At 34.6% G+C, this 72,089-nt stretch overlaps 4 protein-coding genes across 14 annotated transcripts; 2 read left to right on the top strand and 2 right to left on the bottom strand.

Annotated features, from left to right (window-relative positions):
- Window positions 1–3,976: 3,976 nt before the first annotated feature.
- LOC144559195 (ion channel POLLUX-like protein, putative (DUF1012)) lies at window positions 3,977–12,836 on the bottom strand. Of its 5 annotated transcripts, none has more exons than XM_078308179.1 (24): window positions 12,592–12,822; window positions 12,016–12,086; window positions 11,806–11,912; window positions 10,877–11,154; window positions 10,116–10,187; window positions 9,607–9,682; window positions 9,393–9,491; window positions 8,768–8,922; window positions 8,549–8,653; window positions 8,371–8,457; window positions 8,178–8,262; window positions 7,953–8,100; window positions 7,801–7,877; window positions 7,249–7,329; window positions 7,001–7,168; window positions 6,544–6,657; window positions 6,362–6,442; window positions 6,168–6,294; window positions 6,004–6,080; window positions 5,818–5,865; window positions 5,665–5,734; window positions 5,493–5,566; window positions 4,752–4,862; window positions 3,977–4,352 (listed from the first exon to the last, which is right to left on the bottom strand). In XM_078308179.1, exons 1-24 carry the CDS (start codon window positions 12,675–12,677, stop codon window positions 4,266–4,268), a joined length of 2,484 nt encoding a protein of 827 aa, XP_078164305.1. In that variant the 5' UTR covers window positions 12,678–12,822; the 3' UTR covers window positions 3,977–4,265. The 5 variants fall into 5 exon arrangements, with proteins under 5 accessions (XP_078164305.1, XP_078164306.1, XP_078164307.1 ...); XM_078308180.1 differs by having other exon boundaries at window positions 11,806–11,891; XM_078308181.1 differs by lacking the exon at window positions 10,116–10,187 and having other exon boundaries at window positions 12,592–12,823.
- Window positions 12,837–30,911: 18,075 nt separating this feature from the next.
- PNSB5 (NAD(P)H dehydrogenase 18) lies at window positions 30,912–33,466 on the bottom strand. The gene is made up of 5 exons (XM_078308177.1): window positions 33,007–33,466; window positions 32,844–32,901; window positions 32,457–32,525; window positions 31,313–31,371; window positions 30,912–31,221 (listed from the first exon to the last, which is right to left on the bottom strand). The coding sequence occupies exons 1-5, from the start codon at window positions 33,256–33,258 to the stop codon at window positions 30,985–30,987; spliced, it is 675 nt and encodes a 224-aa protein (XP_078164303.1). The 5' UTR covers window positions 33,259–33,466; the 3' UTR covers window positions 30,912–30,984.
- A 6,741-nt stretch (window positions 33,467–40,207) lies between these two features.
- AARE (acylaminoacyl-peptidase-like protein) lies at window positions 40,208–54,439 on the top strand. 2 transcript variants are annotated; one of them, XR_013513102.1, is made up of 18 exons: window positions 40,208–40,385; window positions 40,659–40,843; window positions 41,373–41,682; window positions 42,050–42,271; window positions 43,123–43,335; window positions 43,710–43,790; window positions 43,884–44,022; window positions 49,846–49,997; window positions 50,080–50,159; window positions 50,608–50,729; window positions 50,826–50,904; window positions 51,014–51,182; window positions 51,357–51,417; window positions 51,604–51,716; window positions 52,166–52,363; window positions 52,488–52,556; window positions 53,755–53,831; window positions 54,185–54,439. XR_013513102.1 is itself a non-coding variant. In XM_078308176.1 (18 exons), exons 1-18 carry the CDS (start codon window positions 40,270–40,272, stop codon window positions 54,249–54,251), a joined length of 2,463 nt encoding a protein of 820 aa, XP_078164302.1. In that variant the 5' UTR covers window positions 40,208–40,269; the 3' UTR covers window positions 54,252–54,439. The 2 variants fall into 2 exon arrangements, 1 of the variants encoding a protein (XP_078164302.1); XM_078308176.1 differs by having other exon boundaries at window positions 51,594–51,716.
- Window positions 54,440–62,894: 8,455 nt separating this feature from the next.
- LOC144559726 (2-aminoethanethiol dioxygenase, putative (DUF1637)) lies at window positions 62,895–67,055 on the top strand. Of its 6 annotated transcripts, none has more exons than XM_078308835.1 (7): window positions 62,895–63,079; window positions 63,954–64,114; window positions 64,465–64,627; window positions 64,980–65,180; window positions 65,802–65,920; window positions 66,259–66,321; window positions 66,544–67,055. In XM_078308835.1, the coding sequence occupies exons 1-7, from the start codon at window positions 62,965–62,967 to the stop codon at window positions 66,580–66,582; spliced, it is 861 nt and encodes a 286-aa protein (XP_078164961.1). In that variant the 5' UTR covers window positions 62,895–62,964; the 3' UTR covers window positions 66,583–67,055. The 6 variants fall into 6 exon arrangements, 4 of the variants coding, with proteins under 4 accessions (XP_078164961.1, XP_078164962.1, XP_078164963.1 ...); XM_078308836.1 differs by having other exon boundaries at window positions 62,896–63,079; window positions 66,563–67,055; XR_013513217.1 differs by having other exon boundaries at window positions 62,897–63,079; window positions 66,256–66,321; window positions 66,563–67,055.
- Window positions 67,056–72,089: the final 5,034 nt, after the last annotated feature.

The following is a 72,089-nucleotide window of genomic DNA, read 5'->3' as shown; positions in this document are numbered from 1 at the left end:
TTTTTTTTTTTTTTTTGCTTTTTTCTCATGTGACTTTGAACTGAAAATAGGGTGGCCGCTCCCTCGGGATGCGGCCCTGGCCGCATCGCCTAGAAGCGGCCCGAAATAAGGTGGCCGCTTCCTCGGGATGCGGCCGTGTCAAAATTCGAAATTTTTCAAAAAAATGGTGTTTGGGTTTATCTTTTTTTGAACCATGGTATATTTAAAAATTTCGGCGGTATCTGACATCAAAGATTAGGCCGCGGGCTGTTGAAGAAGCAAAAAAAATATAACATCAAAGATAGAGTAAAAAAAATTTGGAGACTATTTAGAATGTAAAGAATTCGCTTCAATGTATGTATAAATTTAAATTAAACTGTGTGAATCTAAGAGCATCTTCATTTCTGAAACTTTATAAATTTTTAATGTAACGTAACGGTTTCTATTCAAATTTAAGAGATGTACTCCAGTTTCTTATTTATAAATTATTGAGCAATTTTTTATTAAGAAGCTGTTTTTAAAAACCACCCTTGTACAAATTATTTCTTCTCAGTTTAATTTATTGTTGACATGGTTAAATAGAAATTTAAAAATTAATTTTAAAAATATGATGATAAAAAATTTAGAGACTTTAATTTCAGAGATAGAAATGCTGTAATTATAATTTACTTAATCTAGATTTTCGCCACTAGCACTCAGCGGCGAGAATGAAAATGAGTATTGGCATAATTTTTTCCCAAAAAAGCAACAATACGGGCACTGCACCTTTATCAAAATTTTACATTTTTGTAAAAAAAATATATTATTTTTTGATAGATAGAAAATTGCTTAACCTAAGACTTTGGACCAGTAGTGATTTTATATCTGTCTAAAAGGTTAGTCAAAATAATAAAAAAAAACATAAAATTTGACCTCTTATATTATCATATAGATATTATATTGAACAGTTCTTATCAGTTATACTTTCTGCATATTTGGTTAGCCTATCACTACAACTGTATACTTTCTGCATATTTGATCAGTAGCTCTCAATATCCTCTGAAACTGTGAGCGTTTACTTTTATTTTTTATTTTTTCCTTTTTGGTATAAATAGTTAGAGGAGGGATCAAGTTACAACAATTTTTTAGTTATAACAAGTTACAATAATCATTTTTTACATTTTCAAAGTCCAAATCGTCGATCCAAACCGTTAGATGTGATCTCTACAATAAAATGTGCTTGGAGACCAAATTTTACATTGTTTGGAATTTTTTTACTATTTATTAAGATGGGTACAAAATTCAATGGTTTGAATTTGACTAGTTTTTGTACCCATCTTAATAAATAGTAAAAAAATTTCAAACAATGTAAAATTTGGTCTCCAAGCACATTTTATTGTAGAGATCACATCTAACGGTTTGGATCGATGATTTGGATTTTGAAAATGTAGAAAATAATTGTTGTAACTTGATCCCTCCTCAAATAGTTATAGATTGTAAAGATTAAAAAAAAAACTTATTGATATAGTTAGTGCTCTTTGTAATGCTCCCTCTGCTTTACTCATCATCATTGACAGTCAACTCCCACATATTATCAATTAGGGTAATTATAATATCCCCACTTATCTATCCCTCATTCATTCCCTAACTAACTAACTTTTTATTTTAACTATAACTACCATTTCTAACAACCTTTATTTATTTCATCTTTCTCTCTTCCTCTTCCACCTCCATCTTCCTTTTCCACCTTCATCTTCTTCTCCCACCTCTCTCTCCCACCTCCACCTTCGCCTCCCTCTCCCACATATGCCTCTCCCTCTCCCACCTCCCTCTCCCACCTTCGCCTTCACCTCCGCCCCTACCTCCATCTCCTACCTCCGCCTCCGCCTCTGTTTTTCCATCGATAAGCTCTCTCCCTCTCCCACCTCCCACCTCCCACCCTCTCCCACCTCGAAATAATAAATACGATAAGCTCCATCCCTCTCATACCTCCACCTCCGCCTTCGCCTCCATTTTTCCCATCAATGCCTGCAGCTCCCGCTCCAACGGATGTTCTGCCGGAGATCATCCGTCACTCCATCCCAATCAAGCACGCCTCTGCCGGGTTGAATACTTCAACATGTATGAATGAATACTTCAACGTGTATGAATAAATACTTGAGCACGCCTCTGCTGGGTCAGATCCACCACTGTCGACCGTATCAAAATATTTTTGTATCTGTGGATGCAATTAATCTCTTTCATGTCTATATTCTCTTTCCTCGTAAAGTAGAGAGTTATTTGCAAAGAACAAAGCTTTATTAATGATGAATTAAGCCACTATGTATTAAGAAATGATATAAAAAAAAATGAAAAAAAATCGAGGTATACGAATGAATACTTGATGTCTTAGAATGAATACTTCAATGTGTATGAATGAATACTTAATATCTTAGGTATGAATATTTGCGTGACAAGATATGAATACTTGTGCAACAGATAACTCGAAAGTATGTCATAATGTATCTCATTTGAAAGATAAAAATATGTAGAAAACATTCGTGATTTTAGATTTGCAAAATTCCTCACAAATCGTCAGAAATATTGTTTAAATTGAACAGAGAAGAAAAAATAATCTCTAAAAACGTGTAAAAGATGGATGAGTGATGTTTCCAGTTTTTATATTTACACTTGCACGACGAGGATGAATAATTTCACAATGACAACTCGAAAGTATGTCATCATGGATCTCATTTGAAAGATAAAATTGTGTAAAAAAATATTTGTGGTTTTAAATTTGCAAAATTCCTCACAGATCGTTAGAAATATTGGTTAGATTGAATAGAGAAAAAAAATCACCTATAAAAACGTGTAAAAGATGGATGAGTGATGTGTTAAGTTTTTATATTTGCACTTGCACAATGGGGATGAATATTTTCTCGATGAGACTGAATACTTGTGCAACGGACAACTCAAAAGTATGTCATCATGATTCTCATTTGAAAGATAAAATTATGTAGAAAACATTCATGGTTTTAGATTTGCAAAATTCTTCACCGATCGTTAGAAATATTGATTACATTGAACAGAGGAAAAAAACCACCTCTAAAATCATGTCCAGTTTTTTTTTTTTAAATACTCGATATCTTAGGTATGAATACTTGATGTGTTATATATGAATACTTAATGCATTATAGATGAATACTTGCGCGCGCCAGTTGTAAAATCGTTCAAATATTAGATGGTATCTAAATAGTAAGTGGTCCCCCTAGGTAGTTAGTAATTATTCTAGTTAATGACTGAGGGATAAATGAGGGATTGTTACGGAGGATAGTTAGATGCTCCCTATCAATTAATGGACTTCGTTCATCTTATCATATAATCTTATCGTACATTATAAGAGTTAACGTTGATACCTGTTACAATATTATTTACTATTTAGAGATCTATGATTGAACAATTTAAGAGTATCATATTTTGACGTTTTCATTATTTTCAAAATTCTTTTATTCTTGCCGGAAATCATAGCAAGCTAATCCAATTTTCTCGGGTACAAATGCTGCGTATTAAATCAATACATCACAATCATGTACATAACGGATAAAATATCACCAAAAATTAATAAAGGATATAGAATATTATGATTTCATTCGGGACAAATGTGGGGACAAGTTTTACGTTCTGATCAAAATTGGGCCTCTCAACTGTTAGCATGTCGAAAACAATTTTTTTTTCCAAGATAAAAGTGATATAATCCCACCGATTTAATTAGAAATCAAGTAGCACAGGAGCTGGTACCGAATTGGTACCAAACTACCTGTAAACTTTTACATCTAAAGTAACCAAGTTGAAACAAAATTTACATAGTTCAATACAAACAAACACCTATTTCAACAACACACAAAAATCTATTACATCAAGAAAACAAGTTTATCACTTCAAACAAACTAGATTAATTGGAGTAACTAGTCTCTCTCATACTGATCTAGACCAAGTGTAAGGAGAGGGGTTGATGTCGAAAAAACAATTAATTCACATGTTTAAAGATATAGGTCTCAATAAATTTGAAATATCTGGTTACATTGTTACTTTAGTCCCTTGTGTGGATATCAGAGTCCTCCGTTGTTCCAGTCCAAGAAACAAATAAATAACTAAATTGAAATATCTACTTGTTCAGAAAATTTTCAGAAAACTATGTGATTATTTACCAGTTGTATGGAAAAAATGGCATGCTTCTTTTATTGGGGTTATACAAATACGAAGCAATTCCAAATATGAAGCAATTGCTTTTATTACGAGAGTTAAAGACCTGAACCCCACTAACTAATTTATACTCCTTCAAACTCAGAAATCAAAATAAGAGAATCTGTGATTTTAAGAGAGAGTGGTTCTGACTTATTGCTTGGATTTATGACCTGAAAAGATATGTAGGCAGCAAATTAGGCCATCTTGGCTCAAGATAACAAGACAATGTAAGAACATTATAATAAAATCAACAAGCTAATTATAGTGGCTCATATTAAATGAAATAGCTTCACAACAATGCATATATTATATGTTACATGGAATACAAGTTTAATTATTCTGGAGCATAACTGGCAACCTGGACAAACAATTGGAAGTGCCCCAACAGCCACCAGCATGTACCAGTAACGTACCAATAAGCAAAAGTGCAAGAAAAACATGTCATATGACCAAAAAACAGAGAGAACATAGAGAACATAAAGGAAAAAGAATGATTGGTACTACTGCACAGGATATTACCCTCATTGCTTCAATACAATCATAAGTTATGGTATTAGAAAAAATGGTACCTGCTTGTTGTCCTTCACATAGCCAATGGCAACCTCTCGTCGCAGGACTGCTCTTTCTGACAGCTCTGAAAATGACGGGGTCTCACCATCATTCATGTACAGTCCCACTTCCTGTAAAGTTCTGCCAGTAAGACAAATGTTTATAGGAAAAAAGTAAACAGATTCGATACCTTTCTAGCCTGTGTAAAATTGGAGACCAGATGGAGTGAGAAAGATCGGTATGGCCAAAGATATTATCGGGGAATTTTTTTTTGGAATTCTTCCGCCCCCCCCCCCCCCCCCCCCCCCCCAACACCAAACCCCCCTCCTCTATTTTGCTGTATTTGTTAGTTGTTACAAGCAATCAACAATCTGCACAGTTGTCCATTCTAAACGGTACTTTGATAGTTTCAATTGTCACCTACATTTGAGCTTCTTGCAAATAGATGCAAATAGAACTCAACTGTCAAACTAGTATAATGATAAATTTCAGACCAAGTGTTCATATTTCTTTCTAGTCCAATGCATGCTGAGATCAAGCTGTTTGGTGCAATTTGCAGATACCTCAAAAATTGGGAGTTCCTTTAAATTAAAAGATGAAGGTCAAAGCCTCCCAATTATATCGACAAGGGATCTCTCAGCCGGATTTTGAACTTGTGATGTTCCGCATGGAGGGCTAAAAAATTGGGACTTAGTTCAAATTTGAGAAATTTCGGGTACTATTTGTGAGTAATTTATTGCCTATAAGCATATGCATGTTACCTTGATGTATATTTCGTCACCTTCAGCATTGAGAATATCCTTCCAGACCTCATTTAATTCATTACATTCAGCAACTGAAATTTACCACAAAATTTGGTTTTCAATAATTGTTCATTAGAAAATTGCTAAGATAAAGGAGTTTTACAGAAAATCATGTCAAGAAGATAAGAACCTTGAGCTGTTACAAGGCTCATAATTTCCTCTGCACCGATGAACAAAAGGGACGGCCTTATTTTTGATATCTACCAACCAAAAAAGCAGTTAATATCCCCTTTTATTTACAAAAAAGCGCAATGAGGCAGTTCAAAGGTAAAAGAAAGGTCACCTGTTTTCCCAGTCTTCTGTCAACAATTTCAGCCACTAGGTTTTCAACCTGCAAATAACAATATACAAATATCCAAGGAATGGATAAAAAAGCCATAAATCTCTTTTCTTTTGCAAAGAGGGGATATTTCCAAAGGTCCATTTTTATATTATTCTTTTATACTAGAAGTTATGTATGAGTACAAACCTTGATGTCATATTTGTTGCATATGTTTTCAGCAAGGAGTAAAGAATAAGCTGAGTGTTTATCAGCTTGAGATGGATCTGTAAAAAATCACAAGTTTACTTTAAACTTGATTCAAATTTTTTATCTAACATGCCTTGAACTCGTACCAACAAAAAATAGTTTACCTCCAGCAAGCCATTCTATATCACATATGATAACAATAGAAAATGGAATATCTTTTCCACCTTTCCCAGATTTTTTAACATTTAAAATGGCCTCCTTCACAGTTTCATAATTCACTGGGCTTCCTACCTGCCAACATAAACTTCTGTCAGGACAAATCTATCAGTGACAGAGAGAAGAGAGAGAGAGAGATCACCATGTGAGAAACTTTTATATTCTTGAGTCGATTTTTTGAGAGCATGTTGCGGTCTTCTACTGGGACTTCAGATAAGATTTCCTGAGAATATTAAGAAAAATAATGCCTTTTTTACAATATATACAAAAGTTACATCCTAATTTCAAGAAAAATGTGAGATTGTACAAGGTACTTGCACTTACCAATCTACTACCAGGGCCAAGATAGTTATCATATTCTAGTATCATGTCACTAATTTTTGGTGTCCACCCGATCATCAGTATACACTCTGTGGGGCCTACATGCCATTCATTCGACTGCAATATTAAAAATAGAAAAACAAATTTAAAAACTTCAATCAATCATATTATTAACTTTGTAACATCATTGTAAGCCTGGATATGAAAAACATCATACAGTAAAAAATTATGAAATATTTGCTGATACACTTAGCTTCCTTAATATCTTGAAAAAAAAAATTCCTCAAAAAAAAATAACTTGAAAAATTTTTTGAACTGTCTTTTATGTTTCTCCTTACACAAATAATGGAGGAACAAATAGTACTTTGGTTAAAATAAAAAAAACATGGACAGAACAGATATATCTAATATGTTCCATCTCCAGAAAAATCCCTTGAAAAGCTATTTGGATAATTGGTACCTTTGATCGAGATTTTGAAGGTCGCTTGACAATTTTGCTGAGCCGTAATTTCTGTAGTTCTACAGAATTATGTGAGCTGTTTAAACTTGAAGAACTTGTCTCTTTCAGTGGAATAGGGAGTAATTTTTGCAGCTTTTTACCACCGTACACAGGACATAGAAGGAGCAACTACAGAAAGAAACCTTTAAAGAAAAGAGCATAATTATAACAAGAAACATCCTTTTATTTAAATTGAAGAATAAGTGTACTTTATCAGTTTCTCTAATTTCTTCGTTATTAGATGGATGAAACATTATCCTTCCAGATCTGAATATACCGCATACAATAGCCTGTGATAAAATGAAGCAAAAATAAATAAAGAAAATGATTATCAGTAAGCCAACAATAAAATTGTAAAGAGTCCATGCATTGTATATAAATTACAGAACGCCAGCCATTATTTGCATGAATTTCAACATTTACTAAAATAACATCCTAATTTTTGTTTTTGTTCTGATATCTAATGTTCTTGTTGGTATACTATTGCTTTCCATGCTGTAACAATTATACCCATTGAAGAAAAAAAAGGATCTTCTCAATTTTTACTTAGAAAGTAACTTTTATTCATTTCAATAAGCAGAATTCTTGTCATAAAATTTTATAATAATAATGTCAACAACCAGCTGATTTAAGAACACAAGCTTGAGTCTCTCAGGCTCTTGTAAGCAGATAAAGGAAGGGGCTCTTACGAAAATTCTCGAGCTTTATACAAATGTCCTATAATAATGAAATAGTAAAAATAAAACTAGTGTAATTTATACCTCCTGAATTAGTTGTCGTGCATGCATGTACTTGAAGCCAATCAGATCAGGAAAGCAATACAGGTTAAAGATATTCTCTGAAAATGGTTGAATTTCACATCAAATTCAGCAATTCATATAAAATAAACTAAACTTATAGTTGGGAGCAGTACTTCTGTAATTCAATAAATGCCGGTAAATCTTTTGGAGTCCCTTTTGCCTTGAGCACTGCACAAACAGCTTAGATGAAACCATTTCTACTGGATGTACATTCAACCCTGTTATTGACTTCAGAAGGTCGCTTGTACTTGTGTTTGAAGCCTACAAGAATAAAAAAATAATACAATAAGTATATTTTACTAAAAGGTTGATTTATTTAATTTATCATTTAATCTTACCTCAATAATGGTTGGAACAGATGCAATACTTGGAAGAGGTTGCAAGGCTAAGAGAGATAAAAATGCATCTGTATCGACTTCAGACCTGACTAGGTTTTGAGATGAGATAACAATTGCTTGAGTTTGAATGCACTATAAAAAAGGAGACTTGCAGTTAAAATAATATGTTCTGAAGGATAACTTCTGTACTAACCAGTCGTTTTTTTCCGGTAAAATAATAATTGCCCTTGCTTTATTTGCAGCGGCTCTCTCAAATGACTTTGTCAAGCTAAGGCTACAGCTATTATTTAATCATAAGAACATGGAATTAGGTAAGTTGAGATAGAGAGATTAAATAATTATTGGATACAATTGAAATTACAAAAATATACCTTTTCGTAAAGACAGTTATGTGGCTTAAATCTTTAGTCATGCTATCACCAAGCTTCTCTATGTGTTTTCTTGGTAGATCGGACAATAGAAGGATTCTTTGCTTCCTTGAATTTTCAAACAAACAAAAAATAAATAAATAGATAAGCAATAACAAAACAAGTTAATTGGTCAGCTTTAACCATTAGAAAGACAATCTTCAAGCTAAATAGGAGAAGTACCGAGATGTGGCAGTACCAAGTCGAATAGCTGATTCATGAAACTTATTTAATTGTTTTAATACGGAGAGAAGATGGCTATTAACCCCGCATATAATTATATGATCAGTCTCCATCACTTGTAATTGTGCGCCTTCTCGAATCTTTTGCATATGATACTACAATTTTTGGATAATGGTTGATTTGGTCAGATGCACAGACTTCAAAGCAAATAAGAGAAAAAATATTTATTTTTCATATTCTTTCTCATACTTATAGAGTTGAAGTAAAAGCTAACTTTTCTTAGTGACTGACACTGACAATTTTTCGAGTTCAGAAATTACATCAACTGTAGGTCAAGTTAAATATTTGCAATCTGTAAGCCCAATTTTTTCTATTAAAATCAAGCCAAGTGGATGTAGCCATTTTAAATATTTGCTCCTGTGGCAAGGATTGGTTCAGCTAACATGCAAAATTATTGGGAGTAGTTTAGCCATGTTTCTCTTGATTTAACCAGAGTTGATAATGGATAAATAAACAATTTTGGTGTTCACAATTAGTGCAAAAAGAGTTAAGCGTTTTAGATCCAATTTAGACAGAAAGGGAAACAATAATTGCATGATAAAAGAAAATAAGAAAAATATATTACTCTAAACTGTTCTGTTGTTGTGCTGAGGAGACGTGAATAGAACAAGAGACCCCATATAGCGAGGATAAAACCAAGAACCCGTTCAACCCGTGTTTTTTGCTATATCATAATATAAAAAAGGAAACAAAAGATGCTCAGTTAGAGTTGCAAAACTATTTTGGTTCTCAAACGAAAACAAAAGGTGTAAAATTGACAAATTCTAGATATACTCAACTCTTAAATGAGTGGAGGAGGAACAAAGGCAAGCCCAAGCATCCCAAATACAATCCTCTAAGGGATATTCTCTACTCCTGTTTAACCGTCTCCCAAGATTAAGTAAACAAATAAAAAAGTTCATATAGTAGGTAACAGCCTAATAAATTCCAAAAAGAACTTCAGAAAGTATCATTTTATAGTTTTTTTTAGTAATTTTGGGGTTCAATGGAGGTTTTAATCTGAAATCCTACAAAACTTGAGGTTCAAACTGACAGATGTTAACTCTTTTTGCTCAAGATATTGGCATGTCATGATACAAACAGTGCATATCCTCCCAGGTACCCGACTTTTATCTGATCCATTGCAGCAGTTCTGCACAGGCCACAAATTGGATGAACAAGAGTGATCTAATCTGGTCAAGTATCAGCATGTACTATAACACTAGAGCAATTTACTGGGACCATCTCTTTAGTGCCTACAATTTTCTTAAAATGGGAAATAAAGAAAATTTCCAGATGAAGCTTTTACCTAAAATTATAGAAAACTAAACCACCAATCATGACAAAAGAGAAGCACGCCAAGAGCAGAACAATAAAAGACCTACAAGAAGCATTGTTACACTAGGGCAAGAAGTGCTTTTGAAGAACACAACACAATAATAATAATAAATCGAGCTTATTAGTGCACCATTAACTCCAAGTATGTAGTTAGGGACTGCATTTCAAATTTCTCACATCACAGTACCACCTCTTGGAAAAGACCTATAATTGCAGAGATCCCTTCTTTTGGATAGTATTTTCAGAGATCGCTAAACTTATTCCCATAATCAAAACTTGGTCACTGAATTTGGTTTCTTTCAATCAAGTCATCCCGACATCTTTTCAATCCAAAAGATAATAGAGAGGAGCTGATGTCACTGCCCACCTCCGCCAAAAAAGTACAACATGTCAGAAAAATAGTTGTACACATCATCAAAGTGCTAGTTATCTTTTTTAATGGAGTAATTTTCATTGGAAGAAAAAATGTTTGGCAGCTTTAGGGGGACTAATCAAAATTCAGTGACCAATTTGTGCTTGTGGTAAAATATATTGATCTGCATGAATTCCATCATCAACAATAAAAGATGGATCTAATTTACAGACACTATCAACACAAAACAGCTAAAAAGATTCAAATAACACAGCCTGATGAAAGATATATGAGAAGCATTCAAAGTAAGAAAATAAAATCAAGCTAGTGCCACGAGCAGGTAAGAATGATTCAAGTGTTTATATTTGCACTAAACTTACATGCCAATGTTTCGTTCGAGCTGCACATTGAACAGATAATAAAGCCGAGAAAAGCTCCATTTTAAATCTTGAAATGAAGGGATGGTTACATCTAACTGGAGGGGCACAGGTCTCTTGGTGGGATCAGTGATACATGCAAGGGGTAAATTCGTCATGAAATTCGATGACAGTATCAGTGGGTTTATCATCTTTCCAATAATTGGTTTAATTCGATCAATCATTGCTCTGCATATGAAGTAGAAAGCCATCCATCTTAGGGGAATTTTACAATTAGAACCCTGCAATATTATGTAAGTACTAAAAGTCAATGGCCAACTTGTTTGGGACTAAAGGCTCGGTTGTTCTTGTTGTTGTACTAAGAGTCAATGGCCAATGAGGCTGAGGGAATAATCCTAAACCCCAAGTTGCCTACCATCAGGTTAGACCTAAACCAAATCCAACCTATCCGGTGTACAAACAAACCTGAAGAACCTTAAATATAACTCACATTAAACCGAATCAGACCTGATCAGATCCTTGATAAACCAATATGATCCCTAAAATGACTCAGTAAGAAAGACAAATTAGTTTATTGAGGGAAAAAGCCGAACTGACTCAAGAGACAAATTGAAGACCAGAATAAACTGAGAGCCAAATCATCTTGACTGATTGACACAAAACCAATAATGATCTGACCTGAATTTTATTTATGACCTAAGCACCTGAACACCTAAAGCACAACTGACCCAAAACCTGGAAAAAAAAAAGATCAAGACCAGAAGCACTTTAAACTAAAATTGACCAAAAGCCTGAACCTAGATCAAATGCAAACCTGACCTGACATACAACATTTGCCACCTCTATGTTTTTTTCTGTATTGTTCCAGGAAAGCACCAGTGAAAGAACTAACTAGTTGGTATTCAAAAGTAACCAAATGTTCTGGAAAGTACCTCATTAAGAGCAGCCAACTGGTCTAACTTAGAGCATGTACAACTAAAATCAAAACCTTCAGGTGGATCCATGTGATCAGCTCTTACTAAAGTTATTAGTTTTTCTCCTGTGAAGCAAAAAATTATAAATATAAAACTAAGTCATAAAGAACCTTGATATTTATGTTTGTTAAATTGAAATTGTTATCACTTGCTTAAATCAGAGAATACCTCTATTGTAAAAGAAATAGCCGAAGGGAACATGTGGAGAATTAATGTAGTGTCTACGAAGTTTAACAGACCTGAAGTAAAAACGAAGTTGTAATTACATTTCAACCCTCAGCAATCTCGAAAATTGAAAATTATCTCTGGAAAAATGTTTAGTGATGCCATGGTACTGTTTTATTGCCGTAAAGATACAATCCAAAATTCCAAATATCAGCCCATTTTGTTCAAAAAGTGTCATAAATGCTGACTGCGAGTTTACGACAACAGAAAAAGCAAACTTAATCGATTGATAGCAAACATGAGACACTTCAGCTATGCTGAATTATAATCAGACTCACTAAAAAAAAGAAAAGAATTATAATCAGACAATACGGAAATAAAATAAGGACAAACGCAAATGGAACTTTAAATGCACAGATAAAAGAAGACTGATAAACCCAAAAAAAAAAAAAAAAAAAAAAACAATTGCATTACCCATAAACAGAATCATATGAAACTAAGAGACTGAGAAATTGAATCTGAAAGCGAAGCAAGACATAGATAATCATAATAAATTTATGAAAAAGAGAAAGGAATAACCTTAAAGGAGAGTGAATAAGGAGAGGTTTTGTTACGTGATTCGAAAGAGAAACCCATGAGCATGGTGGCTGGAGCAACGAGCTCATGCCTTCCTCTTTCTATCTTTTGAGTGGTAGAGTTACTCTACCTCTTTCTACTAGCGAAACCTTTTTAATGAAGCACAATTAATTTTGTTGTTTTTTACTATTTGAGGTTTCCTTTAATATAATAAACAAGATATGTCGTCTTCGAGATCCGAAATGCGTAAAGAGCGGTAATAACGATGATAAATTGATAATTGACTTGAGCAGGGCCTCTCCGAGATGGGAATGAGTCTGGATTCCCTAATACGTAACCCAACTTCTTTAGTTTAGCATCTCTACTGTCTCTTTCAAAGAAGGGCTCAGATTTAAATAGATCTATCCAAAAACGCCGCCCCATTTTTTTTGTTGTTTTTTTTTCGTTTTTTTTCTTCCTTCCTCTCTCTCTTGCTGAACACAGCCGAGGCCCAAATGTAGCGCGCTCCTCTTTTACTTTTATTTTCTTTGTGCCTAGCATCGCTGTGTCCTCTCTTTCACACTCGCTCCCTCCCTCTCCCAATCGCCACTTTCAGCTCATTTTCCGATTAAATAGATCGAAAGAATCGTATACCATATTTAAGGTCTTGATTCTTTTCCTTAAAAGTTGAAACATTGTAAAATAGCAAGCCTTCGTATACCATACTACTTGGATATCTTATTTTTCGTTTCTTAACAAAGTTGGTACTTAATCATTGGAACTAATGTAGACAATCTATTAGACATTCTCAGGTCTTGTAATTCCTTTTATTCAAGAATGAAAACACTGGCTGACAAGATGGATTATGCGATCTTACAAATATATCCTTATTTTCTTATTTTATTTCTTGAAATGAGTTGATTTATCCTTCATATTTCTAATGCATTATCTCTTAATTATTCATTGTTGGGCTGGTTTAGCAGTGGTACAAACTAATGTAAACTGGTACAGTGAAAATTGGTACGGGGCAATATGGATTGATTCCAGGTATTAAAGACTGGTTTATTGGTTAGAAATGCAAACAAACTGCACAAAGCCAAAGAATGCATTAATGAAACGATGCACATTTCATGATTTGAAATCTGTTTTAACAGATTTTATTTCCTGATTTAAATATATAATGGAGAGATGCACATTTCGAGTTTTAACATATTTCATTATTACTAAGATAATGGTAAAGTATTGATAGCGTTTTACATTTAATTGAAGTTCAATTAATTTAATTTATAAATTAAATATTCATTCTTACTAAGCTAATAGTAAATTATTGTTTAAATAGCAATTGATGTGCTAAATGAGAAAGATTATGTGCCAAAAACTTCTGAAAAGTGTATGTACAGAAATGATTGGTCAAAATGGAAAGATGCCATGAAGGCTGAATTAGATTCACTTGAAAAGTGCAATGTTTTTGGACCTGTAGTCTTAACCCTCAAAGATATTAACCCTGTAGGTTACAAGTGGGTATTTGCAATAAAAAAGAATGAGAAAAATGAAATTGTGTAATACAAAGCAAGACTTGTGGCACAAGGTTTTACACAAATACCAGGGGTTGATTATGAAGAAACATATTTACCTGTAGTGGATGGAATAACTCTTAGATTTTTAATCAGTCTCACAATAACTGAAAACCTTCAAATGTGCCTCATGAATGTAGTCACAGCTTATTTGTATGGATCACTTGATAATGATATCTATATGAAAGTCCCTGAAGGATTAAAAATGATTTAAGCATTGAAATTAAAACCTCGAGAAATGTATTATATAAAGTTAAAAAGATCTTTATATGGACTAAAATAGTTGGGTCGAATGTGGTATAATCGACTCAGTGAATATCTCTTAAAAGAAGGATATAAATCTGATGTAATTAGTCCATGTGTTTTTATTAAAAAATCAATCTCAGATTTTACAATTATTGCAGTATATGTTAATGATTTAAATATCATTGGGTTTCATGAAGAGATCGAAAAGACTGCAAAATTATTAAAGAAAGAATTTGAAATGAAAGATCTTGGTATAACAAAATTATGTCTCGGCCTGCAGATCGAGCATTTGAATAATGGTATTTTTGTCCATCAATCAAATTATATCCAAAAGATACTGAAACATTTTAATATGGACAAAGCTCATCCTCTGAGTACACCAATAATTGTCCGATCACTTGATATAAAAAAGGATCCTTACCGTCCTCGAGAAAAGAATGAAAAAGTTCTTGGTCCAGAAGTACCATACTTAAGTGCTATTGTGGTTTTGATGTATCTTGCTAATAATACGAGACCTGATATTGCTTTTTCTATAAATGTACTAGCAAGATATAGTTCTGATCCAACATGCCGACATTGGAATGGAATTAAACACGTATTTCATTACCTTTGCGGGACACATGATATAGGACTATTTTATCAAAAATATACAAAGTCCAAATTAGTTAGGTATGCAGATGCAGGATATTTATCAGATCCACATAAAGCTCTATCACAATCCGGATATGTGTTTACATATGGCAGTACTGCAATTTCATGGCAATCGACAAAACAGACACTGACGGCAACATCATCAAATAATGTCAAATTAATTGCTCTATACAATGCTGGTTGAGAATGTGTCTGGTTAAGATCAATGATCCAACACATCCAGGAGGAATGCGGGCTCGAGTCAATCAAAGGAAGCCCGACAATACTATATGAAGATAATACAGCATGTATTGCTCAAATCAAAGAATGATATATTAAAGGTGACAGAACCAAGCACATCTCGCCAAAATTCTTCTCAACTCATGATCTACAAAATGATGGCTTGATAGATGTTTGTCAAATCAAATCAAGCGACAATTTGGCAGACTTATTCACAAAATCATTGCTAAGAAAAGTTTTTGAGCAACTTTCACAGAAGATCGGCATCCGTTACTTTAAAGATATACATTAAAATGAGGGGGAGTATTATACACGCTGCACTCTTTTTCCCTTCACTAAGTTTTGTCCTACTGGGTTTTCTTAGTAAGGTTTTTAATGAGATAGCATAACTGATCCGAAAATATCAGTTAATTCAAATTGGTCCTGAAGTACCAAATTTCTATTTGTCCTGCAGTACAATATTGATAGTGCATAATATAAGGTAAAATATCTAAGGGAGAGTGTTATGAAATAATAACGGTAGACATTTCACCTTCCCCACTGATCGGCGTAAAAGCGCAACGCAAGTTTCGGTACGCTTGGAAGCGTACCTTTTAAACCGCGGTTACACCTTCCGATTAGGGTTGCAAGTGCACAACCCTATCGAGGAGTATAATCGGGTATCGATCCACAGGGACGGTTTCTTTATCTAGAATTTTACTTAGCTTAGCTAAAGACTAGAAGTGAGAAAAAGGGGTTTTGGTGTTTAATTTTCCTAAGGAATCAACTCAAGCAATCACACAATGATATAGAATAGTAAATGTGCAAGAAAAGGTATAAACTGTGTTTTGATTTGGGATAAAAGGTGTTTCAAGGGTTTCAGACTTCATCTCTGATTTGCCTCTAGTGGTACGGCCCTTACCAAGTTGGTACGGCCAGGCCGCACCAACCTGGTATGACCAAGCCGTATGGGGCTTGGTACGGGTAGGCCGCACCACTCTTGTAAGGGCCGTACTGGTTTACCAGAACAGAGCTTACAAGTTCGAGTTGATGCATTTCTTGCTGGTACCTCGTATTAAACTCTTGATAAAGGTTCAATTGACCATACCTAAGGTTCCTAAACCTCAACTCTCGTTTGTTGGTTCAAGATCTAAGTTTTGGATTCAATTCTTCACCTTCTAGGGTTTCTAAACCTCAACTCTCGTGTTTTGGTCCAGATCCTCTAGTTGATTGATTGGAGATCTAAGGTAACCTCTAATCTGTCGATTAGAGGAGAATTCAACCTTTCGGCTTCAATTCGATCAAGTCTACCTAAAGGGATTGGTTTGGTTGAGAGAAGGCAATGGTCACATGACCTTGTTAGGGTTGATCTACCACTATAGGCACACCACATGCAATCACAGAAACACAAAGCAATCAAGAAAAGCAAATTCACAATCAATTCAATCACAAGAGTTCATACAAGATCCAAATCAAGAAAAGCAACACAAATCAAGAAAATCCATCTACAAACCCTAGAAACGAAAGTCTACTACTCACAAGTCATGGATCTGTCCAGATATACAAGAAAAGAGATAGAGAAAGTCATGAAAGAACTAGATTGAAGATCGGGAATGAAGAAGGTGTAGATCCGTCGATTCTCGCCTCTTCCTCTTCCTTGATCTTCTCTTCTTGCTCCTTTGCTCTCTTTCTCTCTTTCACTGAGCTCTCAATCTGGAATGAAGTGGAATCCCCGAAAATGGAGAGATCCCCCGCTTTAAATAGCCTCTGCCAAGATTTGAATTCTGTCAGGCGGCATCTATGTACGGCCCGTACCAAGGTGGTACGGCCAGGCCGTACAAGATGGGAAAGAGGCTGGATCGGCTAAGTCTGGTAAGGGCCGTACCAAATCTGGTAAGGGCCGTACCAAGTCTGGTAAGGGTTGTACCAAATCTGGTAAGGGCCGTACCAAATCTGGTAAGGGCCGTACCAAGCCTGGTAAGGGTAGGCCGTACCAAGTCTGGTAAGGGCCGTACCAAGCCTGGTAAGGGCCGTACCAAGGTGGTACGGCCAGGCCGTACCAGGGAGTCCAAAAATGCCGTTTCTTCGTGTATTTTGCTCCAATCCTGCAGAAAACAAACAAACTCTCAGCAGTACCAAATTCTAAGAATATATCAATGAAATGCACATGGTTTTGACAATTTGGAACATGAATTTGGTATGAAATCAAGTCAAATATAGGCTAAATATGCGAGGTATCACCCACCTCATCCACTTTCTATTAGATTTAATTTCTGTATTAACTCTCATGTTAATTGTATGACTTTTTATATGCTTTCTCTAGCCTATAAATATAGGTTTTGTAAGTGGTTGAAATGAGACATTGATATGGAGATATAATATAGAAATAAGATTTAGCCTCTCCCTAATATTGCTTTGTTTTGTTTTATAATACATGATTAATTTTGAGGTTCTTTTTAATCATTTTTTAAGTAAAAGTTGAAAATCATTTCATCTTTATCTCTGATATTTTTGGAGTTTTTAATTTGAGGTGCCAAATTTTTATTTAGACACTATGTATGAATTTTTTTTATTAAGAAATTGGTTATAAATTTTATGTTAGTCAAATAATTGGCTCAAATTATTTCCTCTTTTTAATTTATTGCTAATATGGCTTAATAGAAACTCTAAAATTAATTTCAGGAATGTGAGAGTTTAGAAACTTTAAAGAACTTAATTTCTAAAAAGTGGTTAATAGTTATTTAAAACTCATTTGAGTTGCTGGAATTTAGATGCTATTTACGAGAGCTTTTTCAGTATGATTTTGAACTTGTGACTTTTCACACTGAGAAGATTAATTTTTGTCATTAAATAAAATGTTGATTTTAAGTACCTAATATTCACATGAAATTCTCTAGTCGGATGTTGAACATGCGACTTCCTACACAGAGAACATTATTTTTATCACTAAATTAAAAACTAATGTTGTAAAAAATGGTCAAATCATCCAATTAATCAACGTTTAGTCGGTGGCGGTGACCAAATTGTCACGAACAAATGGTGCAAAAGGTTGTTTCCGGATGAGAACGTCAAATTAGCTGATTTGTCCGATTAATCGTCAGTATCTAATTTTAAAAGGATGTTTAGTCCGTCAATTATTGGGTCATGATCCGTTTATCCTTATTTGATTTAGTTCGTTTATTTTTTTTTTGTGCATTTTTATTTTAATGGTTTCTTATAAATTGTATGGCTTTAAAATTAATCATTCATAAAATTATTCTCAAAATTTCAAATAATTGGTTGCATGCCAATTAATCGTTTGGCACTACCATATCTGTCCAACTAGCACATACCGTTATTTGAAACACTACTAAAAATTTAATTATATCATATGTGGGGCCACTAAAATTAGTTGTCCCAAACTAAGAGAAATGACATGGTTGTATATGTTCGGCTTAAGTGATAGCCTTTTTCTTGGAGTACTCTTTTATCATATCGCGTGTCGACGCTAAGTGGAAAGAAGTTTCCATCATATTATATGAGTATGGATTAAAAAACTTTTAGCATAGTACTGTATTTAGTACATGATTCATTATGATGCATTATATATATCACTCAACCTCGTGGCACAGACTTGATTGTATGGAATTTATGTGAATTATCTTGTATCGGATAATACACAGATTTTAATGTTTCTATTTATTTGACGAGTTCGGATTAAACATCGCCAAGTCGTTTTCTCTGTCCTTAGTATCTCAATTGGTTGTTCTGAGGAAAAAATAAATGAATTCTTTTTTAGTTCTCTTAGCGCTTTAGTCTTCGTAACCTTTTTTTTCTTTAAGAAGGTATTAATTCTATAAACTCTATCCAAGGCCATTTTTGTTTAACAGTCGAGACAAATATCACAAGTTTTAAAGGTACGGGCCAAGCGTGGTGGGTCCGATGATTATTCCAACTCCTATGAGGCTATGATTGCATATTGATGCAAGGCCACGATTGAATTGTAGTTTTGTTTATTACCTGATAATATTTCATTTTCATCCTTGGAGGAACAATAGCCAATTCGCCTCTATTGGTACCGAAATCATTGGATGATCTTTTAAAGATGTGAAACATTCATTCTAGATTGTGAATTCAATGGACTTCATTTGTTTTAAGATATGTGTATACAAAAATTAATACAAACATACACAAATATTAAAGCGGAACACACATATTTAATATGATCGAACTACCCTGAAACTCATTGCACCTAAAGTATTTTCTTTTTTCTTGGTCTCTCACCTAAAATACTTCGCAGTCATTTTTTATGGACTTTTGCTTTTGCCGGTCAGTGTGAAAATGACAACACACTAACACAAACAACCACAAGAAAAAGAGACAACCACCAAAAAAAAAAAAAAAAACAACCACAAGAAAAAGAAACGAGGAGATAAGGAATACAGGAAAAAGGCCTGACAGATTTACTGGACTAATATTTTTCCTAAGAGGTTTAGTGGGCTAATTTCGGAAATTACAGCGAAACTATACAAAGCCCGCGGAATCCCTCGGCCTATTCATGAGGACTTGATACTACAAGTATTTCTGTATTTGAAAAATATTAAATGAGTTGCTTTAACAAAAATATTTTTCTTGTAACACAACTTCACGGTAGCTCTTTAACACATATAATTAGAAGTTAGTACACTCAACAACGGGGGCACCGCATATGCAAATACTAAGTTGACATAAACAATATACACAAATTTACAGTAGGACTTGATACTACAAGACGATTAAAAGCAAAAGTATACATGTTTCATGTGAATTGTTTACAAACTTACAACTGATTAGTCCCGCATAGAATTCTAAAATCGATAGTTGCCAGGCTAGCTGATGGACAGTTGATGGGAAGCCAGCAAAGTTTGCATGCCTTGCTATTATATCAGGCTGGACCGAACTACGCGTCTATGCATATTTTTATCGTAGAGGTAACGAGGTTGGACCATAGAAATCTAGATCGGCTACTAAAAATAATTAAGCTCCCAAAAAGAATATCTTATTTATTGTTGCATTTTCATTGTTCCACTGGACATGCATTTGGACTCAACTGAAATAGAGAAGGCCATTGTTCAATTATGTGTTTTAACTCCAAGTGTTTATTTATAGTAGTTAACTAGGACTTTTTTATACTCTTCAAGTACATGTTAAGGAGGTATCCTCATTTGTCAGAGATGCAATATCATTTGTTACTTAAAAGAGCAAAACCAACACTTATTTTGCCGGAAAGAAGCACAAGCAATCAGACACATGTCACCATCACAAGGATCTGAACCTAGATAACTGTGCTATGAGCAGGGGCGGAACTAGGTACAAGCAAAGGGGGCTAGGCACCCCCCCATAAAATCGGAAGTTGCTTATTGGGGTGGTTATTTTCAAATGATTTTTTTACAAATGCATACCGATTGGCACCCCCCATGCGGTTGTTCTTTTGTCTTTTGGTGGCTTGCCCCCCATCCAAATTCAAATCCTGGTTCCGCCCCTGACTATGAGCACCAATATGCTATATTATAGCTCATAAGACATTTACACTGCTAGAGCAGTTGGACTAACGCAGTCACGGAAATCAAACAAAAAAAACAATAGGAAACCTTACAAGTTACAAGCACAGACCAACAAACCGGGCTCCATACGTTGCAGCCACGGCGTCAAATTACATAGACAAAACAAACAATGAATACAAAATCAAACCCATGAGAGAGACCAAGGGGCAAATTAACCCACTCAAAGATAAAAACTCGTTACTAAAACTGAATTTGATAAAATCATTACAGGAGCAGTCATGGGGCACGTGCATAGACTGTGAGTGTACTTCATAAAGGGGCGTTTGAATCAAGCTCTGGCATGGTCAGTTCTGATTGGTCGATCGTAGATACCATGCATTCTTCCATTAGCCTCCTCATATTGTCCTGTGGAGAATACAGTATCATGTCATGAACATATGATATAAAATTCTCAGCAGAAATACGATAAGGAAATAAAATGAAAACTCTCACTGAGGCCTAAGCACCCCTGCAACAGAGAGCTCTCAGAGAGATAGAGGTGGGGCATAGAGAGAGAGAGAGGGATGCAAAAAACAAATAAACAAAAGGGATGGAGATAAAGACAGAGCATGTGCATCACAACTGCCTATTTTCTCACATGCATATACGCAAAGTACAGAGAGGAACAGGTGGAGCAAGTACTTGCAAATACAAAAAGGCTTTGAACCAAATAAAGGGTGACATTTGGTCAAAGAGGAACCAAATAAATTTGGCCTTGAGCCCTTCACTGTGCTTGTTTAAGATGGGGTGGTTCTTCATAAAGAAAGAAAAGAGAAGAATGAGCTGTACAAATGAAGATATTATGCATGAACCATGCATTCTCTGCTCTAGTTGGCATGCCCTTTTGTATATTGATGAATTGGACCTGGTTTTGACTTTTGATCTTGATCCAATTGTCCAATCACAGATCAAATCAAGATCAGATATACTTGTTGGCCAAGTCGTATTCATATAATTGCAAAGATATGATTAAATATACGAGATAAATAGATCAATATATTATCCTACATCAATGATGAATTCAACCATATGATAAAATTGCATACCTTCCTACTTAAGAGCATGATACAACTAAAATGATCATATTAATTTATTTAAGAAAATCTTTAAGAAATAAACTTGTCTCCCATATAATTGCATACCTTCCTACTTGAGAGCATGATACAAATTAAATAATTATCATATGATCATATAATTGCAGAGTTATGATTAAATATACGGGATAAATAGATCAATATATTATCCTACGTCAATGATGTATACAACCATATGATAATATTGCACACCTTCCTACTTGAGAGCATGACACAAATTAAATAAATATATTAATTTCATTAAGAAAATCTTTAAGAAATCAGCTTTTCTCCCAGAAAATCTGATCAGATCAGGATGCTTGACCAGCAAATTATCATGTAAAGTCAAGAGGATTTTTTGCAGAGGACACTTTGCATACGTATTGTACTTTTAAGGGTTAAAACTTAAATTATATGGACACCCGGTTAATGTGAGCAGCAAAACAATGACAGCGATCCAACAATAATTTGACCATTTCAAAGTTCCAAATTTAACTACTTTGAATCATTGATTAAACAATTTAAAATTACTTCTGTTTTAATAAATATCCTATCTAAATAATGAAGAATATATCTATAAATTTAATTTATAACTTTTACTACTTTTGCAGTTCACAAATGTATGGTACCAAAATTTGAGAAATTTTGGAGCATAAGAGAATATCAGAAAATGATGGATATAATTTGAAAATTGTCCTAAGCGAAGGGGAACAACATGCACCGAACATAGTGATTTTTATGACCAGGGATAGACTGGATCTTTGACACAAAAAAGGAGGGTAAAGCGTCAAGACATTATCCATTTTTGCAAAACAAAGTTTAATGGTATGTGCTGTCTTATCATGAATTCAAAAAAGGACTTTAATGGGGCATGTACTGTTTTATCATGAATTCAAATATAAACAAAATATATCTGACTATCTATAACACTGCAAGTATACTTTGCATCTCTCCTGCGAGAAATGGAAAAAGTATGAAAGAGTTGGATTGTACATGCTCGTTTGGTATGACCTGACTAGAACAGCAAAGAAATTTATTACTGAAATTCTTGATCATACAATCTGCTTTGATCATCTTGCTTATCAAAATTTTAAAATGGATAGATCCATAGCAATAAGCAATTCATGCTAGGTTGTAGAAAGCATACCTTTATTGGGGAAATGGAAGTAGTTGGACAAACAAGGTTACGCCCAATTAACAAGTTAGCAACTCTTACAAATATCTTAGAAAGATAGATCTGTATAACCAGATTGTTAAGATGATAGGAGTTTGAGAACCATGTAACTTAAATAAAGATCGTTATTAAGTAGTGGACCCCACCACTCAATAAAGAGTGACATAATGAATCTAGCTAGTGGAGTTAGTTAGTTTTATGTCTGAATACAATAAGATATATGGATCTAACCTAATAGCTACATATATGGAAAATGTCACACAATACTTTTAGAAATTTCTAGTTAGATCATTTCTCTCTTGCCTATATATCTTATCAACATAGTCGGTACCAAAAATTAAGGTCTCATGTAAATAATACTAGCCATAACATAATTTTATCATGTCTATACATTTTTATTGGCATTTGGCACCATTTCGATACATATAAGTTACTAACCACCAATCTGGTCATAAACCAGTCCAGCAGTATCACAACAGTCAAAGCGTGTACCAGTACCAGCCATCATGCCGACTAAATTCTTGTCTGGCATGGAATGCATCAAAGTAAATAATGTGGTTGCATGATGCAACTTTAGTATGAGAATGAGATAATCATTAAAAGACAGCAACTTCTGGAGCATTATATAAATTATAAAAGCGGTGTATCAAAATATAGCAAGTACTTAGCAATACCAAATACAGTAGTGTAATCAGCAAATATCCTCTAATAACGGTTAACTATAATCAAACCACTTAACCAAATAAGATTAATAACCAACAACCAGTATATACTTAAAAAACTAAATACTGACCCAGGGCAATTCCATTAAACGTGCATATAATATATTCATGAACACAAACCAAGTATAGGAACTGTGCTGAAATTTGATGTCTCCGATGAATTCTTGGTTCAAATAGCTCATTATTACTTGTATAGCAACATACCCAGAAGCAGTAAAATGGAGAGTTTAGGATAATTTGACATCGATTTTATTCTTTCTATTCTGCCAGTGGTATGTGTATAAAAATTGGGCTGAAACCCGGCTATACTGTTTTCCTTTTTTGTTTGTTCTTTGGATTCCAAAAGCTACTGAAGTAAGAAAATAAAACACAAGTATGTTCTGAAACTAGATTTGAGCGGGTACCAAAACAGTACATGATTTGAAACTGTCATACTCCATATTCAAAAAAGGAAAATTCGACTTTGAAATCTATTTCATCACTCGGATCACTCAGGTTTTAGAAAAATAATATTTTATTCATTATATGTCCTTATTTTTAGAAAAAGAATATTTTATTCATTATATGTCCTTATTTTTAGAAAAATAATATTTTATTCACTCTATGTCCTTATTTTTAGAAAAAGAATATTTTATTCACTCTATGTCCTTATTTTTAGAAAAAGAATATTTTATTCATTATATGTCCTTATTTTTAGAAAAAGAATATTTTATAAGCAAGCATGTCTACTTCAATGCAATAAAGTAAATATGCCTCTTTTAGTACAAAGGGAGAAGTCAAGCAACAGGAGTTGGAGAGTCTTCTCATAAAGAATTAGCCAATTAGGCACCCAAAGATAGTCTTCGTTTCGTATGGGATTCATAAGAGCATGATTTGAAATTTAAAATGCGGTCCATAGCAACAAAACCACTTCAAGTATCATGATTTGCAAAAGACCACCTATAAGTTTCTTCTTAGCCAGAAACAAGGTGAAGTTCTTAATATTAATAGTGCAAAAACTAATTAAATTGAATTTAGCTAGTCTTTAAGTTTATTGTCTGCACATATACACATTTGGAACAAAAAGAAATGTGATTATTTAGCTAAAAAGACAAAGAAGGTCACTCCCTTGCAAAAAGGTAATACCCTAGGGAATGTTTTACAGTATAATAAGTACTAATGGCAGCTGTTACATTATCTCAATAGTATGATGCTTCTGATATTATTAATACTTCAACAGATAAGTTCCCAATATATGGCCAGGGATTATTTAAAATTGAATTAGCATTTCTAATCATCTACCTTTTCCCCAATACTAATAAGGCCAGTCTACTGGATAAACTTGCCCAAATTATTTTCCTACATTGTGCACAGATTTCCTAAAGTTTTATCGTTTCATCGGAACAATTCCAAAACAAAAGGCGCAGCTTTGGAGGAAACGGAGAGAAAACAACAAATGCAAAACAATAACCTTATCTATTTCAGCAACAAAAAATCCAGCAAAGTCGCCTCATTACATACGATTTGAAGATTTAAGCTCAAACCGTCTCAACTCAAAGTAATTAGCCTAGAAAGTTTCCAGAAAAGTACAATGGAATTCAAATTTGAAGACATCAAACTATACTCGCTTAGACCGAAATAGGGGCAATGAAAAGACAAATTCGGAGCCAATTTAAAGTACTCACTTGTTTGATGTTGCTACTGATAAACTGCTGCCAGCTTAGCCCCAGTTGAGACGATCTGAACGAATTTGAAGGAGTTCAATACCGCTTGCTAATTTTAGATGCATTTTCTTAATTTGGGATGCAAAATTGAGGGAAGGAACTCGGATTTTCATTTATATATTTATGCGTTCAATGTAGGGTTTATTGTAGTTTGTTTGTAGATCAAAACTAAGTAATGGGGTTCTTCAGTTCTTGTCGTTCGTGGAGATTCTCTCCCGTGTGTCTAATTATTGCTTTAAGATTCGTGCATTATAGATTTTTTTTTTAGGGTCAGTGACGTGCACCGGTGCACTATAGATTTGAACGGTCTGGATTTTGTAAAACTGTAGACATTTTGTAAGGAATTAGAATTATATGATTTAAAATAATTACTTGACTTTCAAATTATATGACTTAATTATTTAACTACAGAAGTTAAATTCCGTTCATATATCAAATCATTAATCACTTAAAATAAAATGCAATATGTATTGCTTGGTCAAATTAATATATATTCATTGATGATGGTCGAAATAACTCTATTTTTTGTGCTCTATTTTTAAAAATTTTAATAATTCAAAATTTAAAACTTAAAAGTTAAAATAAAACTATTAGATATGATATACATCATTTTATTTATGCACGTATAAATAATTATGACATTTCAATTTTATTTTGATTGTCATCAAGAGCTTGTAAAAAACGTACTAATATGGATGATTTCTAGATGTTGATTTTTGAACTTATTAATTTACATAAGAACAAAATTGAAATGTGATAATTTTTTATGAGCACATAAATAAAATAACATAGATCACATCTAACGGTTTTATTTTGACTTTTAAGTTTTAAATTTTAAGTTATTAAAGTTTAAAAAAATAGAAGCATAATGGAGCCACAAAATATGGAGACATTTGAACCCTCCTCATATTCATTAACTACATTTTCAATCCTGATTGCAGTGGTTGAGCCACATGAGGTCAAAATAGACAAATTTTGTTTCAAAAAAATTACAAAAATGTTTTATTATGTAAATTTTGTTTCATTTCATTTTATTTTTTGGCTCCGCACTATTGATTGAATTGGACTTCATACTGCAATGTCGTCTCTTGCAAGGAACACGTCACCATAAATCCATACCATATATTTCGGAATGAAATCTGCTGTGATCCAAACTCCCTACTATTCTCTCTAGCTCCCCTCTTTCTCTCTCTCTTCTCTTCTCTTCTCTTCTCTTTCTCTCTCCTCCTTTTTGAAGAGAGAAATACAGAGAAAAAGGATAGCATGATCATGGTATTCTGCAGAGATTAACAACAGATTTTGATTCATGTATTTCCGAGATAGGATAGTCTAAGTATTTATTTCTATCAAACTTTTTTTGAGAAAGTTGAAAAACAAATTTTTAAAATAGAGTTTTGTGTACAATAATCTAAATATTTTTCGAGTAAATATTATAAAAAAGTTTCTTACATTTAAATATTTATAGAAGCAGGGGTACACTTAAAAGGAGGCTCGGAATGACTAAGAGCATCTACATCCCTGAAACTCTTTGAGTTTCTAATCTGATGTGGCAGTTTCTAAACCAGTTTCAGGGATGCAGATGAGTTTCTTATTTAGCAACTTTGCTCCAAAGTTTCTTAATAAGAAACCGTTTATAAACTCTGACGTGGCCAAATAATTCGCTGAAATTCTTTTCTCTTGTAATTTATTTGCTGATGTGGCAATTAAGAAACTCTAATTTTGAGTTTCAGGGATGTGAGGGTTTATAAACTTTCAGAGATAAAGTTTCTAAAAATTAGTTAACAGTTATTTAGAAACTCCAAGAGTTTCAGGGATGTAGATGCTCTAAAGTGGTCATTTTTATTAATACTCTTAAAAAAAAGATTTTTTTTAAAACTACCCCCGCACTATGTTTTTGTTAAAACTGTCCCGAACGCCAGGCCCACAGGCGGCCCAAGTCCGCTAAAGACCAGACCTTAATTAGTGTTATCTTTAGAATTGTGATATCTAACTGACAAATCAAATCAAAGTTATAAAGAGTTACGACATCTCACTCATAAATATATCAAATGTCTTATTTTTTGGCATACAAAAAAAATTTCTTCACAAAATTATTTAAATCAAAATATTAAGATCTCTAAAAAAATAAATAAATAAATAAAAAATAGAGGACCGCCCGGCCCCCAGGCGGTCTGGTCCCTAGCGGACTGCCCCTGGCCCGGACGATCTGCTAGAGGATCTGGGGCGCTCGTGGGCCTGACAGTTGGGGCAGTTTAAAAAAAAAGATTGCGGGGGCAGTTTTAAAAAAATCTTTTTTTAGGGTATTAATAAAAATGGCCGTGACTAAAGCCTTCCTATGGTATAAAAATGTTATAAATTTTATATTAATTTTTCCTATATTTAATAAAATTCTATAATTTGTCTCCCTATTAATGCAACATTTATTTAATTAAAGTAATAAATATGTCTCGTTTCAAAATATATCTTATTGAATATTATTTATGATTAAATTCAACTTTTGCCATAGTAGATTTTTTTTTTTAATTTCGCCACCTGTATGTAAGAATTTCTAGTTGAAGTTTTGACCTGTAATGTTTCATATAAAAGATATAGTTTTTAGTTATTAGATTAAAAGTTTATTAATAATATGAGAGCAAATTAATGATTAGATCCGCACAAGAGTTTTCTTCTGTGGGCCGAAAATTTTAAAATATCCTCAACAACAACAAAATAAACCAAAAGACTATTTGACAATTTCATATTTATTCGGATTGCAACGACAAATAGCGCCCTCCAAGACTAGAGCTGCTATTTGTTGTTGCGGTCCAGCAAAAATCAAAATTTCCAGTTGTTTTGCTGAGTTTTTATCAAGGTTCTAAATAACGATTATTATGTCATAGTGGAAAAGCTAAAAAAACTATTGCGAATATATATATATATATATATATATATATATATATATATATATATATATATACGTGAATCTTGATAAATTATTGTTGGTTATGTTATTATGTGAAAATAAATTCAAATATATGAATATGAATATATATATAGAGTTAGGCTGGGGTGCTATGGATAGCATAGAGGCCTCTATGCTACGGCTCAATATTCGAGTTTTCAAAATCCAAACGGTCGATCCGAACCGTTCATCTTATTCTCCATATTAATATTTGCTTGGAGACCAAATTTTACATTTTTCTGAATTTTTTTACTATTTATTAAGTATTTTACAAAATTGTTGATCCAACGGTGGCTGCACAAAACAGTAAAACCGTTGGATTACCGATTTTCAAAGTGGCTTAATAAATAGTAAAAAAATTCAGAAAATTATAAAATTTGGTCTCCAAGCAGATATTAATATGGAGAATAAGATGAACGGTTCGGATCGACCGTTTGGATTTTTAAAACTTGAATATTGAGCCGTAGCACGGGAGGCCACTATGCTATCCATAGCACCCCAGCCTAACTCTATATATATATATATATATATATATATATATATATATATATATATGTGTGTGTGTGTGTGTGAATTTTTATTTTAAAATCCGCATATGCGGTATGCAGTGGCCTTCCACATGCATGAACAAAATCGCATTTTAAAACGCTGCTTATGACATTGAGATCAAGCCATACTACAGTACTAGTATAATGCGTATTTGTCTGTACTTTGAATTAATATCTTTATTTTTAAAGTTTAAATAATCGATTGGAACATTTTAACATAATAACCATATAAAATTTACTTTTAGACTAAATTTTACAATTTTAGAATTCTTTTTAGATTTTTTTTTTTAGAAAATCAGGACTTTTGAATGGTTTAATCTCTTTAGATACAATGATTTTCTATCTATTTATACAAATGTAAAAAATTCTAAAAAATATAAAATTTAATTTATAAGTACAAATAGTAAACAAATTAGAAAAATGTAAAATTTAATTTTTATAGGAAGATCATGTTGTATGATTCGGATTCACCTTTTAAACTTTGAAAATAGAAAACTACATCACAACAACTACAGAAAACATCTAAAATCACTCTACTTTCTTCAGTCAGGCATAAAGGTAGGGTAAGTGTGATAGGCCCATGTAAACAAGGGCCTAAGGAAAACGGATTTGGGTCATGAATAACCCGGCCTAGGACTCCCTTAGGAGGCCAGGTCGGGACCAAGAATAAGACCCCTATCTCCACGGAATCAACATGGCCCAAGGCGGAAAGGCCCAAGCCTAACGCCCGACAAAAGGCCTATCCCGGCATGGCCAGCCCATGACGTCCGCAGGGGCGCCATGTAGGGCAGTTACGCGACCCTAAACCGTCCTCGTACGGCCCTTGACAATTCTGACAACACAGAATGGCTGTCGGAGAATCACCTATATAAGCCCCAAATTCCGAGGCATTCGGGGTTGGACGAAAAAATAATAGAAGGTACCAAGAAGTTAAAGTACAAGTACCTTGACAATTACCCTAAGCCACTCTGCCGAGACTCGGCCCGGTTTCCCCAAGCCGGGACGAGTCGGGTTCCCAAAACAACCAAACCTTACGGTCTCGTCCTCTGATACTTGAGCCGTATCAAAGTGAAACCCTTGTGCTTCCATTTCTCAATTTTTCCTTTCTTTGCAAATTGATCAGCCAAAACATTTTGGTTTCTACTTATTAGCCTGCAGCTCATCTCAGGTAACATCTTCATCTTTTCCCAAGCCTGGTACCACTCCATGAAGGCACTCCAATCAGATTCCATCGGTGGCATGGCTTCTACTTATTAGCCTCAGATCATTTCAAAATCATTAAAATCGATTATTCGTCTTCAGCACAGTACATATCAGCTGGTGACGTAATTAATGCGTATGCAGCGGTTTAGCACAAATGCACAATACATATCAGTTGGTAGCATAATGTATACATATTTAATTATCACTACAATTCATTTATGTACTTAAAATTGTATTGATTTCATGCACAAAATTTTTGTTCACGTCAGAAACCCAATGCACCTGTATATAATGAATAAAAAATGAGTGAGTCTACGGCACTATGCATATCACTGGATGTTACCGTGCTACGGCTCTATATTCGAGTTTTCAAATTCTAACGGTCGATCCGAACCGTTCATCTTGTTTTCCATATTAATATGTGTTTGGAGACCAAATTTTACATTTTTTGAAAATTTTTTTACTATTTTTTTAGATATTTAGAAAATCACTTGATCTGAAAATTCTGGACCATCCAAAAACAGTGATTTTCAATAAATTTCAAAAAATAGTAAAAAATTTCAAAAAATGTAAAATTTTGTCTCCAAACACATATTAATATGGAGAACAAGATGAACGGTTCGGATCAACCGTTAGGATTTGAAAACTCGAATATAGAGTCATAGCACGGTGCCAAATTGTAATATGCATAGTACCATAGACTCACTCATAAAAAATACACCTGTATATGTGCAAAACAATTTCAGTGTATATCAAAAACAGAAGATGAACAAAAATTTTCAACAATTTCGTACATGTACAGAGCCCCTTCAGGATCAAGATTTTACATTTTAGATTTCATAATTTCTTTCTTGTCTAATGTGAAATCCCAGAGATCACCATATTTTTCATTGAAATCCCAGATATCCATGGTGTTGTATTCAGCGATCATTTTGTCACGTGCTCCTCTTTCCATGTTGTAAATGTGGGGCTCAAAATTGTGGGGCTTATCTGGCTTTTCCATCTCTATTGCACAAAATACCACTACAAAGATAGCTGCTCCTATGAACATGTACTCTTTCTGCACAACATAATAATATATTTGAGTTAATTAATCGTGCATTATATTTGATTAACTCGGATTAAAATTATCATAGGATCCTCATACGTACCGGCCAGTCAAAAACAAAACAAGCGATAACCGCAGGAAGAAACAACCAAGATATCAGGCCTGAAAAAGAGATAAATATATATATTTTCAGACATAAAGAATATATATATATATATGAGGAGGGTTCAAATGCACCCAAATTCACTCTATCTTTCAAATCTTTTTTCTCCGTTTTCAAAGTCCGAATAGTCAATCCGAACCGTTAGATGCGATCTATATATTAAGATGTGCTTGGAGACTAAATTTTACATTTTTTGAAATTTGTTTACTATTTATTAAACCACTTTGAAAATCGCTGATCCAATGGTCCAGAAAATGTAAAATCAGCGATTTTCAAAGTGGCTTAATAAATAGTAAAAAAATTTCAAAAAATGTAAAATTTGGTCTCAAAGCACATCTTAATATATAGATCGCATCTAACGGTTCGGATTGACTTTTCGGACTTTAAAAACGGAGAAAAATGATTTGAAAAATAAGGTGCATTTGGGTGCATTTGAACCCTCCTCTATATATATATATATATATATAAAACAGAGCTTTTTGAAAATTTGAGAAATGATGACAATAAACTGCGAAGACTTGCAAAATTGTGAACCTTGTCATGGAGGAGGATAATTCCCAGATTCCATTTGATTCCAGAGAATCTTTTTCCTTTGGAAAAAATAAATTTGCCCTCCAATTGACAAGAATATTCAATTACAAAGAACAAAACCTTAGAAAAACTTGGTTTAATTTCGTGATTAATCCGTCGATGGAATTATCAACACAAGTACAACTATTTTTACCCTTTTACCAGTGACAGTGTTGACAGGCAAATATTTTACAAATGAACTACAAAATATTTACCATGGAACCAAGAATCAACCTAAGTCAAAAGCAGAATTTAAGTGTCTATAAATTTCCTGGACAGATCAAAGGTAGGGGAGCTATGAATTCAGATCCAGTGAAGTAACCCAATCTTTGGGTTTTAAATTGGGACTGTCCGATTCGAATCCGCAATAATCTATTTGAAGTGGATCGCACAAATCTAAATTCAAATCGCGAAGCAATCTCGAGCGACGGTTTCAAATCGGACAGTGCCAATCTAAAACCCAAAGATTGGGTAACTTTAAGGGATTCGGACCCGGGGAGCTAGTGGGTGATACCTTGGAATCCAGTGGGAGGATCTGCTCCATTGTACTGTTCAGCCACCGCTTCCCAAAAGCCTTTCTTTTCTGACAACAGTGCATAAAGCATATTACAATTAATCCATATTAAAATTTGTGAATATGTTTATCTTTAATATCTCTTGTTAGATAGGATCAGGGTTCATGGCATTAGACATTGAAAAGATATCTTCTTGTTTTAGTGATATATGTTTGCTTCTATTTATATGAAACTTATGGCCGGATTAGAGGTTGGTTGAGACTCTAGTGTATATATTTTTTAGTAAATTAAACAACAAGTGGCCAATTACGATTAAAAATGACCATTATTTAATCTAAAGGTATACAATTAAAAGATTTCAAATTACATAATAGAGAATTAACTACCTTCATCGCCTTCATTGTATGTATGGGCACCATCGTAAATGCCATATACAAAATCCTCCTAGAAGTATAATTGAGACCAAATAAAATAAATAACACACAGCGTCACACTCTAAGGATTGAAAAAAATAAAGTGAGGAAAGAAATTAAACAGTTATAAACTCACAGGTTCGACGCCGTTTGTTCTCCAACGGTCAATTGGATCCTCTTGAAGGTCTGGCTCTATCTCAGTCAGCTTCGCCTTCAACCGAGTAGGTTTCCAGCTGAGCTGCGTCGTCAGACCCGAACTCAGAGCTACAGTTGGGGTTTCGTGCGAAGAAACCCCAATTGTTTTTCTTACATGGCCATTTGAGATGAATTTTGATCTGACTGGAGGGAAACTAGCGATGGCGCGGGTAGGCGATGCCACTGTCGCCATTTCTTCTCTCTATTATTATTTTCCTTTTTGAATTATTTTGTTTCATCCAAGCGAAGTAGATAACTGGAAAATGGAAGATCCTAAGATGTATGGTTGTGTGAGATTCGTACAATAAGAACCGTTGGATTTGATCCCACGTTGATGGTTTACAATTGGAGTGGAAGGCGGCAGTGCGCCCGTTGAGGGCTTGAGGCCTTATCTGTCCGTACTCCGTAGTGTATCTGTCACGTGATAATATGTGGAAATTGTTTTATTTGTCATTCAACGAGTTTCTTTCTAGTTGCATTTAGAAGAGAAGATCACATTTAAAAATTAAGATCTAAGGTTATTGAGCTTGAGTTTAAAGCAAGCTTCTAAATAGCGTTTATAGCGGTGTAGCGGGGAGACAAAAAAAAAAGCTTTAGCGAAAAGCGGAGCTATAGCGAAAGCTATTATAAATAGCGTTTTTTTATTTCAAAAATTATATTTTATATTTCTACTAATAGTAAAAAGAGTGATGCTTCTATGGATATAAGAGCCTATCTGTAAAATGAATATATTTTTATTTTCAAAGTTCAAACAGCCGATCCGAACCGTTCATCTTGTTCTCCATATTAATATATCTTTGGAGACCAAATTTTACATTTTTCTGAATTTATTTACTATTTATTAAGATGGGTATAAAAAATATCAAATTCAGACAATTGAATTTTGTACCCATCTTAATAAATAGTAAACAAAATCAGAAAAATATAAAATTTGGTCTCCAAGCACATATTAATATGGAGAACAAGATGAACGGTTCGGATCGACTGTTTGAACTTTAAAAATAAAAATATGTTCATTTTACAAATAGGTCCTTATGTCCATAGAAGGCTTTGCCTAGTAAAAATGTCTCATCAAGAAAAAAAATATCAAATTAATTAAGAAGTTCTAATATTATTCATATTAAACCAATACAAAGTTCAAATTGTCATTCAAAATATCCCTAATTCAAAAACTATCGATATATTTTATATTCAAAATATACCACTACCATATATTAATGCATGATACAAAATTTAATTGATATAGCGGTATAGCCCGCACATGTTCCATTGTATTGATATAACTTAATAAAGTAAAAAAAAAAACCAATCTAGATATTAAGGCCCATTAAAATTGCAAAATCATGTTTTCAGAAAAAAAAAAAATTGCAAAATCATAACCCATGTAGCATAGCGGACCGCTATTGCCGCTACGCGCTACACGCTATAGCGGACCGCTATTACCGCTATAGCGGTCGTAGCTTGATTAGCGCAGTTTTAGCCCGTAGCTTAGCTTTCTGGGTCCAAAACCGCTATAGCTAGCTATTTAGAAGCTTGGTTTAAAGTATAGTTCTAGAGTCAGTATCAAATGAGTCACACAACAGTTAGTTACATATACTCAGAATCGTTAAAATTAAAAATTAATTACCTACAGGATTAAAATGAGAGTTTAAAGGGAATAAAGGTCTTAAACAAAGTTCTAGAATTTAAACTAAAAAACTGTGAGTCCAAAATAGAAGAATTTAAAGTTCTAACTAAAAATGAAAATTGCATATCACATGCACATAGCCACATAGGAGAAATTTAAGAGTTGAAAGAAAAAAAAAAAATCGAACTTTGGAGACCGAAAAAAAAGGTTTTAGAATCCCCCAATGAATCTCAGAATATTATTGGGGTAGATCTCTGTGAGGAACCAATTATGTATCAGATACAACAAGGATAAATTCTTATTTGAATCCAGTTTCTAATTCAGCCCAACAATATTAGAGGAGCATACTCAAACTTTTAAATTAAACTGTGTAGACTAGGTTGTAATCACAAAAATACATATTTTGAGTCTCAGAAAAACACACAATATAATCACATAAATAAGAAAAAAAAAATTCAAAACTAATGTATGGTATTAAAGGTCTTATGATAATAATATTTATAAAACTAAGCCTTATGAAAGTAGAAATATTTATCAAACAGGTACCCAAACAAATGGGTTACCTAGAAATGTTTTCCAACATCTCAGAAATAAAATTGTTATATACAAAAACATTAACCAGGCAGTGTGGAAACCCAAAAATCAGATTCAAATAGCTTATCGGATTTAAACCTATTAGCTAATCGGGTACGATATAAAAAACAATCAATATAATAATTTAGCCACATAGATTTTGACAATGTAAATTCCAAAATTAATGTATTAAGTCGGGTAGCAATATTTCATACAATTTGCTCTTCTTAAATTGATTAGTTAGATAAGAAGTGAAGCTAACAATTCCGAAATTTTTCATATAATGAATCATGCCTTAACTTGATATATACTTGGGGAAATTAGATCCATGCCACCCAAAACTTAAAATTTAGAAATATGCCACCCCAAAGTTTTGATTTTGTTAAATGCCACTCCAAATCTCACTCATTAAGATCCATGCCACCAATACAATATGAATGTATAATTTTAATTTAACAATTTACATAATAATTGAAGTTACCAAAATAACCTTGATCCAAACCTCCTCTCCACTCCAACGATTACACTGTATTCTGGTAAATGAATACAGTGGGTTGCCTAAGCCAATTGCTAAAATGAACAAACGCACTTTACTTTCTCAAATACCAAATTGCAGAAAATCAATAAAGAGGGAAGCAAATTTCGCCATTTTTTAAGAAAGCTGTCAAATTAATACCCACCACATTAAGAAAAAAAAAAATTAAAAACACAGGAACAACCAAACAAATGTAAAAACCAGTAGTTGATTTTTAATCAACTCAACATATTTCATGCTACACACAATTTCCCGACTAACAATAAGATTTAGTACCTCCCACATAAATTAATGCTAGAAACCATAGACTTCTGGTAGTGAATTTAGAGTGGAAGTGAATTGTCACGTCCCTGGTGCGTACGGGTCAATTTAGACCCGTGTGGGCGTCGCGCAGAAGGAGACGAAGGATCGGTCCAGACGGTCAGCGCAGAAAGAGCTTCGGTCAGGCATTTTATTAAGGTTCTTACACTGACAAGTGGGGTCCGGGAAGTAAAAGGAAACTGGAGCCGTTGAAGCCGTTGAAGCGTTCTGGGGTCCAGTTTTATAGATTTCGCCTATATACATAGAATTAGTCTATGGTTTCTGATTATGAAATCATTTGCCAACTGTTTGGAATTTTATTAATGTTGGCTGTCACATGAATAAGAAATTTTCTGGATTACCTTGTTATCTTGTCATGGCAGCGCCACTCATAATCTGCCACTGCACCAAAAAAACCATAGCTGGACCTAGGCACCTCATACTCGGCAAGGAGGCAGACGACAACAACTTCTTTCTGACTTGGAAGAGAGGAGACGAAGAGAGGATGCACAAATGGAAAGAATGACGGGTGAGGGTAATGTTTAGCCATTTCTTTTGTTCGGATCCGACCCATTAAGGGTGTAGAAATGAAAGGGTGAGGGTATTTGTGGAATATACAAAAATATCACTCAAAATACAGCAAATTATGTTTATTTTTAATTAGAAATGTATAATAATTTGGTAATGGTGGCATGGATCTTAATAAGTGAGATTTGAAGTGGTATTTAACAAAATCAAAACTTTGGGGTAGCATATTTCTAAATTTGAAGTTTTGGGGTGGCATGAATCTAATTTCCCCTGTATACTTTGATCAATGTCACTTTGACCCAAAAGATTTGTATAGTTTCTACATATTTTTTTATTCAATACTGTATAGCTTTAAAATAAAGGCCCGGCCCATAACTTATTAGAAAAATGAAAGGTGCTTTCTAGCTGTCGTTTTTTTTTTTTTTTTTTAAACTTGATAGTAGCTACCAAGATTCGTGAGGGATAATCGAACTCTCGATTTTTGAGTATAACAACTCTAGAATATTTTTCTAGCCAATTGTGCTACCTCGTCTTTCGTCTTCTTTTCTCTTTCATTTCTTCAATGTTCGCTGTAATGGCTCAAAGCGGGGCAAGATTATTTTCAGGGGAGGGAAAACTAAAATCAGATCTACGTTGACTTGTCCCAAGAGTCAACATCCATACCCAGATGTTAATAGAAAGGTAGTCGTGCAAACTAAAATCCACATAGTTTTATTTCAGTTTGTTCGATTCAAACCGAAATATATTAATTTTATTATTTAAAGCAATTGATTTATAATAAACCAAAGTATATTAAGAAATACACTGGAGTATTAAGAAATAAATCGAGATATTAAGAAATAAACTGAAGTATTTAAAACAATTGATTAAGAAATAAACTGGAGTAGTTCGGACCAAATTCATAATATATAAAAGTTCGGCCGGTTTGGTTATTTCAGTTTTGAAAATTTTTAAACCGAACCGAACCAAAGTTATAATTCGGTTTTAAAAAACAAACCGAACCGAACTATTAAACCAAAAAACTGAATTGTTTAATCCAAACTAATTCAGTTTGGTTCAAAACTGACTAAATCAGACACACTGAACACCCCTAAAAGTAGCATTATACAGGGGTAGGCAAGAATTATTTTTCTTGGACCCGGTTATATTTCGAACTTGCATACTCCTGAAAAAGGGACTTGCCTATCCCTGACGATTGCTTGAGTCAAAACATAATCGATCAGAGACGAGCCAATTTTTTTCGAGCTTTCCCTGTTGAACAAATTTTCTACAGAAAATTGCTAAAATTGAAGCTGAATCGAAATAATCAACCAAATTTTCACTTAGTCTCTTGTTTCTCGAGTAAACTTACATTATTTTGATAGTTTAATCGAACCAATTTTGCATTTTGCATAGTTAATCGAAGAGATTTGGGACAGAAAATAGATGCCACAAACGGCTCAGAAAGAAAAAAAAGGAGAAGAAGCTTAAAACATTATAAAATTTTGAATAGACGTGATATAGGAGTGGTTTATTATTTTGCTTTGAGAATATTACTTGATTTTTGTTTGGCTAAGAACATTTTTCAGACGAATTTTTAATTAGCAAGAGTATATCAATCAATTTTATAATTATAAGAATAAAATTGATTGATATCTCCGAAATATTTTATATTATTTTCTTATCATCATTTACATCTATGTCAATAATTGTAAGATTTAATTTAATATTTTATATTATGTTCTTATCACCATTTACATCTATTTCAATAATTCTAAGGTTTAATATATGTACTATACTTTGTTTTTTTATTACATTATAAATAAAATAATTTATTTTCACATTAATATTGTTTTAATATAATTTTTTATCAATTTTTTTCTTACTTTATATACAAAATAAGATTTATAAAAAAATCCAAGTTTCCGATCCGATTTATCCAATTCCGACCGACTTATCCAATCCGATTCTACGATCAAATGACCGATTCTAGTATTTAGAACTATGATTTATATTATATGGACTTCTTGTTTCTTTACTGACGTTGTTATTTTATGTTATGTTGAATTTTTTTGTAACTATATATATGTTTTTTTATATATGTTTGTTTATTTCTAACAAAAAATTTCTGGCTCCAACATGCATAGAGCTACAAAAATTTCAGCAAAGGATAGGGATAGAAAACATGCGGGGTAGGACTTGGAATAATTGAAATTTAATTATCTGAATGCAGATCTGAAGTGTACGACGGATCAATAGCTTTAGATCGGAATCGGATAGATCAAAGCGAAATCTGTTCTTGGTTAGATCAGAAATTAAAGTGTTTGATTTGGATCAAGGGATGATTATTACTCTGGTCTTAAAAGACACTCCCACAATTCCACAAACACATTTTTGTATTGATATTTGATAGGTTGCAAATCCCAATCCCGTGCCATGTTTGGGGAATCCCGAGGAAAGTGATGCTGTTTTTGTTTTCTAATGGGTACAACCGTAGGAGGAATGAATTCGTATCCTCTGCATTAACTCAAAAAGGCATCTTTTGAGTTAATGAATTTCAACCGTTCAATATATTTTAAGATGCGTGCAGATTATATTCACACTAATATTAAAAGACTTCCTATATTATAGACAAAATCTAAATTAGCTCCGTTTAAAATTAAATAGTGAGATTCATTAACTTAAAAGATTTCCTTTCGAGTTAATGCAGAGAATACGTGTCAAGAGAAATGGGCCATAAGGCCATAAGGGTCTTTGTATAGTTAGAATTGTAAACATAATATTTTCTTATAATACATTTGTTAATTTGGCACTTGCCAACTAACCATAAAAAAATGTGCTCTATCATATTAATAATTTTTAAAATTAGTTCTGAACCAACATCATGTCATTTTCATTCTTGCAATTAATTTTTATTTTTCTTAATTAATTTGATTTTGCAATTTTAAATTTATAATTCTTATGATGTCAAATTACAATTAATTGCAAGTTAATGTGGCATATTTATACATATTGTGAACATTTTTATACGAATTCGTAACCACTTAATTTCTTTTTAATTGAATTAAAATTTTAATAACCATTTGTAATTGCTATGAGAATTGAGATGCTAAAAACATTACCAAGTTAGCAGTGGGCACCATTCACAGCTCCCGAAATTTTTATTAATAGAAAATTAATTAAGTAAATATCTATAATGAAAAACGAATCTGATTTTTTTTTCGAAATATAGAGAAAACATGATAGTTTATAATGTCCTCTGAATGTTATAGACTATCACGATCAGAATTAGTAATACTAATCACCGCACTTATTAATTAATAAAAAAAAAATTCCTGGTCGCGATTCAGGCATGCATCATGGCATATTAAAATGGACAAACTCAGATCTCATTCTACACGATCAGATATTGCACTGGATTTGAATTCTGGTCGTGACTATCAATCATAGTCAGGAATTTTTTTTTTTAATAAGTGTGATAATTAGTATTGCTAATTTGATCGTGATAATGCCATCATATTTTTCCTATATCTCCAAAAAACTCAGATTCGTTTTTCATTTTGAATATTTATTTAATTAATTTTCTATTAATAAAAATTTCGATCCACAGCTCGGCCACGTGTCAAATATTATGTTGATCGGATGTGGTCAGTCCCAACGCCATGGCCTGTGTCCTTTCGTCTCATTCATTTGTTTCCCATTTCTCCTCTCTCCGCCATCGTCGCGCACTCCCTCGCTCTTTTTCTTTTTCTTTTGTCCGCCTTTTCACTGGACCCATGTAAGTCTTCTTTATCTTTTTTCTCACTCGCGCACCTACTCCTCTTATTTAGTGAACAGGTTGTGTATATTACCTTTTTCCATGATAAATAATCCACTTGGAGCCCTCTTATTCTAGAAAAAAAAATCTAGAATTTTGATTGGTCCGCTTTCGTCAATAGTATAGCCATAAATAGACTGCAGCCCTTAGTTGATTCAATAGTCTCTGTGCTTGAGACGAACAGCAAAACCTGGAATAAAATTAAGTGTGCATTTTCTCTTTTATAATTGTCAGCCGTGGTAGCCTGATTTCATATTCTACATCGACCATGGAAGCATCTGACGCCTTGTCTGAGAAGGATATGCCTCTTGGATTGGATGCTGATACAGTTGAAGAGTACTCATCTCAATCTAAATTGCTTCTAGAGTTCACTAAAATGCCTACTGTCAACAAAGCCTGGGTTTTCAAATCTGACAACGGTACTGAATTATTAACCATGAGAATTCTTCTGGTGAATGTTTTAGTACTGCCCTTTTAATTTGGAGGATAATATTAACCCTTAAAACTTCATTGGAAATCTTTTTGTACCACCCTTTTTTGTTTTGGAATAAGGGAACTTTAAGAGCACTTTTGGAAATGTTACTAATATAGGACATTTGCACTATTCATGATTTTAGCATGTTAGTAATTGGGCCTGAAACCAGAATTAGATTTGATGAGCAGGTGAGACAAATTGGTGTTGTGCAGTAGTCAATCACCTTAGCTATGTTTTCAAACAATAACAAAAGAAACTGGAATAACACTATTAGTTGTGTCCTAATTGAACTTTCTAGCTTAAAAAATCACACACGAAGAAAATCACCTACTGCCTAAGCAACAGAAATATGACAGTGACCAAAATCAGTTTGTAGCCATACATCCAGACTAACTGGTACAAAATCAAAATTATTTTCCTAATCTTCAATTCAATTTAGAAATCAATAATGCTAAAATTTACACTAATTTCAGGAAATGCCTCTAAGGCAATGTTTCTGGTTAACCAGACAAATCTGTTGTCAAACAAACGTCGCAAATCCATCCTTTCTACACATATATTAAATTCCAAGGACCAAACTGTCAAGTTCCAGTGGTCTCCGTTTCCAATTGAAATCACAGGGGTCTCAACTGTTGTACCATCTCCCTCTGGCCTGAAGCTACTGGTGGTGCGAAATGGAGAGAGTGAGTCCCCGACAAAAATTGAGATTTGGAATCAGTGTCAAGTGGAGAGGGAGTTCAATGTCCCACAATCCATTCATGGATCAATTTACATAGATGCATGGTAAGTTATTTTTCTACATGTTGGTCAGGCTGCTACTAACACTTTTGTGTTTGTACTTACTTTTACTGAAGTCACTTTCTCATTTTTCTTTCTCTGTTCCTTATTTTGTTTGATTTACGTAGCTCTACTGTTTATATATATTTTTTCCCTTGACTATATTATTTTTTTAACTTTTTTTTTTTTAATTTGCATGATGGAATGACAATTGTGGGTTACTGGGACACTGTATACCTGACATAATAATAGTTTTGAAAAAGACATAATTACAAATTGAGATTTTGCGAGTATGATTAAAGTAAATCAAATTTGCCTCTAAAGTTAATTGGCCTCTGCTAGTTTAACCTGGAATATATTCATCTTTATATAGGTTTGAAGGAATTTCTTGGAACAAAGAAGAGAACTTGATAGCATATGTAGCTGAAGAGCCACCTCTGCCAAAACCATCATTTACTGACACTGGATTCAGTAAAAGGGGCTTGGGTGAAAAGGACAGTAACAGCTGGAAAGGTCAAGGGGATTGGGAGGAAGAATGGGGTGAGACATACTTCAAAAAGAGACGGCCTACTCTTTTTGTTCTTGATATTTCAAGGTATTTGCATTTCAACAAAACTAATTTATTGTTCTTCCTAGGGGTGTTCAAACAGTCGGTTAGGTTGAAACCGAAGTAAAATAGTCAAAACCAAACTTTTTTTTCGGTTTTAAAAAATAGAATGGAACCGAACCAAACAAATCGAAGTAAAGTATTGATGAAATGTATACATTTTCTAAAATAAACCAATTAGTACCATTATAGACGAAATGCATTCATTTTCATTGTTCAAGTCCATAGAAATATGTAGAAGTTCTAAAATATTCAAACCAAAATGAAAGAAAGGAAGCGATGATTGAACCAAACAAAAATATAAACCATACTTGAACCATTATAATTCGGTTGGTTTGGTTTAGTCGGTTTTGAAAAGTCTAAACCAAACCGATCTGTTTAAACCGAAATAATTCAAAAATTCAACCGAACCGATCCATTTGAACCAAAAATTTTCGGTTCGGTTGAGAACCAAACAAACCAAACCATTTGGACACCCCTAGTTGTTCCCTATATTATTTGCCCCTAATGTCTTTGACACCTTTTAATTTTGCAGTTAGTGCTATGGGTTCTTTGCCTGTAATTTTTAATATTTTAGTGATGATAATTTAAATCTGGAATATTGTTCAGTTCTAATATTGGGAGTATATTTTCAAGAATTTCTGAGCACTCTTTAAGGCCTTGTGATTACTAAAGCTATAATAGGCACAATGGTCACTTTTGACTTTCTTTCATTCATGAATGTAGTTTAAAAAAAATGGCGACAGATATGAAAACTAAGATCCATAAATCAATTTTTTAATGTACAACATATACGGTAAAGTGATTAAACTAATATGTTTGCCTGTATGAATGCTCAGTGGCGAGGTACGAGCTGTCGAGGGTATTTCTAGAACTCTAAGTGTTGGACAGGTGGTGTGGGCACCACATCCTCCAACTGGATCTCTGGAGTACTTGATTTTTGTTGGGTGGTCTTCAGAAAATGGGTTTCAGCAAACGCCTAGAAAACTTGGCATCAAGTACTGCTACAACCGGCCTTGTTCTCTATATGCAATTCCAAGCCCTTTCCAAAAGTGAGTCCTTGTATTAAATTTAGATGCTGAATTCTATTGTCAGGCCATAGCTATATTAGCGCAGCATGGCTGATTGTACTGATTTGAATTTGAAATTTGTATGGATCATATTCCCTAAATTTAACTAAAAGACATAAGTATTGAAGCTGAAGCTCTGGGAAAAAGAAGAAAATAACAAGTTCATGTTGTTTTAAAATTGAACTGACAATTCACGGTGAGCCGTAACTAAACTAAATACCTCAAACAAACAGCCCATACCAAACGATAACAAGGAAAGGAATAACATTTGGTAGTGCATTATTAAGATCAATTGGAAATATTGGTTTCCGGTATATTTTCTACTTTCATTCCTGATAATTCCTTTTTATTTTCAGTGAGAGTAAAAATGGAGACTTTTCAACTGCGAAAGAATTGACTAAGCATGGCTTAAGCAGTGCTTTCTTCCCATTATTCAGGTAGCATGCTACTAATGACAACTTTTAACAGTGTTTACTTCTGTATTTTTAATTAAACTTTGGTAAATAATATGACTTTTGTTGTCTTTACAGTCCCGATGGAAAGTATCTTGTATTTCTATCTGCAAAAAGTGCAGTTGATAGTGGAGCCCATGGTGCTACTTGTTCACTACATAAGATTGAATGGCCTTCTGACGGTGTACCAAAACCTGAGTTGACCATACAAGATGTGGTAATATTATTTTCTATGAGCATTCTATTTCTGAAACTTTTAAGGATCCTATCAAACTTGAAACTGGATGCATAGCCCTGTTGAAAGAGAAAACTCCAATATGCCCAATGGGCACAGAGTTATCCAAATTGTTCCTTTTTCTCTTCCTCATCTGTGTATAGATAAAACAGTGAGGAAAGAAAGGCCATTCGGGGCACATTGAAGTAGATATGTGAAGCAAGGTGCGGATAGGGCCTTTCTTTAGGTTTTTCAGTTATTACTTCATGTTTCCTATGTCTTATAGTTGTTGGAGTGGAGTTTTTTTTTTTTGGTTTAAAACCCGTAGGTATTTTCATTAATCAGGACAAACCAATTACATATAATTTCGTACCAGTACATACAACATTTGTACTTCAACTGAATTCCTTTACAAAAGTAGACAAGAAAAATCAGAAAATAGAAGCAGAATCAGGAGTTTATGGCTTTCTGCGCTCAGATCGGTAGATATATATTGAGCCTGCAGGATTTTCTGTGCTCGTGCTCAGATTGGTAGATTGTGAGCATGTATAATATCTTGTCGTTAGCACAAGACAATGTTGTTGAAATAAAGGTGAGACAGGTGAATCCAGAGGAAGGCTCCGATGAGGTTTGTGTCTGATTTATTCAAATGGGAATATAGCGAGGACAAAAAAAGGTCGAAGCAGAGGAGAACGGACATGACGAAGAAAAGAAGAAGGAAGAGAGAAGAATAGGAGGAAGAAGATCACATTACCGCCAACAACATCACTGCCATCAACCATAAACACATACCTTATTTATGTATATAGATAGTAGATACTACAGGCAAGATGGGGTGAATTTACAGCACCTCCATCCAAACCCGGTGAGTCGAGACGAGAGAGTAGTGAGGCAGAGCGATGGCCAGATCCATGCGGAATGAAAGGTGGAGTGGACCGTGCGGAATGAGAGGAGGGAGGGTGGAAGGCGGAGAAAACGACAGACTTCTTTATAGATTTCTAAGAAAAAATGAATTGTATTTCTTTCTTTTGTTCTCATACAAGCCTATATAGGCGTTACATCTTTCATTCAAATCTCTAAACTATTCTATAATCTTTTTTACTAAAAGGACCCTACAAAATCCAAAATACTGAAAACATACATAAATCTCAACACTCCCCCTCAAGATGGGCAAAAGATATCCATCAAGCCCATCTTGTCACATAACCTAGCTAGATCTATTGAGCTAAGTCCTTTGGTGAGGCAGTCAGCTACTTGATCTCCCGTGGCTACATGGCTCAGCTCCAATAGTCCACTTTCTAGCTTTTCCTTTATGAAGAACCTATCGATCTCCACATGCTTGGTTCTGTCATGCTGCACAGGATTGTTGGCAATGCTGATCGCTGATTTGCTATCACACCACAACTTCATTTTGGCTCCGTGATTCACCTTGAGATCTTCCAGTAACCTCTTTAGCCACAACATCTCGGCAACTCCCAATGCCATAGCTCTGTACTCAGCTTCAGCCGTCGATCTCGCAACAACCGGCTGCTTCTTGCTCCTCCAGGAGACCAGGTTGCCCCTTACAAACATGCAGTAGCCAGATGTGGACCTCCTGTCATCTTGGCAACTAGCCCAGTCAGAGTCACAATAGCCCTCAATGTTCATGTGCCCATTCTGCCTGAAGATCAAGCCTTTCCCCGGTGCACTCTTCAGGTACCTTAGGATGTGATACACTGCGTCCATATGGCCCTTCCTAGGGTCATGCATGTAGCGGCTCACCACGCTCACTGCAAATGAAATATCAGGACGAGTGTGACCCAAATAGATCAATCTGCCTACCAGTCTTTGGTACCTCTCACGATCAACCTGTTCTCCTGCCTCTGCACTCATCTTGGCCTTCACATCAATTGGAGAAACTGCAGGCCTGCACCCCAACATGTCTGTCTCACTGAGCAAGTCCAGGACATACTTCCTTTGAGATAGAACAATCCCCTCTGCTCCGCGAGCCACCTCAATCCCAAGGAAGTACCTAAGTTGTCCCAGATCTTTTACCTCGAATTCCTTTCCCAATTTTGTCTTCAACTGTGCAATCTCTCCCTCATCATTCCCGGTAATGATCATATCGTCGATATACACAGCCAGCATAGTAATGTGACCACCATGTTGTCGAAAGAACACCGTGTGGTCGGCATTGATCTGCTGATAGCCTATGCCTACCATAGCCATCTTGAACCTATCAAACCAAGCTCGAGGGGACTGCTTTAGCCCATAAAGAGATTTCTTGAGCCTGCACACTTTACCCTCCGTTTGTTTTGTGCCAAAACCCGGTGGGACCTCCATGTACACCTCCTCCAACAAATCACCATGAAGGAAGGCATTCTTCACATCGAGCTGGTGCAACTTCCACCCCCCATTCGCTGCTAAGGAAACAAGTGTCCGTACTGTGCTTATCTTCGCCACGGGTGCAAAGGTCTCATCATAGTCGATACCATAAGTCTGACTATACCCCTTCGCCACCAATCGGGCCTTGTAACGCTCAACCCGACCCTCGGGGCTTTGTTTCACAGTAAAGACCCACTTGCATCCAACCGCCTTCTTACCTGGTGGTAGTGACATAAGCTTCCAGGTTTTGTTCTTAGCGAGAGCCTCGAGCTCTTCTAGCATAGCTGCTTTCCACTTTGGATCCTCTTTAGCAACCTGCCAACACTTGGGTAAAATAACAGAGTCCAACGATGCAATGAATGCTCCATGTGCTAGTAATATGCTAGAGTAGGAGACAAACTGGGCAATGTCATGTGGAAAACCATAGCGATCAGGAAGATGTCCCGCATTGGACCGAGAGGTCCGTCTCAATGACATGGGAGTGGGAGGAGAATCAAGAGGAATTATATCACCTGAGTACTCTGAATCTGAGGTGGATGGTGTAAGTGCCGCAGGAGTCGAAGTAGGCATGGACAAGGGACTTGGCACAGGTGGCACTGTAGGCACGGCTCCCTCACTCTGCTTATTTCTCCTCACATATACCTCACGGTATCTCGACTCCCCCTGAGCCTGAGTACTACCACCTTCGGGCCCATTTTTCTCAACTTCCGGCTCAACCACAACCGAATCCTCTTTTTGCGTCTCAACCCTGGCCGAATTCTCCCTTTGCGGCTCAACCACAGTCGAATCCTCCTTTTCCGGCTCAACCCTAGCCGAATCTACCAGTGGACAAGGAATACCACCCACACTCACCATCCTCTTCTCACCATCACTACTACTCTCCCCCTCTCGCCTCATACCTCCTGTATCGAGCGAGTCTCCAAAGGGTGATGTAGTCTCTGAGTAGTAAGGCTCGAGCTCGCGGAATGTAACATCCATACTCACAAACAATCTTCTCTCTACCGGGCTCTAGCACACATAACCCTTTTGAGTACCAGAGTAACCCACAAAGATGCATTTCACCGCCCTCGGATCCAATTTTCCAACATTTGGTCTGTTGTCTTTCACAAAGCACACACAGCCAAATACCTTTGGACGAGGAATACCCGCATTATCTCCTTTCAACATCACACATGGAGTCTGCCAGTCCAACACTCTAGATGGCATTCTGTTGATCAATTGTGCGGCTGTCAGGACTGCTTGTCCCCACAAATATTTCGGAACATTCATCGAAATCATCATACTCCGAGCTACCTCAAGGAGATGCCTGTTCTTCCGTTCTGCTACCCCATTCTGCTCTGGTGTGTATGGACACGTGGTTTGATGCTGTATTCCCTGGGATGACAAGTACTCCCCAAACGCCCTGTTGGTGTACTCTGTTCCATTGTCAGACCTCAATATCTTCACAACTGCACCGTATTGAGTCTGAATCATTTTGTGAAAGTCCTTGAAACAAGCAAACACATCACTCTTATTCTTCATTAGATAAATCCAAGTCACACGAGAAAAACAATCGATGAAGGAGACAAAATATCTGAACCCATTCACAGTAGTAGTAGGACAAGGCCCCCATACATCTGAATGAACCAGATTAAAGGCATGAGAACTCCTACTTCCTGAGCTTACATACGAACTCCTTGTATGCTTCCCAAACTCACATCCATCACACACAAGTTTCTGTTTGTCAGCTTTCTCATACTCTGATGGATACAAACGTTCCAGTAGGCTGAAGGAAGAGTGCCCCATTCGTCGATGAATCAGAAGCAACTTATCCTCCACACTCACCTCAGATCCTCCTGCCCCCACTCTATCGACTACAGATGCTAGCGCTGTGTCCATCCCTTTTCTATCTATGTACCACAGCCCATCACGCCATGTACCAGTCCCAAGTATCTGACCCGTCCCCTTCTCCTGGAAGACCATCTTCGGAATATCAAAGGTCACGATGCATTTCTGCTCACGGATAATAATAGCACTAATGGACATCAGGTTTACCAGAAAGGAAGGAGCATGCAACACATTAGTCAGAGTCACTGAATCGGTACATTTTACGGTACCCTTACCAACTACGGGCTGAGCTGTACCATCTGCGATATGAACGCTCTCTGGGACTGCTAGGCGAGTATAGGAAGAAAACTCTCCAACAGTACCAGTCACATGGCGAGACGCAACAGAGTCGACTATCCAATCTGGTGATTTCGTGGAGGGTATAGAGGCTAGAGCAAGGGTATCATGAGTACTTGTAGCTGTGTGGGCAAGAGAAGCAAAGTTACCCCTGGATGAAGTAGAGGTTGATGCATCATCTCTCACGCTCTTCACATCACCCATCAACTTCTGCCTGAGAATAGGCCTCCACGAGTGCCTGATCCTCCTCTTTACGGTCCTCACCAGCTTTTTCTTCCTCCTTGACCCGATCTTGATCCCTCAAGACGAGTTCCACATCATCTCCCCCTTTCTTCTTCTTCTTCTTGACTCGATCTTGATCTATCTCATCAAGATTCGAGTTCAAAAAATCCGATCAAACCTTGATCCAAACCCGCTTCTCGGGTATCGTGGGGGTAGAGGCCCCCCACGCCGGCCAAATCAACACAAAGAGGCTACCTTTGGTGACCGGCCGACTTTAGAAGAAGAGAAAATCGAGCGACGCGGTACTGTAGCGATCCTAGTACTGTAGCGGATCCGGTTACTGTAGCGACGCGGTACTGTAGCGGATTAGGTTTAGGTTTTGTAAGGCTTTGATACCATATAGATTTTTAAGAAAAAATGAATTATATTTCTTTCTTTTGTTCTCATACAAGCCTATATAGGCGTTACATCTTTCATTCAAATATCTAAACTATTCTATAATCTTTTTTACTAAAAGGACCCTACAAAATCCAAAATACTGAAAACATACATAAATCTCAACATTCTTCGACTCTCAAAATCTCTTCTGAAGTCGCGAGGCGATATCTACAAGAAAGCTTGTGGAGGAAACGAGTTGGAGTGGAGTTATCCACTACAATTATTGTGATAGTATGTCTCCCATTATTCAATCTTCACTCTCTGATAAAATGAGACGGTGGGTTGAACCCCTTAAACAAACGAGAGCCGGTTATTGGTCCAAAAATGCTTAATTTTAGTTAGATGCTAATATCTTCATGCCATCACGACATGGAAGCAGATATTAGTCTTCTCCAAGGTAATACAACAGTAGCAACAACAACAACCACCAAGTCTCTAGTCCCAAACAAGTTGGGTAGGCTAGAAATGAAACCCAACTAGTCCTCTCCAAGGTAATAATATTCTGAAAATCTCAGATGAGCATACAAAGAGAAGTTGAATACTGAAAAATAGAGCTAGAGGATTGGTACTGGTAAAGCTTCTACAGGTTTATAGCTGCAAGTTTGAAACTTCATATTCATAGAACTTATGAAAAATCAGGTACCAATGGTGATGTGCCCAACTGACGAGTCTTTTCCTGGGCTTTACTGCTCTGGTTTTCTCTCTAATCCTTGGCTCTCTGACGGGTCCACTCTTGTTGTTTCATCTGTATGGAGAAGTAGAGATGCAATTCTCTCTGTCAATATCCTCAGGTTAATGACAGTCTACAATTTTGATCATTGAACTAAAGTCTCCATTGAATTTTTACTACTAAATCCAGTCTATATTGTTTAGTGGGAAAGTGTTACAAGTCAGTCCCGACTCTGACTATTCCTGGGACCTTCTTGCACTTGATGGAGATAATGTTATTGCAGGTAAACTTTATCTTCACAGTAAAAAAATTTACCCATATTTAACCACCAGGGGCGGAACTAGAAAATTTGAATAGAGGGGGCTAATCTATAAAAGTAATTTGTGAAAAAGACAAAAATAAAGTGTGATTAGTGGGAATTGAACCATGACCTTGCACATACCAACTAAGCACAAACCACTAGACTACCAATACACTTTTGTTATTTTATGAGGGGACTACACTATATAAAGTTCAACTAAATTTTAATATACATAATTACTAATTTTAAAATCATAGGGTGGCTTAGCACCCCTACCATACACGTAAATCCGCCCCTGTTAACCACCTCAATTCCTTTGCAAGCTTTTGCTATATGAAATTACACACTAGAAACATCAATAGTAGGTAGTTACATCTTTGTAACATCTTTAGGTTTGAGTTAACTACTTTCTTTTCTTTAACTTCTGTAGTGTCTAGTTGTATCATCGATCCTCCTAAAGTTAAATATGGCCACTGCGCATTACAGCTGGAGCCATCCAGTAAATGGACTTGGGTTGAAGTCCCCAATCCCCTCCTGACATGCTCAGACAAGGTTATTCTTCATTTTTACTGCATTATTCTTTATCCTTTCTCATTCACTCTCTCTCTCGTTGCTAGTGCTAATGTTATTATATTGAAACACTGATAGATAAAGTCTTTTCTATCTGACCGCAATATTAGTATCTTGAAAGTCCCTGTGACTGGTGCTTCTGATGGTCTTTCAAATGGTACACTCTCTCTCTAATAAAGTACTTCATAAATAATATAGTGCAAAGGTAAATAACTTGGATCTTTTTTTTTTATAGTGAAAAACATTAACTACTTGATTTTATGCAGGTGCCAAGAATCCATATGAGGCTATTTTTGTGTCATGCAAAGAGAGTCTGAGTCATCCAACGATCTTAGTCCTTCACGGGGGCCCGCATTCTGTCTTTACTTCATGCTATTACAAATCATATGCTTTTCTGTCTTCCCTTGGTTTTAACATTCTCATAGTAAATTACAGGTAAATGTTTGTTAAAGGAACAGATCCATTTTTTAAATTGTCGTATGCCGGAATTAGTTATTCCATTTTTTTTTCTGAAACTTAGTCAAAATCTAGAAGACATTGTGTTTTATACTAGTATTCAATTTTTCTCACACTTGAATGCTCTAATGACTAATGCATTTTCTCTTTAAGGGGATCCTTGGGTTTTGGGGAGGAGGCACTACAGTCTCTTCCTGGTAACATTGGGTCTCAGGTAATTTTCCATTTTATCCTTTTTTTCATATCATTGGTTTTATAATTAATTGTTTCTGCAGGCATTGCACAGTGCACAGAAAAAAAAAAGATATTTTTTATTGTATTGAAATCTGAGACTGTCATGCTCAACATAATTTTCCATATATTTTTCCTGTTTACTCTTCTTCATGGAAGGATGTCAAAGATGTACTGGCAGCCTTGGACTATGTTATTGAAAAAGGTTTAATAGATGCAAACAAAGTTGCTGTTGTTGGAGGTTCACATGGCGGCTTCTTGACAACTCATTTAATTGGCCAGGTTAATCTCTCAAACCTACCTTATGGGACATTCCAAAGAACTGCTAGTATTTTATTGTGTTTGGTAATAACACGAACCTTGATAGATATGCACATAAGATCAACCAGATTACTGTGGTGTGAAAGGCAGATGATCAATAAATAAATATGTGATTAAATTAGCCATGTTACCCCTGCTTGTTACTAGTCCGAAAGAAATAATGAGAGTTTGCGTATGTTGGTTTTAAAGCCATTAAATTTGAGCCTATATAGGATAAATATTTTTTTTTGGCTCAATTTACCCTTCTTTTAATGTGTAAAAAACCCAAGAAAATTGAGAACGGTCGTGTGTGTTTTTAAGCATGGTACACAAAGATGCAATTTTCCAGAAGAAAACCAAGAAAAGGTAAATAGGGTAAAGAAACTTATAGTACTCCTTATAATACTTGAACATTTCCCCTTGTGTAACAGGCTCCTGACAGATTTGTGGCAGCGGTGGCAAGAAACCCAGTATGCAACCTCTCACTGATGGTGGGGACCACCGACATCCCTGATTGGGTTTATTTTGAATCATGCGGTAAAGAAGGCAAGAATTACTTTTCTGAGTCTCCTTCGGTCCAGTATCTAAGCCTTTTCTACCAAAGGTCTCCAATATTTCACCTTTCAAAGGTACAATCTCGAGTTTGAGTTCTCTGGAAGATTTCTCTTTGTTACTTGTTATTTGAGAGTAATTGTGATATTGCCTTGAAAAGAACATTAATAAATCTTTTTTACCATTTGTTTTTTTTTCCAGGTGAAAACACCAGTCCTTTTCCTCCTTGGAGCACAGGATCTTCGAGTTCCTATTTCAAATGGGCTTCAGGTAAGGCTTATTGTTTTATTTTTTCATTTAAGTATTTTAATAAAGGATAAAACCAAGAATTTCCTTTGTATTGGTCCTTGGTGTTTGTACACTTCACTTGTCAGCAAATCAGCTAATGTTTACCCTTGCTTGCAATATTAGATTTCTGTACTTTCTGTTCTGGTAGTACCGTGTATACCAGTCTGTATATATCCTGATAGATACAGTATTTGTGCATACCGTTCTATACCTATCATAAATCCTGTCAATTCTTATAAGGGTATTCTTATAGAAAAGAATTAAATACAATAGGAATGCTAGGGGCCCCATGGTTGTGCCACTGTCAGTAGCTATAGATTCTGTAATGTTTTCTAAAGTGATTAGAAACAAGGTATAATTTCTGACTATGCATAAATGAATGGGGTAATCAATCTCTTATCTAAGTCAAATAGAGTTGCTGACATACTATAATACCGTTTCTCTCTCTCTCTCTCTCACACACACGCATACCTATAATACCATCAGTTATATTAACTGGTAGTCTCATCGAGATGCAACATAATTAGGGTTTGGTGTGCTAGTCTAACCAAATTCATTAGCGGCACCTTATACAGTTTTAATGGTATCACCGAGAAATGAAAATATCCTACCAAACATATGAAATATCAAACTATGGCAGCACATTTATAATTTTGAGCGAGTCTATGGTACTATGCATATCACGGGTTGGTCCATGCTACGGCTCAATATTCGAGTTTTCAAAATCCTAATGGTCGATCTGAACCGTTCATCTTGTTCTCCATATTAATGTGTTTGGAGACCAAATTTTACATTTTTAAAATTTTTTTTACTATTTTTTTAGATATTTAGAAAATCACTTGATCTGAAAATTCTGGACCATCCAAAAACAGTGATTTTCAATAAATCTAAAAAAATAGTAAAAAAATTTCAAAAAATGTAAAATTTGGTCTCCAAACACATATTAATATGGAGAATAAGATGAACGGTTCGGATCGACTGTTAGGATTTTGAAAAGTCGAATATTGAGCCGTATTACGGGCCAAATCGTGATATGCATAGTACCATAGACTCACTCTATAATTTTTGTAAAAAAAATGAGGAACCAAGGTTCTCCAAGATATCTCAATTTGATAACTGAATTATTGTGAGATTCAGCTGTAGTATTCATGAAGGTTGATTTGATATTGCCATGTTACAGTATGCAAGGGCTTTGAGGGAAAGAGGTGGTAATGTCAAGATTATTGTATTCCCAGAGGATGTTCATGCAATTGACAGGTTCATGATGCAAATTTTTATTAGTATATTTTATTGTTATTTTGGCTCCCTCGAGATGATCTTAGTAAGCAAGAACAATTGTTGTCCTTCAGAATTTGTGGTAGTTAAAACACAAGGGAATGCTTTATACAGCAGTCAATCACATTTGTTGTCATCAGGGGTTTCAGTGAGATGCACCAAAAGAGCTGAGCCGTAACAAGCTGAAACTAACCCTAATAACTTTTTTTTTTGTCAATTTAGTTATCTAATGTTTTTGTCAAGTTAACGTTCTTACCAAGTGGCATGCTTAATTTTCAATTCTCATATATTTCATTTTTCTTTTGTTGTTCTGCAATTTTAATTTCCAAATGCAGGCCCCAATCAGATTTCGAAGGCTTTCTTAATATTGGAGTCTGGTTTAAGAAACACTTCAACAATTGAAGTATTCATGAATAATGAGTTCCCATCATTTTTCCTGTAAATCTAAAACTGAATTTGGAATAATTAGCAGACGAAAAATCAGTTTAATTAGGCTAAATGTATTTCTATGGATCTTGGATGCTCAGTCTGTGTAATGGCCCTGCTGAGATTTGATTGAGTACTTAGTTCAAAGATATATTTTGTCTTAAGTTTTTAATGGTCAAATGAGCTAGATTTGATAGCTACTGCCTACTAGCACACATGAAAATGGCACAAGTAGTTGGCATTTCATGGCAATTAATTAAGGAATAGTGCTAAAATAGGTTTATACTATTATTTGAATAGTACAAGTTGAAGCGGGTGAATAGTTTTATTTGAAGAATAATTATTTAATTACCTTTGCTACAGTACTCATACAGTACCCGCTACAGTCACACTTAGAGGAGTTTTCACACTCAGAGGAATAATGTATTATGCTCTCCACTAATTATATTATATCCACTAATTATTATTCTAAAAACATATTATATAGTTTTAACTAATTATTATTATAAAATCTCAGCAGCACCATTTTTTTATGGTCTCCACTAATTATATAGTTTTCCTTTTACAGCACCCGCACTCGTTCCTGCATCAACCTTTCTCTAACAAAATTAGTTGACTTCATAGAAATCAATACTTCAGTGTATAAATATAAATACTTTCAGTACTTAGATATTAATACTTTCAGTGTCATATAAAAAATACTTAGATATTTATACATTCATAGTTATAAATATTTAGAAGATAATATATTAACACTTAAAAGGAAGATATTAATACTTTGATGTGTAACTTGTTATAATTATCCATTTTCAAGTTCTCCAATCATCTCTGCGTTAGCCTTTCTTTAACAAAAATATTTGATCTCATACATATAAATACTTTCAATAGTTAGATATTAATACTTTTAGTGTCATATGAAAAAAATACTTGCAAGTATAGGTATAAATACTTGTATGGCGAGGTATAAATACTTGTGCGATGACGAGTCTGAAGCTACGTCATTATTGATCTCATTTGAAAGAAAAAATTGCGTAGGTGTTAATAATTTAGAAAAAAATAAAATTGTGAAGATTTTGCGGTCCCTACAGGAAGTTATATTTTGCATTTAATTTTCAGTGGTCCCCTCGTGGGTACAGTACTGTGGGTACTATTATCTTCGCGCTACAGTACCCGCACAATAAATAATTATTCATTTCATAGCTATAAATACTTCCGTACTTAGGTATAAATAATTCTGTGCATAGGTATTAATACTTAAGGAAAACAAATCGAATTGTAGAGTTTTTACAATCCCCACAAAAAAATATTTTTTCACATTTAATTTTCGGTAGCAGTGCTGGCCCTGGCCCAGGGCACCCAGGGTGATGGCACTGGGCCCCAAATTCCAAAAGGGCCCCCCAAAAAAAATTATATGTGTTAAAATTGCAAAAAAAAATTATATGTATTAAATTAGCAAAGCAACTTCATGGACAGTCGACAGGAATTAAGAAATCTACCAATTCTTCAATAGTGAAAGAGAAAAGAAATCTACCAAATAAGAAATTCCATTCACGGACAGCCAATAGAAATTAAGAAAATTACCATTTGTTCGTTGGAAGAAATTTCCTCATTTTGAAAACCTACCAATTCTTCAACCGTGACAGTCGACTCTAAAAAATTAAAAATCTAGTTCCGCCATTTCTTCTCTGTAAATCAATAAACAAGTAAACGAGAGAAGAAAGAAATTAATAAATCTTGCTCTTCTCACGAGCAGCGGCAGCGACACAGCGCGGCAACGATTGAAATGGGTGAGGCAAGGCGGTGGACAGCGACCTCTGGATTGGACTGCCTCTGCCTCATTACCTAGGTTTTATTGTTCTATTACTTTGATTTATTTTTTAATTTAAAACAATATTTCCTAGAAAATAAGCATCAGGTAGCAAAAAAAAGAAATAGAAAAAGAGAGGGAGAAGAAAAACTAAAACATCAAAAATGTTATATTCAAAAACTTTGGAAAAAAAAAACTAAACCACAAAATAAGTCTTTGGAAAACTAAGTTGAAAGTGAGGTGCATGAAGAAACAAGAAATGTATATGAAAACCAAAATGAGGTAAATCAAGAAACAACAAATGTGTCTGAAAATGAAAATGAGGTAAATCAAGAAATAACAAATGTGCTTGAAAATGAGACTAGTGAAAATAGTGAAGAAATTAATCATTTGTCTGAGTGCTTAGATTCTTCTTTATCGATAAATATATATGATCCTAGAGTGTGGGAGATTTAGATTCAAAACTGAGAGAGTTGCTTGTTGAGAATGGTCATATTATAAATTCTAATATTAATTTTCCTAAGGATAATTACAATAGGGGGTTCTTCACGTATTATTTTGATCAAAAATTAAGAAATGGAGAACTTATTGATAGGAAATGATTGATTTACTCAAAAGATTTAAATAAAGTGTTTTGTTTTTGTAAAGTTGTGAGACATGTTCGTTCTAAAAGTCAAATAACAACTATTTCATTTATTTTCTCTCGTCCCGGACCCCGAAATCTTCAGGACCAACACTGTTTGGTGGTCCCCACTGCGGGTACAGTGCGGATACTGTTATTAGCTTCCTTATTTGAAACAGGAGTTAAAATTATCACACATGAATAGTTATTATTCTTTCAAATTTGAATTAGTGCAATGTTGTTTGATAAAATGTTATTTGGACTAGTGAAAAGCTAGATTGTAGAATAATTTATAATGATGATGATGATGGTAGCAGTAATTAGTAAATAATCAAAAGTAGAGTTAAAATGCTACATGTTTTTCATATCTTAATTGTGCCTCACATTTACGTGTAATTTAATCTACTTTAATTATAATTCCAAATTAGACCGATACACAAAGGTTGGCTCTTAATTTGATACTCAGAGCAACATTTGGATAATGATAATGATCATGATCACCATCTTTTGTCTTATGTCTCACATTTTTATATTTGTTTTCAAAATTCAAACAGTTAATTCAAACTGCTCAACACGTTCTTCATATTAAAATGTACTTGGAGATCAAATTACCTTTTTTGAAACTTTTTATTACTTTTAGATATAAAATCACTGTTTTGGATGATACTTATTAAAAAAAGTATTTTTTTTTTGCCAAATATATATATAATTTGGTCTACAAGCACATTTTAATATGACAATTGTATAGAGTTGTTTGCATTGACAGTTTGGACTTTGGACTTTAAAAAATTTAGTAGATAAAAACTCTAATAAACTAATATGTCTATATATTTCACGATTAATCCAAATTAAATAAGATATTTAATTGAGGTACCCTTTTTTTTGCTGAAATTTATATAAATTTTGATATAATTGGGTCAGGTGAATAAATTAATTTCACTTTTCATTTTTCAATTTTCAATTTTTGAGAAAAATAAATAAATTCCAGACTAATGTACTTGATTTAATTAGACTTTGGAATATTTTTCTAACTTATATCTTTTTACTTTTTTTTTTTTTTTTTCTGAGTTAGGGGTTTATAGAATTATAATCAAACCCAGAGGCGGAGGGACTAAGAGGAAATGGGGTCAATTGACCTCCATTTTTTTTTTGTATTTTTTGTATTTAGATATAATTTTCTATATAATTTAGAGTGAAATGGCTTGATATTATAAAATTGATCCCTATTCTCCATAGAAAAATTGTATATAATTGACTCCCATATATATTTGACTCTCATAATTCGAAAATTTGACTCCACCTTATCAAACCAGAATTAATACACTGGGTTCAACCAAAACTCATTCTTTTAATTATAAAGGTGATCCGACACCAAATCAATGATGATTGAGCGCCACATATCACATCATGCATAAAATGTTTACTAAAAAAAACATCATGCATAAAATGTACCACGTCAGCATTAAGACCCATCCAAAGAGCCCTAAAAGTTTAAATAATAACTGACGCGTAGCCCTGCTAATGAGCGGTAACTCGCTCAAAACTTGGTCTGGTCCATTTATTCTTTCATTAAAATCCGACTCGACTCGGCGGGGTCCATTAGATTATTTAGGCTCAGCCCGAACTTGACTCAGTCCATTGGACTCTTTAGGCTCGGCCCGAACTCCGTTAAAATCCAAAACTCGGCTCAAACTCAATTAATTGTAATATATTTCAAAGGCATGTACTAAATTAGCTTGCTCTACTAGTTCGGTAACATAATTATTTTAAAATTTGACCAAAAAGATACTCCATTTGATTAACTGATGTTGATGTTTGTGCTTGCTGTCCCTATGCCCAATAAATTTCTGAGCAAAATGTCTCTTGTAAAAAAAAAAAAAAAAAAAAAAAATATATATATATATATATATATATATATATAGAGGTAGGCTAATATACAATCGATTGTTCCTGAGGTTCCGTACAACCAAGTCATTTTCTTATTTTTAAAGTCAAAATGATCGATCCAAACCGTTCATCTTGTTCTCCATATTAATATGTGCTTGGAGACCAAATTTTACATTTTTCTGATTTTTTTATTATTTATTAAGCCACTTTGAAAATCGCTGATCCAACGGTGGCTTAACAAAACAGTAAAACCAGAAGTTACCGTTGGATTAACGATTTTCAAAGTGGCTTAATAAATAGTAAAAAAATTCAGAAAAATGTAAAATTTGGTATCTAAGCACATATTAATAAGTAGAACAAGATGAACGGTTTGGATCGATCATTTGGACTTTAAAAATCGGAAAATGACTTGGTTGTACGGAACCTCAGGAACAATCGATTGTATATTAGCCTACCTATATATATATATAGGAATATGCTAGCATGCTATGCATAGCATAGAGCCCCTCCATGCAACGCCTTGGATTTTGACTTTTCAAAATCCTAACGGTCGATCCGAACCGTTCATCTTGTTCTCCATATTAATATGTGTTTGGGGACCAAATTTTACATTTTTTGGAATTTGTTTACTATTTCTTTAGATTTATTGAAAATCGCTGTTTTCAGCAAATCTGGACCATAAAAAAACAGTGATTTTCAATAAATCTAAAGAAATAGTAAAAAAAATTCAAAAAATGTAAAATTTGGTCCCCAAACACATATTAATATGGAGAACAAGATGAACGGTTCGGATCGACCGTTAGGATTTTGAAAAGTCAAAATCCAAGGCGTTGCATGGAGGGGCTCTATGCTATGCATAGCATGCTAGCATATTCATATATGAGTAAAGCTAGCGTGTGACATGCTCACCAAGAAAGTTTGGTGAGCATAACTCCAAAAGTATATCGGATCGATGTCAAATGTCAAATCCAAACCGTTGAAATCCATGTACTTCATGAGTGATGAATATACATGCAAAATTTTGAAAGTTTCGAGTTTATTTGCTACACGGTCAAGTGGTCAAAGAAATAATAAAAATTGAATATATAAAATAACTTATAATAAAATGTTCATTTCTTTGACCACTTGACCGTGTAGCAAATAAACTCGAAACATTCAAAATTTTGCATATATATGCATCACTCATGAAGTACATGGATTTCAACGGTTTGGATTTGGCATTTGACGTCGATCCGATATACTTTTGAGTTATGCTCACCAAACTTTCTTGGTGAGCATGTCACACGCTAGCTTTACTCTTCATATATATATATATATATATATGAGATGGGCTACGGTGAGTTGTGAAGTAAAACGCGTTTCTACTTCACGCCGTATTTTTATTTTGAAACTCCAAACGATCGATCCGAACCGTTAGATGTTTAATCCATATTGAAATGTGCATGGAGACCAAATTTTACATTTTTTGGAATTTTTTTACTATTTATTAAGCATTTTTTAAAATTGCTGTTTTGCTGTGAACAGTGAAAAACAGTAAAATTTTCTAGACCATCAGATCAGCGACTTTCAAAATTGCTTAATAAATAGTAAAAAAATTCCAAAAAATGTAAAATTTGGTCTCCAAGTATATTTCAATATGGAGAACATGTTGAGCGGTTCGGATCGACATTTTGAACTTTAAAATTGCAAAATATGAGCGTGAAGTAAAATAGTCGCTTTACTTCGCAACTAACTGTAGCCCAACTCTATATATATATATATATATAGAGTAAGGCTTGGGTGCTATGGATAACATAGAGGGCTACGGTGCTACGGCTCAATATTCGAGTTTTTAAAATCCTAACTGTCGATCCGAACTGTTTATCTTGTTCTTCATATTAATATGTGTTTGGAGACCAAATTTTACATTTTTTAGAAATTTTTTACTATTTTTTTAGCTAGGTAGAAAATCACTTGATCTAAAAAATTCTGCACCATTCAGATATTTGATTTTCTACCTATATAAAAAAATAGTAAAAAATTTCTAAAAAATGTAAAATTTGGTCTCCAAACACATATTAATATGGAGAACAAGATGAATGGTTCGGATCGACCGTTAGAATTTTGAAAACTCAAATATTGAGCCGTAGCACCGTAGCACTCTATGCTATCCATAGCACCCAAGCCTTACTATATATATATATATATAGAGAGAGAGAGAGAGATGGGCTATGGTGCATTGCAATGCATGGAGGGGTTTGTGCATTGGACCATAAATCTAAAATCCAAAATCCAAATGGCCGATCCAAACCGTTCATCTTGTTCTCCATATTAATATGTGCTTGGAGACCAAATTTTACATTTTTCTGAATTTTTTTACTATTTATTAAGTATTTTACAAAATTGTTGATCCAACGGTGGCTTCTGATTTTACTGTTTTGTTAAGCCACGGTTGGATCAACAATTGTTGATCTCAACTCAAAAAAGCTCGCGGCTTGCCTCTAGCTCGCTCGGTAGTGGACCGAGCTGTTAACGAGCCAGCTCGGCTCAGGCTCAGGCCAAAATAAACGAGCTGAGCCAGGGGTCAGCTCGGACCGGGCCAGCTCGGCTCGTTAAGCTACAGTGAATTTAGGGTTTAGTCCCATATAATTTCAAGTCCAGTCCCATTTTTAAATCCGCAATTATGCAAAATTGATGTATTTTCGGTTTGGGAAGAAAGGATATGACTTTAGTTGCTTGAAGATGTGCCTGCTGGACAATTTCTTAAATTTTTTGAATGAGATTTCTTATTTTTTATTTTTGAATTTGTATAATAACAGCCCAATAAAGTTCAAAGAGCCAGCTCGTCAGCTCGCGAGCTAGCTCGGGCTGGCTTGTTACAAGCTGAGCCAAAGATTTTGGCTCGGGCTCGCTCGGTCCAGGTTCGGGCCAAAATAAACGAGCTGAGCTAAGGCCCAGCTCGGCCCGAGCTAGCTCGTTTACAGCCCTAGACGGACAGAATTCTAATTTCTTCAATAACTCAAATTTTGAGTTACCGAAAACAGAATTCAGACCGTCCGATCCTTAGAGCATCTCCAACGGGGATTGTTTTCGGATTGCTTATTCCGACGTGTCAATTGTTATTTCAATTGCTGGAATGTACGGCGCTTTCTAAATAAGCAAATTTGCTTATAAAGCAAAGGCTTCTTATGGACACAGTGGCAAAATAAAACAAAATGATTGGCTGTCAAAAAACAATATTTTTCTTTTCAATGTCTCTCTTCTCCAAACTTCCATACCCAACACAAGAATAAAAGAAAAAACTTTTTCTTTAATTTTTCTCAAAATCTATTCGTTTCCGGTCGTTTCTCGAAGTCTTGGTTGATTTTGCCTTTTCATTCGGTGCATTTTAAGATCTCAATTGTTGGGGGTTTTTTTTTTCTCCGATGAGAGTTTCTCCGAGCAACAATGGTGAGGGTTGAAATCCCGTTTGAGCCTTGTTTGAACACCTTCTCTCCAATATTTCTTCTTCCCTATGCAGACCTCTCCATAAAGTCGTGGAGTTTGACTTTGATGAGAAGTGCAAGGAGGCATTTGACCATGGTCATAGATGGCAAATCAATCTTTTGTAACTTAGCGGGTTGCCAATCCCACCTATTTATATTTGTTTGCATCATAGATGGAGTTGTTTGTTAAAGGATTTTATTTATCCACAATTATTCTATTCATGCCTTGCCTTTAAAAGGAGAGCATGCATTATTACTAAACCTAAAATAGATAAACTGGATCCAGTCTCATATCGCATCTTAAAATTGAGATTTAAAATGGTACTAGAGGAGAAGAGGAGAATAGCGAGAGAAGAGGAAAGAGGAGAGCGCAAGAGCAAGATAATAGCAAGAGAAGATGAGACAGAGGAGAGCAACGGAGAGAACAGGAAAATGATAAATTGAATTTACGAAGAAGAAGAGAAAGGGGGCGTTTTTTTTTAATTTTTCACTGATGTGGCATTAATTGCAATCTATTATTAATTGTTGGGATGGAGTGTTTAGCAATTATGAATCTCTTTAATTGCTAAAGGTAACGACGTGACTGTTTAGCAATTAACTTTAATTGCTCCATTGGAGATGCTCTTATTGTCTTTTTGTTTTTTGTTTTTTGTTTTTTGTTTTTTTTTGAGAAAAAAAACCCGTAGGGCCGTAGCCCGTAGGTAATCCGATCCTTACTGTCACGACAGGCCTGGCCGTGATTGGCCCGAATTATGATCTGACGGACAAAATCCTAAACCCAAGATCTGATTTCATGCTGAGGATTTGGACTCGGATACAGTTCCCCCATCACAAAACTGTGGTCTACTGGTCTGTGGGACCTGTATAATCCTCTTCCTCTCCATCCGACTCTCTTCCTCTATCCCTCTGATGGCGAAAGGGTCGTCCGTACAAACATTGTACGAGCTATGCAAAAGGACTTTTCTACCCTCAGAGGCTTCACCTCCCTCCTCCCATGCCATTCAAAAACTCTCCTCTCTCATGGGTAAGTAATATATAGCACTTTTTCTTTCTTTTGCTAAATTCCCTTTTGCCTTGTGTACCAGTCCACTGAAACTCTGATTATTTTAGACATGCAAAAAATTGACAAAGATAGGCACCTTTTTCCGCTTCTTGCTTTCCTTGAAAAAATTTCCCCCATTTTCTGAGGGGTTAGAACTGTTCCTTGTACCTAGCACAAGTGGAAAGCTGCAATTTCAAGGAATGAGGATCCATTGACAAATTGTTTTTACTCTTTGTGAGAGAAAATATATTATATGAAATTTGAGTTTTGGTGGGTCGGGTTTTAAAGCCAAAATTAAATGCTGAGGCTTTTCCACTTAAAAGGTGCTATTCATTGACCAATAGGAGCTATGTTGCCTTTGTGCTTTGTATATTAAACAAAACAACCACCTTAAATTTCTACCCATACTACATAGCCTGAAATACTCCTAGATAAAAAAGGCAGAATTAGTTTAGTTAAACACAAACTATATCCTGACTTGATTATCCCGTTCTAAATGGCTTTCTTGATTAATTGGAAGTATAAATATTCAAATTGGAAGTGTTAAAGAAAGAAGAGATAGGTGTGGAACTGGAAGATTACGAAAATTCAATCTAGATGCCAAAATAACACTTATTTATATACAAGGGTTTAATCCTGACATGATTCATGTTGACACTTGATGTGTATGAGCAATACTTCAATTAAGGCGTGAACTGTTAAAACTTCATTATGTGCCTTTCTACAATTGCATAACTTAATCAAGATCAAGGTAATTTTTCAAGTACCTTGAAACCTAATTTCTAGAGATTAATACATGCTGGTTCATGTATTCAGCCTTTTTATTATCTTTTTCTTATTAGTGCATGCTTTTCAGATACAATCACGCCAGCCGAGGTTGGTTTGAAAGCAGAGGCCTTAGAAGATGAGAGGGGTCATGGTTTCTTCAGGTCGACTTTCTCCAACTATTCGTCACGTACAGCTGGATGGGCCCAGCCAATTACTTACTTTCACATCTATGAGTGTGATAGTTTTACAGTGAGTTGGCATTTTATGTTTAATATGTTTTAACTGAATGGTTGAAGGAAAAAAAAAAGGAGAGATCAATTCTAAATTTGAAACTTTGTTTATAGTTTTTGCACAAAGTTCATTCAATTGAGATTCAATGTAGCCTAAATGTTAAAATTGAGGCCTATTTAGTTTGTCAAAACGAATTGATCCATAACTAATTCAACTGTGCATTGACTAACCCGGAATGGCACAACTACTACTCAATTTAGCCTCAATTTCATTCATCCAAAACAGCACTAGTGCACTAGCAGTTGTTCATTTGTAACATTTACCATCTTTGTATAATCAACTAAAGAATTAAATGTCATTTTATACAGATAGGAATATTCTGTTTGCCTACCTCGTCAGTTATACCTCTTCATGATCATCCTGGTATGACAGTGCTGAGCAAAATATTGTATGGTTCCTTGCATGTAAAGTCATATGACTGGGTGGAGCCTCCCTACCTGGCACACAACACCGAGCCTTTCAGCGGTCCGAGTATGTTCTTGAGCATTTATTGTGAACCAATTGCAGTAATACATGTCTAATTTGGCGATGTACCAATTCGATGCTTGATCCATTTTCATGATTGGTAATTTGTACCAAATGCTTTTTACAGTAGATTTATACTTAGGGCCTTTTCCCTTAGTTGAGATTTTGTCGTGTGTAATGCCTGAATGATATGGCATTCAGGTTCTGTCCTGGTATTACCAAAATGCTCCGGACAGACATTGATCTTGTACCATTGCTGAGAGACACTGGAGTTGATCGAGTTGGTACCAATATACTTGAGTCTACAATGTGAATGTTCATAGGGTTTTTAATTATTTTACTCTTTTCACCTGAGCAGTGAAATTGGCAAAACTACAAACTGATGCTGTGCTAATGGCACCTTGTCAGACCAGAATTTTGTACCCCAGGACTGGAGGCAACTTGCACTGCTTCACAGCTGTTACACCTTGTGCAGTCCTAGACGTGCTAGCCCCGCCTTATGATGAAGCTGCCGGTCGCAGCTGCACTTACTATCGAGACTTCCCTTTTTCTAGCTTCCGTTAGTCCACTCCCTTTGTGTTGGAAAAAACAAAATATTAACTTTTGCAGGAATTTTTAGTTTGTGCCCATGTCAAAAATCAAAATATCCTGTGGAGCCTTGCAGAGTGAAAATCTTGTGTATGCCCAGGAACATAGGGAATATACATCATAAATTCATAATGTTGTGTACAGAATTACAGATAAGAAATGTGAGAAAAGGAACCTATTTATGTAGAAGAAAATGTACAATGGCTTTGGCATCTCTAGAAGGATATATTAATGCATTGTGGTAGGGAGTGTTTTGTATTTTTTTTTTGTTCCACATGAGATCATATGCTATGCTTTGAAATCTGGCTAGGGAAACTTTTTAACTGTTTATCCATCCAAATGCTGTCAACCATATTGCCCGAAGGAAATAATCCACAAAAAGAAATCACAGCTGTGAGGTCTTGTTTGTAAATATCTACAAAAATGGTTGTTGCTAGGTGCAAATACGAGAACCATTGGTCTAAATTGCTATAAGACAAAATATTTGCACAGAATTGGCTTTATTTGTATTGCTATATACTGAGATCAGAGCACAGTATAACCAAATGTAATAATAATTCTTTGTTACTTTATTTTAACTTAATTTCGACAGAAGGGTACGAGAATTTAGAAATTGAGGAGAGAGAAGAAGAATATGCATGGCTCGAAGCAATAGATCAACCCGACAATCTCTACATGCGATCTGGCATATATACGGGTCCTCCAGTACAGGCATGTTTCTCGTCCAGTTCTCATGCAGTGTAGAGATTCAAATCAGAAAGAACTTTAGATTTTGGTACCAATATAAAATGGTTATCATTTGGGTTTCTGTCAAGTACTGACATACTTGGGATAGCTCTAGGGGCCTCCAGATGTAAACTAAAAATGATATTAAAGAAGTGAACAAAAATTATGTCAAGTACTGACAATAATTGGGATCTGCTTATTTGTTCTAGGAAAGTGGTAGGATTGATTAGTTCTTTAGATTAACTGGTAAGTATGTTCACATATATTATGTTTGGTCTTAAAAACAAACTGAATGAAATATTTTCTTACTTTGGGGTTAGTAGTTTTTACTCCACTCCTTGACGAATCTTCTATGGTGGATTGGTGGGTCTAGAAGGGCGCTGAAGGTGAGAAAAAAACTAACCCAAACATAAGAAAATATTGTTTGGGTTGTTTTCAACACCTAAACACAATATTTGTGTTCTTAACCGTTAATCTAAAAAGCTAAATCGATCTTACCCCTTCACTAAATCAAATTAGCTGAGTAGCCATGAATATAATATCTGAATGCTTAATGACCTTATTCTACCAACCATAGTTTTCATGTATTATTGAAGTTCAATTAACAGGAAACGATCTGCTTTCCAGGAAAATGTAATATAGTTTAAACCATTGACGAAGGCATGTTAGTTTGAAAGTACAAAACAAGGAAGAACCAAGTAGTTGGTTATGTTGGGCGCTGACCATGGTATGGGATGTATCAGACTATTAGCTTATTGTAAATTTTAGAAATTACACTTTTATTTATTTATTTTGTATTGGTACTTATTTTTCTTTATATCAGAATTTTCTGGTTAATATTTTGCTTGCAATATTCTATATGTTGGCATGCCAAAGTTGGTCTGTGAACAACTCGGTGCATTCCTAATTTGGGCTGACCATGGTATGGGATGTATCAGACTATTAGCTTATTGTAAATTTTAGAAATTACTCTATTATTTATTTATTTTGTATTGGTACTTATTTTTCTTATATCAGAATTTTCTGGTTAATATTTTGCTTGCAATATTCTATATGTTAGCATGCCAAAGTTGGTCTGTGAACAACTCGGTACATTCCTATATTAGTTTGATTTATTAAAGAACATTTTACTAAGTATCTGCTTTAGAGCGTTCTGTAGATTCTGATGGACTCAAAATTCATTTAGTTTGTAGGTTTTCCCTTTCGTTTTTCAAATTCCAACACCCCACCCCCACAAATAGGGTTGTTCATCTGTTCAGTCTGGTCCAAACCGAATTAAAATAGGCAAACCAAAGTTATTATTCATTTTTCAAAAATCAAACCAGACTGAACCGAAATATAATCAAATCCGAATAAGAATTGAACCGACCAAACTAAATTAAATTTCGGTTTGTTTGGTTGAGCTGAAAAAAAGAAGTAAATTTTGGTTTGTTCGATTGAACCGAAATAGGATATTAATCATAAATATATATATAGAGATGGGCTATGGTGCATTGCAATGCATGGAGCGGTTTGTGCATTGGACCATAAATCTAAAATTCAAAATCCAAATGGCTGATCCAAACCGTTCATCTTGTTCTCCATATTAATATGTGCTTGGAGACCAAATTTTACATTTTTCGGAATTTGTTTACTATTTATTAAGTATTTTACAAAATTGTTGATCCAACGGTGGCTTAACAAAACAGTAAAATCAGCAGCCACCGTTGGATCAACAATTTTGTAAAATACTTAATAAATAGTAAACAAATTCAGAAAAATGTAAAATTTGGTCTCCAAGCACATATTAATATGGAGAACAAGATGAACGGTTTGGATCAGCCATTTGGATTTTGAATTTTAGATTTATGGTCCAATGCACAAACCGCTCCATGCATTGCAATGCACCATAGCCCATCTCTCTCTCTCTCTCTCTCTCTCTCTATATATATATAGATGAGCTACGCTATTCCATGGAGTAAAACGTGTTGGTGCTCCATGACACTATATTTTTATTTTAAAAATCCAAACGACCGATCCGAATCGCTCAACATGATCTCCATATTGAAATGTGCTTGGAGATCAAATTTTACATTTTTTGAAATTTTTTTACTATTTATTAAGCAATTTTGAAAATCGCTGATCCAATAGTCTAGAAATTTTTACTGTTTACAGCAATTAAGCAATTTTCAAAATTGCTTAATAAATAGTAAAAAATTTCAAAAAATGTAAAATTTGGTCTCCAAGCATATTTTAATATGGAGATCACATCTAACGGTTCGGATCGGTCGTTTGGACTTTCAAAATGAAAATAGAGCGTGGAGTACAAACACGTTTTATTCCATGGAGTAGCGTAGCTCATCTCTCTCTCTCTCTCTCTCTCTATATATATATATATATATATATAGCTGTCTAATTTGCTACCGGCAGCACTTCGGCGAAGTGCTTACGGGATTATATTAGTGTATTTAATATTCAAACAACAAATCCAAACCATTAGATGTTCAATCTATATTAAAATCTGCTTGGAGACCAAATTTTACATTTTTTGAATTTTTTTTACTATTTATTAAGCTGGTTTGAAAACCACTATTTTTATTAAATTTCTAAAGCATTGAAAACAACGATTTTCAAACCAGCTTAATAAATAGTACAAAAATTTCAAAAAAATGTAAAATTTGGTCTTCAAGCAGATTTTAATATAGATTGAACATTTAACGGTTTGGATTTATTGTTTGAACATCAAATACTAAAATATGACCCTGTAAGCACCTCGGTCGAAGTGTTACCGGTAGCAATTTAGCCATACACTATATATATATAGAGAGAGAGAGAGAGAGAGTGACTAATGTGCATTCGTATGCATATGGCCCGATATGCATACGGTCCAAATTTGAAATTTCAAAATCCAAAATGTCAATCCAAACCGTTCATCTTGTTCTCCATATTAATATGTGCTTGGAGACCAAATTTTTCATTTTTCTGAATTTCTTTACTATTTATTAAGTCACTTTGAAAATTATTGATCCAATGGTGGCTTAACAATACAGTAAAATCAGCAGCCACCGTTGGATTAGCAATTTTCAAAGTGACTTAATAAATAGTAAAAAAATTCAAAAAAAATGTAAAATTTGGTCTCCAAGCACATATTAATATGGAGAACAAGATGAACGGTTTGGATTTTGAAATTTCAAATTTGGACTGTATGCACATTGGACCATAGGCATACGAATGCACATTAGTCACTCTCTCTCTCTCTCTATATATATATAGTGTATGGCTAAATTGCTACCGATAACACTTCGACCGAGGTGCTTACGAGGTCATATTTTAGTATTTGATGTTGAAACAACAAATCCAAACCGTTAGATGTTCAATCTATATTAAAATCTACTTGGAGACCAAATTTTACATTTTTTTGGAATTTTTGTACTATTTATTAAGCTGGTTTGAAAACCGTTGTTTTAATGCTTCAGAAATTTAATAAAAAATAGTGGTTTTCAAACCAGCTTAATAAATAGTAAAAAAATTCCAAAAAATATAAAATTTGGTCTCCAAGCATATTTTAATATAGATTGAACATCTAATGGTTTGAATTTGTTGTTTGAACATCAAATACGCTAATATGACCTCGTAAGCACTTTGCCGAAGTGCTGCTAGCAGCAAATTAGCCAGTCCCTATATATATATATATATATATATTTTATTTTTTAAAAGGCGAATTATAAAATTTTGTTTAGTTCAGTTTAACCGGTTTTAAATCGGACCAAGCAATATATATTTTTGTTGTAATTTTGATTTTTTTTTTAAAATATTTGATTCCGACAGAGATGAGTTTAAAAATTTCTAAACCAAATCGAACTATTAAACCGGTTTTAAAAATGAACCGAATTGATCTATTTAATCAGAAAAACTGAATCATTTAAACCGAACTATCTTGGTTCTGTTTAAAACCGATTAAACCGGACCTAATGAACACCCCTACCCACAATTCGATCCCCTAATGCTCTGGCACAAAATAATTGCTTGGTCCCCTAATTCTGATGGGAGCCAGAATTCAACCATGTTCCAAAATAATTGCTTTGCATCAGTACTAGTTCTCTTACATTGGACTTGCGAGTAAACCAGCTAATACATACCATTGCTCAGGATTTTAGACCTCTGTGCTTTTCTATTATATGTCAGTACCTAAGCGTACCAGTCTGTAACTATCATAAAGAGTTCCAGTACTTGTGCTTGTGAATACCAGTCTTTTTTTTTTCCGGACCTATGGTTTGTGTCCTGTTAATTATTTCTTTAATTTTTAAACAATAGACATGCTAGTCTTCCCTTGTGCTTAGGGGTGAGTAAAATTGCTCATAACCCGCTTATTAAAAACTCGTTTAAACTCACTCATTTACTTAATGAGCGAGCATGAGCATGCCTCAACTTGCTTATTAAGAATTTGCCACATCTAATTCCTGCCACATTCAATTTCAAATAAATTTTTGCAGTGTTAAATTTTTGTAACATTAAATCAATGAACTAAATTTATGCAACATTAAATCATTCTTACGGCTTTGCCTCATTAAATCTCTATGTCATATTTATACATTTATATTTTTGTAAAGTCGGCAGAACAAAGTTGATACTACTGTGGAAAATATAATATGTTGATTCTATTTTGCTAATTTTTGTTGGATTTTTATTATATTTTATTTAAATGAATTATAACAATTTGTTAAATTTTGGTACTCATAACTCGTGAGCCGCTTATAACTGGTTAATAACTCGCTTAAACTCGCTCATTTACTTAATGAGCCGAGCATGAGCATACCCTAACTCGCTCATGCTCGCTTATTAATCACCCCTACTTGTGCTGCTGTCTGTAGGTGTGAATATATATTTTTCTATAATGCTTGAACAGTTGAACTAGATTAAGAACTGGGCACCTTTATCTGACTATGCACATGAACTGGTAAATCGGGATTGCTATATAGTCAAATAAAGAGTGTGACATTTATGACCATCTCTCTCTCACACATGCATAATCATTAAATACCTATATCACCATCAGTAGTATTAATTGGTATTACAACTTATCTGGTTCTAACGATATCAGTCAAGATTTAAATATCCGTCAAAGCATAGGAATTATTGCTGGAGGTAAATTGGGAATTTCTTGCCAGAAATGAGGAAGAAGGGTCTACGAGGTATTTCTCATTATTTCTTATTTTCCAAATCTGCAATGTATGAGATTTGGCTCCCATCGGTTGGTAGCAAATGCAAGAAAATATGAATCAAATTTCTATCGTGCACACTAACATGCAAGAAAGGTTCATTGTATTAACATGTAAAAGAAAATGGCTCAAACCTACGGGCCTTTTCCTCAAAAAAGAAAAGAAAATGGCTCTGCTGGATAATAGGCAAGGCCGAAATTAAGGAATTGTCGATTTTCATTGATTTTTCTCTTTTACATTTTCATTGTTATTTCTCAAGTACTGCTTCTGGTTTGTGCCTGTGTGCATGATTTACATGCTAATTACGCAATCAATTAAATCTCCTAAACGCCTCTTGGTTTGTTATCACAAGGCATGAGATATGTTTGGATGCACTCTAGAATAGTTAGAATAGCTACTATTTGAGAATAGTGATTTTTGGAAGAGTGTGAGAATAGTGTTGATGTGGTGCTATTTGGAATAGCGAAAATGTTGTTTGGATTGAACATTTATAATAGTGATGGAGGAATTGAACATTTGAGAGAACACCAATTGCTATTCCGACTTTTTATAAGAATAGCATAACAACGCTATTCTCACTGTTCCGAATAGCAATTGAGTATGTTTGAATGGATCAAAACAGCGTTATTCTCACTATTCTTAGTACATCCAAAAACTGAACCCCATTTGGGCTAAGACAAGGTAAACACTCCTATCACATATTGTTCATTACAGGTCATTAAAAAGGAGGATATATATACCCTGGAATTATATTTAGTGATAGCTTTACCAGGAAAATAATACGAGCGGTACTTACTTGCATTTGATTGGTCAGACTTAAAATAGATCCTAATCGTACATCCGTTTCGTTGTTATGAACTACAGTTGGTGCATGGTGATCACGTGATTCTGATCTGAGTTTGAATAAGCTATGTACCGAGTTAGAGATGCCAATTAATTTTGAGTACAATTTGGAA

The sequence above is a fragment of the Carex rostrata genome, chromosome 9 (genome assembly GCF_964058835.1).
Source record: "Carex rostrata chromosome 9, lpCarRost1.2, whole genome shotgun sequence".
Taxonomy (NCBI): Eukaryota; Viridiplantae; Streptophyta; class Magnoliopsida; order Poales; family Cyperaceae; genus Carex; species Carex rostrata.
The sequence above is the reverse complement of the archived record's forward strand: the minus strand, read 5'-3'. Positions and strand labels throughout refer to the sequence as shown.

Bases quoted from the DNA above. Each gene is read 5' to 3' on its own strand.
- LOC144559195 (XM_078308179.1), bottom strand. From the start codon at position 12,677: ATGAGCTCGTTGCTCCAGCCACCATGCTCATGGGTTTCTCTTTCGAAT. The intron at 8,923-9,392 runs GTAATATATTTT...CAAAAATTGTAG, and splicing joins CAACAACAGAACAGTTTAGA to TATCATATGCAAAAGATTCG. The intron at 6,081-6,167 runs GTAAACTATTTT...GATTTTTTACAG, and splicing joins TATAGAATGGCTTGCTGGAG to ATCCATCTCAAGCTGATAAA.
- PNSB5 (XM_078308177.1), bottom strand. From the start codon at position 33,258: ATGGCGACAGTGGCATCGCCTACCCGCGCCATCGCTAGTTTCCCTCCA. The intron at 32,902-33,006 runs GTGAGTTTATAA...TTATACTTCTAG, and splicing joins GAACAAACGGCGTCGAACCT to GAGGATTTTGTATATGGCAT. The intron at 32,526-32,843 runs GTAGTTAATTCT...CACTGTTGTCAG, and splicing joins ATACAATGAAGGCGATGAAG to AAAAGAAAGGCTTTTGGGAA.
- AARE (XM_078308176.1), top strand. From the start codon at position 40,270: ATGGCCTGTGTCCTTTCGTCTCATTCATTTGTTTCCCATTTCTCCTCT. The intron at 50,160-50,607 runs GTAAACTTTATC...TAACTTCTGTAG, and splicing joins TGGAGATAATGTTATTGCAG to TGTCTAGTTGTATCATCGAT. The intron at 50,730-50,825 runs GTTATTCTTCAT...AAACACTGATAG, and splicing joins TCCTGACATGCTCAGACAAG to ATAAAGTCTTTTCTATCTGA.
- LOC144559726 (XM_078308835.1), top strand. From the start codon at position 62,965: ATGGCGAAAGGGTCGTCCGTACAAACATTGTACGAGCTATGCAAAAGG. The intron at 63,080-63,953 runs GTAAGTAATATA...CATGCTTTTCAG, and splicing joins AAAACTCTCCTCTCTCATGG to ATACAATCACGCCAGCCGAG. The intron at 64,628-64,979 runs GTATGTTCTTGA...TCACCTGAGCAG, and splicing joins CGAGCCTTTCAGCGGTCCGA to TGAAATTGGCAAAACTACAA.